The sequence below is a fragment of the Juglans regia genome, chromosome 15 (assembly GCF_001411555.2).
Source record: "Juglans regia cultivar Chandler chromosome 15, Walnut 2.0, whole genome shotgun sequence".
Lineage (NCBI taxonomy): Eukaryota > Viridiplantae > Streptophyta > Magnoliopsida > Fagales > Juglandaceae > Juglans > Juglans regia.
In genome coordinates this window covers 14,299,906-14,371,994 of record NC_049915.1, presented here as the reverse complement: position 1 = coordinate 14,371,994, position 72,089 = coordinate 14,299,906, and the positions used below count along the sequence as shown (strand labels likewise).

The following is a 72,089-nucleotide window of genomic DNA, read 5'->3' as shown; positions in this document are numbered from 1 at the left end:
TATAATTATGATATGAGTGTTTAATTATTTTAGAGGCAAATGTGAAACTTTTGTGTGAATTGGCATCAATTGACTTAGTGTCTGATACTAAAATTTGATGTGTAATTAAGTTGCTTAACTCTTATTTGATGAAACCTATCATTCACTTAAACAACTTAGTTATGTATTTCCAACACTTTATCACACCCCCAACTAGCTTTTTGCCAGTCTCTAGCAAACAATGCGACAAAAAGAAATGAAGGATGAAGCTGCCCTCCAAGTTTACTGAACTCAAAAATCTCTACAAAAGATCAAATCGTATTGAAGTCTTGGGCATTAGAATGTAGTTAGGTCAGATTATAGCTCAACACAAAGGCTTATAAAATTCTCAAGAACTCAAACTAGGAAAATGTATTTAAGCTACAAATTTTTAAGTGCAACAAGTGTGTGAATAGATTATCATTCGTTGTTTTCAAGATTTCTCACAGTAGTCTCAAACCAGTAACTTTTCAAGAAAAACCAAAAGGCCTTTCCAACAATTCAAAACCATTACATTGGTGGCTTTCATGCTATCACACTTTAAAAGACATTTTCCTTTCTCACAAGAAAAAAAAAAACAAACAAATCTCGGTGATGGGCAGCCTTTTCCTATGTACCAGCAAATTTTTTTTTTTGGATCTCTGACCTGCCCCTTTTCTCATTTGTTTTACCTCCAGTTTCCCTTTTTCTTTTTTAGTGGAGTTTCTCATTGACTTTTCCTAGGACATTAAGAAATGGTTCATTGCAGTTCTTGCTAGTTGTTTGGATGAAAACTATTGATCGACATCGAACAAAACAACAAAAATATATGCTTGTGTCTATTGGGGTCATCACTCAATAGCTTTGGACTACATTGCCTAAGTTTGAGTTGCTAAGACTATTACAAAGTATTGTGTTGAGCTTAAATCTAAACCAATGGGGATTAGTGTAGCCCAAGGCTGCCATTGTTTGATCTTAGGTAAAGAAGCTTGAAAACTAGCAATTCTGCAAAAATTAGATTCCACAATTCTAATTCATTGGAGACCAAGTGGTGGGAGTGGAAGTACCCTAAGGTGAAAATTTAGCCAAGAAGTTTCATAAAATTGAACATTCAAGAGAAACATCTAGCATGTGAAAGAAAAAATCAGATTCTCCACCCCCCAACTGGAAATGAGCATTGTCCTCAATGAAAATTACCAAAAGAACAACAATAAAAAAAATGATAATGAAAGGGGAAGAAAAGGTACCTGGTCTGAGAAGAAAAAGATAACAAGGGAAGATAATGGAAAGTAGAAGATAGAAAATATACCTGCAGAAAGTAAAAGCAAAAAGAGAAAAATGCAAGAAGAATCGAAATAAAATGACAGATAAGTCAAACATCAAGGCTCAGTTGGAGGGTTAGGGTCCAGTAAATGGTTAGTGGTATCCTCTGGTGAAAAATGGTCAAGGAAAGGTTTGAGCCGCTGTCCATTCGCCTTAAAAATATTCCTATTGTGTGGATTAAGGATTTCAACAGCCCCATGGGAAAACTCTGTCTGAACAATATAAGGACCACTCCATTTGGATCGAAGTTTATCGGCAAACACATGGAGTCTAGAGTCATAAAGGAGAACTTTTTGATTGGGGAGAAAACTCTTCCTTAGAATGTGCTTATCATGAAAAGCCTTAGTTTTCTTCTTGTAAAGTTTGGCATTATCGTAGGCATTGTGTCTCAACTCTTCCAATTCATTCAACTCCAATTTCCTTAAAACACCAGAATTGTAAGTAGAAAAGTTAAAGTGTTTGACAACCCAATAAGCCTTATGTTCTAGCTCAATATGGAGATGATATGCTTTACCGTAAACCAAACGATAGGGAGACATGCCTAGGACAGTTTTAAGCTATCCTATAAGCCCATAAAGTGTCTGAAAGCCTCAAAGACCAATCTTTCCTACTTGGGTTGATTGTTTTTTCAAGAATGGCTTTGATTTCGCGATTGGCCAACTCAGCTTGGCCATTGGTTTGAGGATGATAAGGAGTTGAAATTTTATGATGGACCCTATATTTTTTCATTAACGCCGCAAATGGATTATTGCAAAAGTGGGAACCTCCATCACTAATTAAAACCCTTGGTATCCCAAACCGAGTGAAAATGTTGTCTTTAAAAAATTTCAACACCACCAGATGGTCATTGGTCCTACATGGTATTGCCTCGACGCATTTAGAAACATAATCCACAGCAACAAGAATGTAAAGATAACCAAAAGAAGACGGAAAAAGACCCATAAAATCAACCCCCTAACAATAAAAAATTTTTAGTGCTAAAATGGGTTGTAAGGGCATCATGTTTCTACGAGTGATTCCACCTAACTTTTGGCATGGTTCACATAATTTACAAAAATTATAAGCATCCTTGAACATGTGAGGCCAATAATAACCACATTGCAAGATTTTAGCCACTGTTTTCTTAGTTGAAACGTGGCCTCCACACGCACTAGCATGGCAAAAATTTAATATGTGTGGAATGTCACAGTTAGGCACACACCTCCTCAAAATTTGATCAGAACAAGATTTGAACAATAGGGATCATCATAAAAGAAAGATCTGACCTCCAATTTAAACTTTTTGATGTCTTGAGAGCTCCAATGTGATGGAGTGTGTCCTGTTATCAAGAAATTTACAATATCAACAAACGAAGGCAAAGAATCAACAGCTAAAAGTTGTTCATCAGGAAAGAAATTTGAAATAGGAGTGGAAGGTTCAGAATTTTCAACAAAGAGTCGAGATAAGTGGTCGGCAACCACATTTTCCACTACCTTCTTATCCTTGATGCTGATATTAATTTTCGCAATAGCAAAATCCATCTAATTAGTCGAGATTTGACATCTTTCTTTGTGAGCAAGTATTTAAGAGCTGTATGGTTAGTGAATATAACAATTGGAGAGCCTAAAATGTAAGCTCTAAATTTATCCAAAGCAAAAACAACTGCTAGCAACTCCTTTTCAGTGGTGGAGTATTTTTTCTGAGCTGCATCAAGTGTTTTGCTTGCATAGTAAATCACAAATGGAAGCTTACCCCTTCGCTAACCAAGGACATCACCTATGACAAAATCACTGGCATCACACATGATCTCAAATGGCAATGACCAGTCAGGTGGTTAAATTATAGGTGTAGTGACCAACATAGATTTGAGTTGCTCAAAAGCAACTTGACATGCATCAGTCCAATTAAAAACATAATCCTTAGCTAACAACTCACACAAAGGTCTCGATATGGAGCTAAAGTTTTTTATGAAACGCCTATAGAACCCGGCATGTCCTAAAAATGATCTAATATCCTTGACAGATTTTGGAATAGGTAATGTCGATATTAGATCAATTTTGGGTTTGTCAACTTCAATGCCTCAGGTTGAAATGATATGACCAAGAACAATACCTTGTCGCATCATAAAATGACATTTTTCCCAATTTAAGAGCAGATTTTTCTCTTCACATCGAGCTAAGACAACAGTGAGGTTAGTAAGACATGCATCAAACGAATCACCATAGACTAAAAAATCATCCATAAACACCTCCAAGATATGCTCAACCATGTCACTAAAAATACTTAACATGCATCGCTGAAATGTGGTGGGTGCATTGCAAAGTCCAAATGGCATTTTCCTAAATGCAAAAGTTCCAAACGGATAAGTGAAATTAGTTTTTTCTTAGTCTCTAGGGGCTATTTCAATTTGATAATATCTCGAAAAACCATCAAGAAAACAATAAAAACTATGGCCCACAACTCTTTCCAAAGTTTGGTATAAAAATGGTAATGGAAAATGGTCCTTTTGTGTGACAGCATTCAGTTTTCTAAAATCAATGCACATGCGCCATCCAGTGGTGGTCCTTGTGCGGACTAACTCATCTTTTTCATTTTTCACAATTGTAATCCCAGATTTCTTAGGAACTACTTGAGTAGGACTTATCCATTAAATATCTGAGATGTGATAGATGATACCTACATCTAAGAGTTTCAAGACTTCATTTTTAACCATCTCCTTCATAGTAGGATTCAACCTCCTTTGCATCTCTCGAGTTGGTAATGAATTTTCCTCCAGGAAAATTTGATGTGTGCAAATGGTGGGGCTGATTCCTTTGATGTCAGTAACCGACCATCCAAGTGCTCCTTTATGTTGCTTGAGGACCCGTAGGAGTTGCTCCTCTTGCTTAACTATTAAAGAAGATGAGATAATACATGGAAAAATGTTAGTTGGCCCAAGGAAAACATATTTCAGCGATTTAGGTAGTGGTTTCAAAACCGGAGATGGAGGGACTTCATCTGATGGTTGCTGGTTTATGGGTTGGAGTGGCAAGTCTTCAAATTTCAGTCGCCACAATGAGTCAATTTTGTTACCTGCATCAGAATTTACTGCATTCGTATCTAACAACTCAATATTTTCTAAGGTTCCAGGTAAAACATGTTCCATTTGACTCTCTTGCTCTGATAAAAAAAATTCTTTAGCAAGTAAAGATTCCAAACAATTCACTTCTTGGAGTTCTTTCAAATCTTGTGGCTGCCTACAAGTCTTGAACACATTTAACTCCAATGTCATATTTCCAAACGTCAATTTAAGGATGCCACTTCGACAATTTATCAAAGCGTTGGAAGCGGTAAAAAATGGCCTCCCTAAAATGACGGGTGCTTGAAAAACAGAATGAAGAGTTAATTGAACATCCAATACCAAAAAATCAACGGGATAATAAAATTTATCTACTTGCACCAACATATCTTTTACTACTCCCCTAGGCTTTTTAATTGAAAGGTTGGTCAATTGTAAGATGATAGAAGTTAGTTTCAACTCTCCTAAACCAAGTTGTTCATAGTTATTGTAAGAAAGCAAATTAACAATAGAATCTAAGTCTAGTAGTGCTTGGCCTATTTTGGAGCTTCCTATAACACACGCTATTGTTGGAGAACCTGGATCTTTATACTTAGGAGGAGTATTGGATTGGATAATGGCGCTAACTTATTCCGTGAGAAATGCCTTCTTTTGCACATTAAGTTTTCTTTTAACCATATACAAATCCTTCAAAAATTTGGCATAAGTTGGGATTTGCTCAATGGCATCAAGAAGAGGAATGTTAATGGACACTTGTCTAAAAATGTCTAAAATCTCAGCATGATGTTTATTTTTATGTAAATGAACCAATCTTTGAGGAAAGGGTGCCGAAGCAATTACCTTTGGTTCCAAAGAAACATCAACGTCAGAATTTTTACCTTGTGCATTGGAATTGAAACTTTCACATTTCTTGCCAGCTTCATTACTCAATGTATCAACCTCCTTACCACTACGGAAAGTTATTACGGCCTTGCAAGTCTTGACAATTGCTTCAGAAGATGATGAAGACTCTATGGCAGCAATTTGGACTTGAGGATTTGGTTGGGATTGAGATGGAAATTTTCTTTTCTCTTGTGCATTCACAGTGGTGTTCAGCTTGGTTAAATTATTCCTTATGTCATTGATGGCTTGAGAAGTTTGGTTATTTATGGTGATTTGACTTTGCATGAACTGCTTAAGGGTGGTGACCATTTGCTGAAATGGTTCATCTATGGATTTTCTAGGTGTTGGAACTAGTGCATTTTGCTAGGTGTGAACTGAATATTGAGGTGCACTAGCTCCCGGATGTGCTGAACTCGTGGGATGATCATTTCTCCAACTGAAGTTAGGGCGGTTTCGCAAACCTGCATTATAAGTGTTAGAATATGGTGCAGAAAAAGGTTTAGAAATCATGTTAACAGGGTGAGAAGCATCAAACAAAACTTCCTTAAAAGCTGGAATAGGGTGACTTTGCATGGAAAGTGATAAGCTTTTAATTTCGACTACCAAGCGTAGAAGTTGTCAAAGTAATACAAGGGTAAATCCCAAGATCGAATTCACAGGTACAATGAGAATTTAGTAAACATTTCATATCCGCAAGACAACATATTATCGTTTGTGGTGACAGGAAATTTTGAAATGATAAGAAAACAGTAAACTAAATGATCTAACAATGAATCAAAAAAAAAAATTTGAGAAATAAATTTCAAAAGTTAACCTCTACCTATATCAACACTAAAATGGGGCTATTTACTAAGGGAGTGTGGAATGAATTAAGAGTGAAATTGTTGGGATGTTCAACCACGAATAAAGCTGAAAATAAAAGTGAATCTTTTTTTCTAAAATTACTAAGAATCAAGACATTTAAAGGAAATGTAAAGAAGTCGACTTAAACTTGTAAGAAGCAATAAAACAAACGCTTGGGATGTAATTTTCGCCCACTGATGTGGTGATGGATTTAGTTCTCTTTTCATCTTCTCTCAACCATTGTCTCATTCCTAGAAATCATGGTCGGATAATATAGCAATGAACCACAATTTTTAATCTAATAAAACTACTTGACAAATTATATGACAACTATAAAATAGTGAAAGAAAACCATCAAAGTCTTGTTACTTGTTAAAGAATCAATTGTGCCTTTACGTCTACAACTGAGCTAAACCAAGAACAAAGAATTCCAATCCTTTCTAGATGCAAATCGAAATATAATCCATCAAGTTAATCATCAAAAGCACTAAATATCAAAGAAAATCCAACCCCAATCAATTATGGGTTACTCATTGAATCCTAAGCTAGAAAACTAGCCTATCATCTCTAGATTAATAAAATGTCCAAAAAGATTAAATTCAAACATCTTTAACTACTGCACTAAACGAAAATTGCAGAAAAAGAAAAATACAGTAACCCAAAATTCGCTGAAGCCAAAAGACGAAGAAGAAAAACCAGACGAAGAAAAAAATTCGAAGAAAAAAAACGAGAATGACGGCGTACGGCCAAAAATATTTCTTTTTATACTCTCTCCCTCTCTAGGTTTTGCCCAGCCCCTTCTTGCATTTCAGCCCCCTTTGCGTTTCCACGTGCATGAGTCTGTGTCCTTTTTGTGCGTTTTGCTTCTCAACCTAGCATCAGGTTCTGCGTTTCACGTCTCAGCCCAACACCAGTTCAACTCCAGCCCAACACAGATTCCGCGTTTTACGTCTCAACCCAGCGTTTCGCGTGAGTGAGTCTGCATTTCACCTCTCCACTTATGCGTCTTGCCCCTTTGTTTCCCTCTGCAGTGCGCTCGTTTTGTTGCGCGTTTCATCTGCTGGTCTGCCCGCGTGAGTGCCCCGCACCATTTCCTCTCCAGCCCAGCGTTCGCGTGAGTGCCCGCGTGAGTGCGTGAATGAGTGAGTGAATGTGTTGCTGCACCATTTCACCTCCAACCCCTGATTCAGCGTGCGTGAGTGTGTTGCTGCATGGCCTGAGGCCAGCTGCTGCTTTCCTCATTTTCTTTTTTTTTGTGTGTTTCAAATCCCTAGCCCGTTAGTATTTGGGTGCTGCACGTTCAATTGGTGGGACTCTTCCAAAAATACCCTACATAAAATTTGGACTAAGTATTCACAATGGAAATGGTAAAATTGAGATATTAATTCTGATGGAGTTTAACAGCTGCATAAATCTTTTTTTAAGAGCAAAATATCATGATCTAACATTGAGTCAAGTACTAAAAATTACTATATAATTAAGTGCTTAATTCATTTTTTGGTAAACAAATCATTCACTTTAACAGCTTAATCATGTAGTTTTTAACACTTTATCAGAAAGCATCCTCACAAATGGTACATTTTTGTTGTTTTGGAATACCCTGAATTTCATGCACTTTTTTTAACCCAATTGCCTCCAATTTTTTCGACAATAAGGCAAATTTGACTTGCAAATCGTCCTCCCCATTCAAAACATACTTACCTCCCCCACTCAAGGTCCTCCAAGGTTCAGTTCGATTATAAACACAAGTAGTGTCCCATGATTGAGCGTTTTCAGCCAAGTAATCGAAATAAGCAAAAGCATCTCTCGGTCGCTTGTTAAAAAACTTCCAATTACACATGGTTTAGAAAAATTGTCGCATCTTAGGCATCAAAGCTTCATAAAAAACACTAATGATGCGCCAATCCTCGTAATCATGGTGTGGACAAGCATTTAAAAGATCTTTGAACATTTCCCAACTTTGGTAAAATGTTTCACTTTCCTTTTGAGCAAAATTCAGGATTTTTCTCTTTAAAGCATTGGCTCGATGCATTGGGAAAAACGTTTTCTAAAATTCAGCTTGCATTTCTTGCCATGTTCCAATTGATCTTGGCCTTAATGCATTTAACCATGTTTTTGCTTTATCTTTCAAGTAAAATGGAAACTTCTCCTTAGTGCAGGTTTGACCAATGAATGCAGAACAAACTTCTTCAAACTCTTTGATATGAATGTAAGGGTTCACAGATTCCATGTCACGAAAATGTGGAATCAATGGGATCATTCCAGGTTTAAAACTAAAGTTGTTTGCATTCACAAGTTGGATTATGCATGAGGGTGTGTTAGTTCCGACAGGTTGTAAATAATCTCTAAATGTCCTGTCCTGATTTACCATGTCCTTATCATGATGCTCATTTTCAGCCATGTCGCTATGAGTGTCAGATGATGATTCAAGAGAAAGGGATATAGAGTTAAAGGATGCTAGTGATTCTGTCCTAACCAACCGAGATATTTGGTCTCTAGTCCAACCAGTCATACAAACAAGAGCAGAAAAACAGAAGCAAAAAAATAAAAACAAAAAAGAAAATCAAAGAAGATAAAAGAAAATAAAAAAAATTAGATATCACCCAAACTGTGAAGAGGTTCACAACATTAACCAAAAAAAATGCTTCTTAAAATGCCAATTGTCCCCGACAACGGCGTCAAAAACTTAATCAGCTTATAATTTTGACTTCCAAACGTAGAAGCTGTCAAAGTAATACAATGGTAAATCCTAAGATCAAATTCACAGGGACAACGAGAATTAAGCAAGCATTTCATATTCGCAAGAAAACATATTACTGTTTATGGTAACAAGAAATTTCAAAAGGATAAGAAAGCATTAAACTAAAAGATTTAGCAATGAACAAAAAAAAAATGAGAAATAAATTTCAAAGGCTGACCATTAACTATATCGACACCAAAATGGGGGCTATTTACTAAGGAAATGTGGACTAAATTAAGAGTAAAATTATTGGCTGTTTTGGAAGTTCAAGCACAAGTAAAACTGAAAATAAAAGTGAATCTATGTTTCTAAAATTACAATGAACAAAGAGATTTAGAGGAAATGCATAGAAATTGAATTAAACTTGTAAGAAATAATAAAACAAACACTTGGGATGCAATTTTCGCCCACTGATTTGGTGATGGATTTACTTCTCTTTTCATCTTCTCTCAACCATTCTCTCATTCCTAGAAATCATGGTCGGATAATATAGCAATGAACTTTTTTTAGCCTAATACAACTACTTGACAGATTATATAACAACTGTAAAATTGTGAAAGAAAACCATCAAAGTCTGGTTACTTGTTCAAGAATCAATTGTGCCTTTACGTCTACAACTGAGCTAAACCAAGAAAAAAGAACTTCAATTCTTTCTAGATGCAAATTGAAATATAATCCAACAAGTTAATCATCAAAATCATAAAACATTAAAGAAAATCCAACCTCAAACAGTCATGGGTTACTCCTTGAATCCCAAGCTAAAAATTTAGCCTATCATCTCTAGATTAGCAAAATGTCCAAAAAGATTCAATCCCAATATCTCCGGTAACTCTCTAAAAGAAAACTGCCAAACAAAATGCTGGAGAAAAAGATATCTGAAGCTGCAAAAATGTTCCAGACGACCAACGCTCCAGACAAAAAATCGCTCCTGACAAAAAAATCACTCATCTTCTGCACTTGAGGCCCCCTGCCATTTCTGTGCTTTTGCCGTGCATGAATCTGCCCAGCACTCGCTGGTAAGTGGCCTCGTCTGTTCTGCGTGATTCCCCTCTCTCCTTGCACGTCTCAACTCCTTTTTGTGCCTTACTTTCCCTCCTTCATGACTTAGCACACTTCATCTTCCAATAATGCTCTCTGCTCTCATCCTTTCCAAAAATGCCCTGCACATATAATTATGATATGAATGTTTAATTATTTTACAGGCAAATGTGAAACTTTTGTGTGAAAATTATTGGCATCAATTGACTTAGAGTCTGATACTAAAATTTGATGTGTAATTAAGTTGCTTAACTCTTATTTGATGAAACATATCATTCGCTTAAACAACTTAATTATGCATTTCCAATACTTTATCAAGGATCGGGATGACCTGGCTGCTCGAGTGGAGGCCTTTAACAAGGAATGAGATGAACTGGTCACTCGGGTGGAGCTCGCTTTGAAGGAGCGAGATGACTTGGCTACCAGCTATAATCGGGCGAAGGCAGAGCTTGAAGAAGTAAAGATGACCAAGTCTGACTAAGCCTCTCTCACCTGGCTTCCCTCGAAGATGAGCGGTGAGAACTAACCATAAAGTTTGGTGTAGCAGAAGGTGTGAAAGCTAAGGCTGAGAAAACTCTGATTTGAGAGCCATCTCCAAAATAGTGACCATGAATATCTTCAACTTAGTGGAGTTGTTGATTCTGCCAAAAAGAAAATCTCTATTTTAGAGAAAAATGTGTCTGAGCTGACTTTTGATTTGGAGAATTCTCAACAAGACCTCAATCGAGTTCTTCCCCAACTGGCAGCGGCTCCCAAAGTTCGATCGCGAGCTTGAGGTATAGGTTTTAAACTTGGTATAAAACAGCTTCGTGAGCTCTTCCTTCGCGAACCAGAGACAAACCTGCACACTTTGGACTGGAAATCTATTCATGCCAGTGAGGTTGCTCTTCATGTTTGTGACACCTTTGGTCGAACTGAGATGCTAGATGCTTTCCCTCGGTCATCCGAAGACTTGTGTATTTTAAAGGCTTTGTACCCCGTAAGGGAATACTTTAAATTTTTCTGATGCTTTGCATGTAATGACATTGTGTTGTTATTTTTTTTTAAAACTTTGTAACCCGTAAGGGAACAACTTAACTTTTTTGATGCCTTGCACGCCATGAAATTTTGTTTATCGGATATTAAGCACCTTTTGCCATGTCTTTGTAATTAGCGCAAAGATACGTTGTTCGTATCTTAACTTTTAACGGCCTTAGCATGAGAGTTTTTCGACCACGTTAAGTTTTGCCGAGAAAGTGTTAACGGGAGATCCCTCCACCATTTTACCTTTAAGTTTGAGGTTACTGGGAGAGTTCTTCGACCACGTCAACTTTTGGCGAGAAGGTGTTAACATGAAATCCCTCGACCGTTTTACCTTTAAGTTTGAGGTTAGTGGAAGAGTTTCTCGACCACGTCACCTTTTGGCAAGAAGGTGTTAACGGGAGATCATTCAATCGTTTTACCTTTAAGTATGAGGCTAGTGTGAGAGTTCCTCAACCACATCACCTTTCGCGAGAATGTGTTAATGGGAGATCACTCGACCGTTTTACCTTTAAGTTTGAGGTTAGTGGGAGAGTTCATCGACCGCGTCACCTTTTGCCGAGAAGGTGTTAACGGGAGATCCCTCGATCGTTTTACCTTTAAGTTTGAGGTTATTGGAAGAGTTCCTTGACCACATCACCTTCTGGCAAGAAGGTGTTAACGGGAGATCATTCGATCGGTTTACCTTTAAGTATGAGGCTAGTGGGAGAGTTCTTCGACTACATCACCTTTTGGCGAGAAGGTGTTAATGGGAGATCCCTCGACTGTTTTACCTTTAAGTATGAGGCTAGTGGGAGAGTTCCTCGACCACGTCACATTTGGCGAGAATGTGTTAATGGGAGATCCCTCGACCATTTTACCTTTAAGTTTGAGGTTAGTGGGAGAGTTCCTCGACCACGTCACCTTTTGGCAAGAAGGTGTTAACGAGAGATCACTCGACCGTTTTACCTTTAAGTATGAGGCTAGTGGGAAAGTTCCTAGACCAGATTACCTTTTGGTGAGAATGTGTTAACAGGAGATCCCTCGACCGTTTTACCTTTAAGTGTAAGGTTAGTGGGAGAGTTCCTCGACCACGTCACCTTTGGCGAGAATGTGTTAACGGGAGATCATTTGACCATTTTACCTTTAAGTTTGAGGCTTGTGGGAGAGTTCCTCGACCATGTCACTTTTGGCGAGAATGTATTAACGGGAGATCCCTCGACCGTTTTACTTTTAAGTGTGAGGCTAGTGGGAGATTTTCTCGACCACGTCACTTTTAGTGAGAAGGTGTTAACGGGAGATCTCTCGACCGTTTTACCTTTAAGTTTGAGGCTAGTGGGAGGGTTCCTCGAACACGTCACCTTTTAGCGAGAAGGTGTTAACGTGAGATTTTTCGATCGTTTTACCTTTAAGTATAAGGCTAGTGGGAGAATTTATTAACCACGTCGCCTTTTAGCGAGAATGTGTTAACGGGAAATCCCTTGACCGTTTTACCTTTAAGTGTGAGGCTAGTGGGAGAATTCCTCGACAACGTCACCTTTGGCGAGAAAGTATTAACGAGATATCCCTCGACCGTTTTACCCTTAAGTTGGAGGCTAGTGGGAGAGTTCTTCGACCACGTCACCTTTTGGCGAAAATGTGTTAATGAGAGATCTCTCGACCGTTTCACTTTAAGTATAAGGCTAGTAGGAGGGTTCCTCGATCACGTCACCTTTGGCGAGAAGGTCTTAACGGAAGATCCCTCGATCACTTTACCTTTAAGTGTAAAGCTAGTGGGAGAGTTCATCGACCACATAATATTATCTAGTAGATCTATTTTACAATAAAAGTAATTTTATAATTAGACGATCCATATCAAGCCACGTCAATTTCCAAGATTATTTTTGCCACACCAATTTATGGAATTACTTTTATTTAATCCCTTTGTGAGTAAAGTATTTCTCTTACTTTTAAGTTTTGTAATTCAATAATGCTATAAATCACACCATTATCCACACTTTAATGTGATAATGCTCAATAACCTTTGTACTTTGATCTTTTAAATCAAGTACTCTATATATTTAATTATGTCGCATCTCTCTCTCTCTCTCTCTCTCTCTCTCTTTCGACCATCTAATTTAAATAAAAAGTAGTAAGAAAGATTAAGGGTCGTTTGGATACAAAAAATATTTCATCTTATTATTATAATTTTTTTTAAATTCTCACACAAAATATAATAAACAATTCAACTTTTTTAAATCTCAAAATAATAATAATATTATAAAGTAATATTCTAATAATATTTTATTCAATTTTTACTTTTATTTCAACTTATCTCGTCTCAACTCAGTATCCAAACTGTACCGGTCTCATTTGGATGTTGAGATGAGATGAAAAATCTGTGAATAATAGTGAAATAATTTGAATTAATATGTTTTATGAGATTTTGAAAAAAAAATATTGAATAAAAATATTATAAAGTTAAAATATTATTATAATATAATTTTTATTTTTGGATTTGAAAAGATTAAATTATTTTTTATTTTTTGTTTAAAAGTTTGAGAAAATTGTAATAATTAGATAATAATTAAATTAAAAAATTGAAATTAAAAAATATTTCTATTTTAGTAATGTTTGAATGTTGAAATGAGACGAGATCTCAACATCCATATGAGATGAGTTTGCAAAGACTTCTTTAAAAGAAAAACTTTATAAAATATCTTGATTTGAAGTAATACATTAAATTTAAAGTTTTTTGTTTCATATTGAGAGGCTCTTTAGTGTACTGTCGAGCTCATAACTTTTCTTATGAGAATCCAACCCCTTATAGCATTGACAATGGTCTAATCAAAATTAAAATTTGTTTAAAATTACATGTTTTGCCTAAAACTAAAGCCATTCAACATATAACCTAACATTGAATTATCTATATATTAGTCAAAATATTAATATAATATTATTTTTTAATAATAATATTTTTATTTTTTTTTATATTTTACAACTATAATAAAGATATGTTAATTAATAATTAGAGATAGCAATATTTTGAAATAAAATATGTATTTTGGCTATGAACAGTGTCTAGTCAAAGATGGAGAAAGGTTTGGATGGATTTACTATGGCTCATAAGTGGAGCTCTTAAATTTTAGCTACTCTAATACAGAGGATTTCACTAATATAAAGCCAAAATTTTTAGATGCATTGGCTTCAATGCCAGTGCTCTTTTATATATATATATATATATATATATATGATAAATGATAGTTACAGTTATGAGTATGCAAGAGTCACGCAATCACTTTGAAAAAAGTTAAATAAATACAGAACCTACATGAAAAGAAAATTAATTTTTTAATAATAGACCCTACTTTTTTTCAAAGTGACTACATAATATTTGCGCATCCCACGACTGAATATAACATTACTATACATATATATATATTTATATATATATATGGGCTCGTTTCTCTCATCTTACCAATGCTTCTCCTCTTCTCTCTTGGAAACGTATTCCTTCAAATAAATAAAATTAACCAAATCTTGGGAGTTGATACCACCGAAAGCATTGGGATGGCTGGGGATTAGAAGGTTGTTTGATGTAAATAGGGCACTCCTCACAAATGCCCATTACTAACTATTTTACCTAAAAAATTTAGGGATTATTGGTGTAAAAACCTCATAATAAAAACCCAATTGTAAAGCCCAGCCCACAAGGCTCAAGATCATGAAGTGACAAAAGGCTGAGAATGATATGGAACAGAGAAAAAATACTACACATTGGGTATATTCACCTTATTCTTTTCTTCCATCTATCTCCATAAATATTGAAACAAAGATAATGAGAGCATGAAAACTTGCATAAATTATTATGCATCGTAAACCTTTCTCAAGACCAGTGAACCTAGGTTTTAATGATGAACTACGTAAATTTCTGTATCTTGAACGATTTCTTAATTTTTGTTTTTTTTACATTTATTTATTGTTTAAACCATCAACAAGAACTCTAACACCGCATCACCGCATCACCGCATTGTTGGCATCCGATAGATGAAAAAATTATGAACAAAAAACAAACATCAAATTACCAAATTCTATTTTGAGTTCATTTAGGACATTACCTGCATAGCTCTCAATGCAAGGAAATTCGTGGTCAAATTGAGAGACAGACTCGAAATTTGAAATTTGTGAACTCCAAAGCCAATATGAATAAACTATGACTTACATTACTCAAAAATGTCCAACACAAAGCTTTTAACCTAAGTTGCACCATATATAGGTCCATAAGTAGCATTTCTTCCATTTTTTCTTCCACTTATTTGCTCCTATGGATGTATCATGTGTGACAAAGTTACCATGACGTGGTGGTCTATGTTCTAAAATGATGCACCATGAATTATGATGGTACATACTTAAATTATGCATAAAATAGAAATTACTACTCTATAGTTATTTTAATTTTCATTTAAATCACGGCTAGTTAGTTCAAATAAGCGTAACTAACGAGGAAGATAATTAAATAAACAATAAAATATGCATATTACTAGTTAATAATCACTTTATAATTATATTTTAATTATCTTTTTACATAATATCAAATGATTTAAAGGTTTTTTTCTAATGATTTAAAGGTTTATATATGAATCGTGTTTCTCATTTTAAAAAAAAAAAAAATGGATACACAACACCTGCAGTACTGATTATTAACTGTATTAGGATCAGATCTCGTTCGTTCATTTGGTGCCGTGATATTTCACTTATTCTAGATAATTTAGAATAGGAAAATGATAGAGCCACCGCTGGTGGCTCCCGTCGGGAGTCACCGCTGGCTCTATCATGTGTTTTTTTATATGTTTTTTTACAATTAATTTTATATAGATATTTTTAATAATTTTAAATATTAGAAAATAAATAAAAAATATTATAATATTATTAAAAAATGTTTCCTTAATTATGAAGTAAAAAAAAATTATTTTTTATTTTACTTCGTGATTAATGAAGTCTTTTTTAATAATTTTTTTTACTTCATGATTAAGGAAGTGTTTTTTAATAATATTATAAATTTATTTTATTTTTTTAAAATATTTAAAATTGTTAAAAACATCTATATAAAAATAATTGTAAAAAAAATACATAAAAAAACACATGCTAGAGCCAGCGGTGGCTCTAGCATCACTCTTTAGAATATTGCATAATAAAATGTAGAATAATGTTATTATGTCGTTTCATTTTGTCCATTTATTTTGGCTTCTCATGTATTTAATTTTTTTTAATATTTTTTTCTTTTACTTACTAATTAAGAAAGTGACTATTAGTGTATTGATATTTTTTTAAAAAAATGTTTAAAAATATTAAAAATATATGAATAAGAAAAATTAAAAAATGAAATTTTGCCTAGGGGCACGCCTAGCGCCCAACTGTCACTGTTGGGCGGCACCCCAACATAATCACTCTAAAATGTAATATAGTACTAAGTAAAATATAAAGAATAATATTAGATATAGTTTTAGATTATGCAAGTTTTACCTATATGAAAAAATCTATTTTTTGACGATAGATTCTACTTTTTTAGGTTATAAACTCTAAAATTGTATATATCATCATTACTCAATGATCAGATGTCTGCCATTGATTTAAATATCTCTCTCTCCCTCTCCATCCATGAATCTTGTAATATTCCTATACATGAATCTTTCACCTTGATGGCCTAATGAATAAGATAATTATCCTCCAAGGGCAAGTCATGGTACGTCATGTTGTCTCTTACATTCTTAAAAGATCAACAAAGCCAAATAACACATGATTCTCAGATCCTCGTGGGGGTGGCTCGCCGACCTTTGAAGGGTCAAGCTAGGACCAATTGTAGCACTGATCATTGATCATGATGATCAGATATATCTGACCATTAATTGGTTGTTTTTTTTTTTTCTTTTAAATTTTTTTTCTATAGTTTTTTATTTATAATTTTTTAGATTTTATGAATATATATCCGATAAGATTAGTTACCAATGTGATAGTATAATCAACTTGTATGAAAAAATACACTAAATACGTGTAAGACCTTTTAAATAATTATGTTTCAGTTGCTATATGGTATATAATTTATGTGCTACTTAAAACCTTTTAATATAATTTACTATTATAAAATATTATTCAGAAAACCCAAATCAGGCCTCGTTTGTTTCCAGAAGACATCTTATCTCATCTAATCATTACAACTTTTTCAACTTCCAATACAAAATAAAATATAAACAATTCAACTTTTTCAAATCTCAAAATAAAAATAATATTAAAAAATATATTATAATAATACTTTATTCAACTTTTTAACTTTAATATCAACTTATCTCATCTCATCTGTAAAAATAAACAAGCCCTATCGCTCAAATCTTAGGTTTCCACAGTGTAACTCTTTCTTTTAATTTCAAAATTAAAACTTTAAAAGTAAGATTTTCAAAATTATTGGAAGAATGAAATCTGAAAATTTATTTTTTCTTTCTTATTATAAGTAGTGCCACATGATCATGAATGCAACGAAACAGAAACAGAATGATCATAAAATGGTATAAAACATTAGATCCATTTCTAAAAGAAAAACTCCATAAAGCTCACAAAGAATAAAAAGGAATATATATAAATATATATATAATATCATATATAAGTCAACCCAACCCCTTCATGATCAGTGCAAGTATGCATGCATTGAATCATGCAATTATATTATAGTGAAATACTTTTCAAAGTTGCTGTTACAACAAACCTCAATATTGATGCAGACTTGCCGTGCCGTCACAGCCACTACGTACTGATCATGAGGTTAATTTCTTGATTTCATATCAGAACAGATGATCCTATAATTAAGTGATCATTTATTAAACCTAGCTGTCCTGCAATTTTGAGCTTAATTGGGTTTTCATACATAGAAAACTGAATATATATATATATATATATATATATATATATATAAATCCCTGATCAATATCTTGCATATATAGAGATCATGATCAGTAAATTAATTGAGCTTTTTGATCTAGCTAACTTGGTGTAAAGATAAACAAAATTATGATTCTGGTTAACACCAGAAAGAAAAAAAAAATACCACTCATCAAACATATATATATATATATATATATTACACATGATGTTCAAATATGTATACTCAAATATGTTTTTCTTAATCAGTTTAATTCTGGGTATCTAAAGAAGCATGAAATTATCTTACAAATGATACGTGAAAGATTACAAAGAGATCTATCAGCTGCAAGAATATGTGAAAGAACCTCAATGGTGCAATGGGTTTGGACCAGTTGGGACAAGTCGTTTTTCAACTCCATAACGTGGGTCAATCTCACTTCCAGCTGGTCCACGCTGCGCTGGCATGTGACTACGTTGGTGGTGGTGGTGATGCCGTTGCCGATGTAGATGCCGTTGCCGGAGGAACCCGGAGAAGTTGATTTTGCTAGCCATTAGTTTCCTGTTGCTCGAACTGTGATGAGAGATGGATATGTGACTATTCATGTGATCAATGCTGCTCATGATATTCTTGGTATTGAAACTAAAACATGACCCATGAAAGAATATAATTAACAGGAGAAGAAAGAGCCAAAGAATGGGAGTGAACAAATGAAAAAGCCTCGAAGCCATAGTCTGGTAGGGGCTGTGGACAGAAGGGAATCAAGGGATGGCATCGAGAGAGGGAGAATTTGAATGGATAAAGGGAGAAAAAGTGGAGTTTTTAGAGAAAAGAGGGTTTTGGAAGCTTCAAGCTTGAATTAATGTGCTAGCATATATAAGAAATGTTGCAGAAGGCTGACATAAGCCGATCGATAGTGTTTGCTTCCATATAAATTCACCATAGCTAGTTTATTTCTATATTCTACAGAGAGAGAGAGAGAGAGAGAGTTTAATAAGGTCCAGTTGATGCGGAGAGGGAGCAGAATAGTCTAGCATTCTTCTTCCAATGAAACTTCCTTTGCGTTCAAGCAACTGAGGGCCATTAAAAGCAGATTGTCAAACATTGAATTATAATATATATTTATATATATATATAAGAGATAACAAAAAATAGAGAGATGAGCATTAATGTATACATTGTATAGTTTATAATTTTTTTAAAAAATTTCATTGTAGACCTATATATATATATTCTAATGAACCTTTAACAAATTTTCAGGTATTCTGTGAATAATAATGAAAAAGTAATGATAGAATAGTGAATAGTGTCAATTATACGTTACCAACATAATCCTCGGCTTGATCTATTGTCCTTAATCTTAGGAGATTTATTTGTACAGATCAAATCTTTCCATTTCTATTGTAATACGTCTTTATATCTTGATTTGTAATTATTCCAATTGACAATATATATAGAATACTCACCACGATTGCGGTGGTGACTTTGCTCAAACATTCACATGGTATTAGCAGCCCGCACGGATTAACCTCCATCAATCCCTCTTGCTTCCATGGCTGCCGAAAACACCTCACCCACTCTTCTCCCCTTCAACACCATGATTCAAATGGTAACCATCAAACTATCCTCCTCCAATTATCTCCAATGGAAAAGTCAGCTTCTTCCTCTCCTTGAAAGCCAAGAACTACTCGGACATGTGGATGGAACTCTTGCACCTCCTCCACGGTTTGACCCTGTTGGCTCTCAGACGCCAAACATCAAACACTTGGCGTGGAAGAATACTGTCCAGCGACTCTTGAGCCTCTTGCTCTCCTCCCTCACGGAGGAAGCCATGGCCGAGGTTGTGGGCCTCTCCACCTCATGGGAAGTCTGGCTAGCCCTCGAAAATACCTTCAATCACAGATCAAAAGCCCGAGAAATTCGTCTCAAGGACGATTTACAGTTGATGAAACGAGGGACGCGTTCGGTAACCGAATACGCTCGGGCGTTCAAGGCCCTTTACGATCAACTACATGCCATCGAAAGACCTGTCGACGGCACTGATAAAGTTCATTGGTTCCTTCGAGGACTAGGTTCGGAGTTCACCAGCTTTTCCACTGCCCAAATGGCTCAAACTCCCTTGCCTTCCTTCATTGATCTAGTCTCCAAGGCTGAAAGTTTCAACCTTTTCCAGAAGTCCCTTGAATCTTCTGGTTCTTCACCTGCCGTTTTCACCGCCACAAATCGCGGACATCATCGCTCCAATTCCAGACATCCTGCTCACCATCAACAGGGACGAGGATCCTCTTCAAATCGTGGCAATGGCCGTTCCCACCACGGGCCAGGACGCCGTCCACCACGCTGCCAAATCTGTCGGCAGGAAGGGCACTATGCCGACAAGTGTAACCAGAGGTATGCACGAGGAGGAGATGCTGTTGTCAACACAGCCCATCTTGTTGAGGCCTTTAACACCTCATGTTCTCTTCATGGGCAAGAGCTTAGTGATTGGTACTTGGACACAGGGGCTTAGGCCCATATGACACCGGACCTCTCCCACTTGGATCATGCAAGTAATTATACGGGTAATGATTGTGTAATTGTTGGGAATGCTGCTTCCCTACCCATTACCTATACTTGTACACTCTCTTACCCCAACACTTAATTTATTGGATGTCTTAGTTGTTCCTCATCTAACCAAAAATCTCATGTCAATTAGTAAATTAACATTTGATTTTTCTCTCTCTGTTACATTTACTAATAACATTTTCTCTATCAGAATCTTCAAACGGGAAGGGTGGTGGCAACCGATAAATGAGATGGTGGCTTATATGTGTTGGAGTGCGAAAATTCTGTTTTTATTTCTGTTCTTAAAAATAAGGCTCTTCATGCCTCATATGACTTATGGTATGCTCGTCTAGGATATGTGAGCCATTTTGTTATTTCTTTTTTAAATAAAAATGGTCATCTCTATCTTACCTCATTATTGTCTTCTCCATCATTATGTGACACATGTGAAATTGCAAAAAACCATCGCTTGCCTTACTCTCGTAATGAACATCGTTCGTCTCATGTGTTGGATCTTATTCATTGCGATATTTGGGGTCCTTCCCCAGTCAAGTCAAATTTGGGATTTATTTATTATGTGTTATTCATTGATGATTATTCTCGTTTCACTTGGCTTTATCATTTGAAATTAAAATCTGAATTTTATGACGTTTTTATTCATTTTCAAAATTTTGTGGAAAATCAACATTCCACCCGTATCAAAAATTTTCAAAGTGATGGTGTTGCTGAGTTTATAAGCAATCGCTTCAAAGCGCACCTTAGCACCTTGGGTATTCACCATCAACTCTCTTGCCCATATACACCTACCCAAATTAGCTGCGCTGAATGAAAACATCGACATGTGACCGAAACAGGACTGGCACTCCTTTTCCATTCCCATCTTTCTCCTCGTTTTTGGGTTGACGCATTCAACACTGCAGCATACATCATTAACCGTTTGCCCACACCGCTTCTTGGAGGTATGTCTCCCTTGGAGCTTCTCTATGATTCCTCACCAAATTATGAGAATTTTCATTCTTTTGGTTGTTGTGTTTATCCTTGATTGCGTGATTATATGTCTCACAAATTTTCTCCTCGCAGCATCCCTTGCATTTTTCTAGGATACAGCCCTTCCCATAAAGGATTTCGCTGCCTTGATCCCACTACCTCTAAGCTTTATATCACTCGCTATGCCTAATTTGATGAAAACCACTTTCCCTCCGATAGCTCTTAGGCTCAGCCCCCTTCCTCTCTTCATTTTACTTTTATATATAATAATGATAAATATTATAATAATTTTATTTTTAATTTATATATAATAGTGATAAATATTATAATGATTTTATTTATATATATATATAATAGTGATAAATATTATAGTAATGTTATTTTTTATTTATATATTATAGTGATTTTATATTTAATTTATATATAATAGTGATAAATATTATAGTATTTTATTTTTTATTTATATATTTTAGTGATTTTATTTTTTATTTATATATAATAGAGATAAATATTATAGTGATTTTATTGATTTTATTTTTTATTTATATATTATAGTGATTTTATTTTTTATTTATATATTATAATGATTTTATTTTTTATTTATATTTAATAGTGATAAATATTATAGTGATTTTATTTTTTATTTATATATTATAGTGATTTTATTTTTTATTTATATATAATAGTGATAAATATTTTTATTTATATATTATAGTGATTTTATTTTTTATTTATATATTATAGTGATTTTATTTTTTATTTATATATAATAGTGATAAATATTTTTTATTTATATATTATAGTGATTTTTTTTATTTATATATTATAATGATTTTTTTTTTATATTTAATAGTGATAAATATTATAGTGATTTTATTTTTTATTTATATATAATAGTGATAAGTATTATAGAAAGTTTGTAAATAGTTATGAGTAGAGATTGAAGTAGGTTTGTGGATCCTATTGAGTGTATTTTAAGTTGTTTGGCATGTGAAATATTTTTAAAAGTACGATAATACTTGAAAAATATTGAGAATACTTTAGTACCCAAACACACCCTAAGTCTTGGCATAATGTTGGCTTGAGGGAAAAGCTTTCAACTAAATATTGGATTTATTTTTTAAAGTTGGTTTTCACTTTCAGCTAGAAGGAACATTCTCCATGGGCTGAAAAAAAAAAAAAAAAAGTCCACCACAGAATCACCAACCTGGATGGATTGGCTGAATTTAGCCGCGCACAACTTAGCCCAGAAAGTGAGGCAAATTTAGACAACTTAAGACGACATGTGTGCTTAATTGGTAGCGTGGGACAAACGTGCCCATTTCCAAGGTCGTTATATGGGGGTAACGACAATTGGACCAATCTGGAAAAGATTAGAATGACCCATCATCATGGGTTTATTAGTGGGTGTGTTCTATGATTATAATGTGTTATGGGAGATAGAAGAATTGAGATGGCTTAACGTATATTCATGTATTTATAATATGATATTTACATATTTGAATCTACATATAGGATAAGGAATTTTGAAATACAAATTTAAAGACTACGACAATTATATATAGTCTAAAACTATTGCTTTATTCAAGACTTTACTTACTAGATTTATTGCATGATTTCCTAAATTGATTGAGATGTATCTCTAGTTTTCAGATTCTGTTGTGTCTTTGAGTTTGGAGTGGGCATCTTTGTTGCATTGAATATCTTGTCTAACATCCTCCTCAAGTTGATGGGGAGTGATCGAAGCATCAACTTGTCACGAAGTAGTAAGTGGAAATGTAATGAGCTTGTAAATCCTTGTTGAAAATATTCTCATAGATGAAGTGGTAGTCCACTTCAATGTGTTTCGTCCTAGCATGAAACACGGAGAAATTAGTGGAATTTGAAGTTCATGAAACAATATTCATAGCAAATATAGCTCGGCCACTGTGAGAGCCATAGACCAGTACTTAGAGGCCTCTATCCTGAATCTAACTTCTAGAAGTTGTTTCTTAGCAGCCCATGAAATTAAGCATGGGCCAAGATATATGGCGTACCTTGTTATGGATTTAAGATCATCAGGACTATCAGCCCAATCGAATCACGAAAGCCGTGTAGTTGAAGAGAGCCATGCAATTTATGAAGTGAAGACCAAATTGAAGTGCTCCCTTAAGATAACTTAATACTCGAACTCGCTTATCATTAGTGAGATGAACAGATGTGGGACATGCAAAAATTGGCAAAGCTGGCAAAAGTTTTTGTTAATAAACTAATGTTGTTTCGGCTTTTGGGTGAAGAAGACAATATTGCTGTCAGCTGCAACATGCTTAGTTTGTGCTTCAATAAGTTGCTCATAATTAAGCAATTCAGCTTGAAAGTCATCAAAGTTGATAGTAGCATCATGAGTTGCAAAGTTCAACAAGGTAATGAATGGGTGATCAAGAAGATTTAGGCCTCCCACTAAATAGGATATTAGATCCTTCTCATCTACTGACTGTATAGGATATATAGTCAGAGCAGCGTCAAAATCATTGGTTCAAGGTTTGGAGCTATCTATCGAGATATGAGATTCGAGATCGAAAGTGTAGTGCAAATTGATTTGCCAAGGTATTCCAAACGTATCGAGAGATGGTTAGTCCATAAATTGTAGACAAAACCTTCTCAGAAGATATGACATTCAACTATGCCAAAATAAATTGATCATTCTTTAGGCATAATAGAAAATGTGGTCTTCCCAATATTATCAACAATAAATTGAGGAGGAAAAGGGTTTGAGCTATCAAAAATGCTCTGGAGGTCATGGCTATGCTATGAACTTAGTTGGTGCCGTAGAGTTTGACAAAGAGTGATATTGGGGATAACAAAGGTTAGTGGAGGATGCACTTCAAGAGGCCATATAGGATCGGGTGGGGTGAGCTAGAGTGGCTTTGATGCCAAGATGGAAGAATTGAGATGGTTGCTTCAAGTGATACCAACTTAATGCATATTCACGTATTTATAATAATATTTATATATTTAAATCTAAAGATAAGATAAGAAATTTTGAAATACAAATTTAAAGACTACAACAACTGTATACATAGTCCAAAGATTTTGTTGTCTTTGAGTTTGGTGTGGATATCTTTGGTGTACTGGATATCTTGTCTAACAATGGGTACCTTGGATTGTCATGTGTGTAAGGAAAGAATCCAGTTTACTACTCTTAGGTCTCATTTGGTTACACAAGCTAAACTATCTCATTTCATCTCATCTCATATAATTATTATAATTTTTTTAAATTTCTACACAAAATATAATAAATAATTAAACCTTTTAAAATCTTAAAATAAAAATAATATTAAAAAATAATATTTTAACAATATTTTATTTAACTTTCAACTTTTATCTTATCTCATCTCGTCAATATAACCAAACAAGGCGTGTCTTTTCTCATTCCTTAATTAGTCCAGTTGCACAATTTCTAGATGATATGAATTCCAGATTGCAAACTTGTTATGAATACAAATTGTGTTACAAATATAATTGATGGGATGTTATACAAATATAATTGATGGGATGTTATTGGTAGTATATTTCTTTTGAATAGATGTATGCGTGATTGTCAAAGAGAATTTCCCATATGAGGTCATTTTAACAATATTCATTGTAAGGAGCCGGATCGAAATTGAATAAGATTGTCATGATAATTTCTGATCATTTTTCAATTTGTAAGAAAATTAGTGGGCAGCTCCCTAAGAGTACCATCCCTCTGTATTTTTAGTATCTTGGTGGTTTTAGTTTAAAAAATACAGAGAGAGAGAGAGAGAGAGAGAGAGAGAGAGAGAGAGAGAGAGAGAGAGAGAGAGGGGTACAAATTTTGCCAATGCCACACTCGAGTAATTATCTGAACTTTTGTGTAATTTCATGAGAAAAGATATTTAAAACAGTGAATTATACAACTACCGCATAATTATTTTGAAAAAGTGAATAAAACATAAGACCCACATAAAAAAAATTAATTTTTTAATAATGGACCCTACTCTTTTTTAAAGCGATTACACGACGTTTATGTGTTTCACGATTATATATAGAATTACTGGTAATTTCATCTGTTCTTAGTACTCTTTAAAACCAATTTTACCTTTTCATTTAATCTATAACCTTCCAGCAAAATCTTATCTTCTTTGCCTCATCAATTCCTTTCCAAACATAAGAAAGAATTTCCACCAACAGAAGATTGCAAAAAGGTATAAGTATGGGGGAAGTAATTTCTTGTCCATTTCCAAGGACTTTCCTAATCTAGATTATATAACTTCACCAATATCATACAAATTTCTTGTCCATCTCCAAGTTCTTTCTTTCTTAATAATCTTACCAATATCATACAAGTTTCTTGTCCATTTCCAAGGTCTTTCCTATTCTACTGTTGCTTCTGCACATGAATAATATTACTCAATTCCTTCTGCTCCGATTCTTGGCTGTTTCTCAGTAGCTATGCCACTTTTTGGTGGTGACCCTAACATGAAGGGTTTGCATGATCAAGACAGATGAAAAATAATTAAGTAGATCAACACGAGTAATCATATTTAGTATCTTTTTCATAAGTTTTGGAAAAATATCGTCGTCTCAAGTTCTCGTCCAAACTTGAAGGCCGGTTTAAGAGAAAAAGAGATCGGTATAAAATAGGCGATATAATATTTATTGATACTCGTTTAGATTTTTCAAGTGATTTTAAATACTGAAATGTTGTAGGTTTCACTAATACTTGCAATGATTCTGTCAGTTGAAACCCTCAATTCGAAATATCTTGATCTGATTATAAGTTTGATCTCTATGAAAATCTAGGTTTTGGATGAGGATGGACCAACTTATATTAGGGTTGCAAAATACATGGTAAAGTTGACACGAGTGGTGTCAATAGCAAAGTCCATTAACCATTGAATGATCATCACAGCTGACCTAATTAACCAAGCCAAAATAAATAAATAAATAAAATATATAATTATTGGAGTTGACCGAATTAACCAAGCTTACAGATTTTTTAAGAAGAAATGGAAGGTGGCCTACCACTGGGAATTTAGTGGCTTCTTATATTGTGAAGTCCATGGAGAGGAAACTCTGAGACATGATCATGAGCAATATCAAACACCACAAGTTGCATGCATGCATAGGATCAAGAGAAATGATATTTATAGTCGTGAAGTGCATAAATTTCGTACAATCTCTTTAAAAAAATGAGTAAATATGAGACCTACATGAAAAAGAACTAATTTTTAATAGTGGATTCCATTTTTTTTAAAATGATTGCACGATACTTACGCACCTTCCGACTGTATATAGTATTACTCTAACATCAAATTATATTTATACATTTAAATATGTATTCAGTAGTTTGATTCTTATGATCATAAATCTGTCCGTTCATGTACTCTAGGATCAAATTCTTATGATCATAAATTGTAATTATCATAAACCATGAATCTGTCCTTTCATGGATCTGAAAGATTGGTTTGGAAACACAAGGATCATCATGTCCGGTATATATCCACTGAAATGGATTAAAAAATGTAGTTTATAATTATGTGACAATTATCTCAATATTCTAAGCACCGACTCGAGAATAAAATTTATTAAATATATTTTATACATTGATTTGAGGATAGAATTTTTCGAAATATACGAAACTCAATTTTTTTCACAAGCATCAAGTGGTGTGTAACGAGATAAATTGGGAATCAGGGTAAGAATTTATGATTATTCCAAATTCAATGTTAAATTGAAAAGAAGAAAAAAAAAAAACGAATGGCTGCAATTGGTCAAAACCAATTGGTGGATCCAAAAGAAATGAGAAACGCACAAGACACGCACAAAACTTTCCGACGCAAGGACGGCCATACGCCGACCAAGTTGCATGCCCACTACTGAGAAAAGATAATAATAATAAAGTTTCAGATATTTACAGTCATCACTCTTTTTAAAATAAATAAATAAATTTAATTTTTATATAAAAATAATAATTTTTTAATTATAAATTCACTCTTTTTGCACGGTGTTAGTTTGCACAATTCATAATTATATTTAAGAGTAATTCTATATACAGTCGTGAAATGTGTAAATACCGTGAAGTCGTTTTGAAAAAGAGTAAGGTCCACTATTAAAAAATTAATTTCTTTTCATGTGGGTCTCATATTTATTCACTTTTTTCAAAGCGACTGCACGACACTTGCACACTCATGACTGCAAGTATCATTTCTCTATATTTAGTATTAATCAATAAAATTTGGTCTAAGAATTTATATCTATTTTTTAAGAAAATAAATAAATAAACAAAAATAAATAATATTAAGAGTTTTGATACTCATTATACTCACACATTACATATTATATTTATTTTTATTTTTTAAAAATATTTTTTAATTTTATTTTTCTTAAATTAATTGATTTCTTCTGTTCATTATTTATATTACATATTTAAAAATAGAAAAAAATAAAAAATAAAAAATTATGTATAATATATGTTATGTGAAAATGATCAAGATAATTTTTTTAATATTAAATATACTTTTGTTCTCGCACGCCACTTATGTTGGCTAACCGTACGTCACCCTTGTTTATTGGGTTTCTAGCTCCGAGTGCACGACACGTGGAAATCACGTTACATGCATAGCTCTCAAAGTGGGGGTTTTACCTCCACAAACTAGTTGTGAACGTCATCCTCCACTCTTTTTTTCCCTTGTACAAATACAGCAACGCTAATTATAAGTAATTTTTTATATAATTGTAAAGTGTATAAATATTATATAATTATTTTTAAAAAATAATATTTATTATTAAAAAATTAATTTTTTTCTTATAATTCCTGTTTTATTATTTTTTTTAAAATAATTATATGACAGCTGTACAATTCACGATTATAAATATATTTTTTTTATTTTTTAAATGAGTTCTAGATTTGTCTTCAATTTTTTAAAAGAAAAGGACGAAATTTACTATACTAATCATTTTTTTAAAATAACAAAATAGGAACTTACTAATGTTATTTTGTATAGAGTTCTTATGTACTAAAGCCCCATTTCAAGTAACATATCACATCATATTAGATTTGATTTTTTAGGCTCTATTTGGATGGTAAAAATATTTCTCTCGTCTCATTATTATAATTTTTATAAATTTTTACATAAAATATAATAAATAATTCAATTTTTTCAAATCTCAAAACATTAATAATATTAAAAAATAATATTTTAACAATATTTTATTCTACTTTCAACTTTTATATTAAAAAAGAGCATAATGATCCTTTATAGTTTTTGCCAATTATCATCCATGTTAATCAGAACATTTTGAATTAATAAAAATCTATATTATTCGATAAACAATTAAACGCTTAAATTATTTCCAAAATTATCTAAAAAATACCAAAATATAATGGAGTAATTCTACATATAAGCTTGAATTGCGTAAACGACGAGTAATCATTTTTAAAAAGAGTAAAGTTTACTATTAAAAAATTAATTTTTTTATGTAGGTCTCATGTTTTATTTATTTTATTTAAAGTGATTACGTGACAGTTGCACAATTCACGATTGTAAATATATTTTCTCAATATAATATAGTTTCCCTTCTCGAAAAATGACCATATTCTTGTTGAATCAAAAGTAGACCCTTTCTTGTGGTCCAATTAATGGGACAAAATAGTTTCAGTTGGAGGTCACAACTGATAAAGGGGCATTATGATCGGTTGTTTTGATGTGCTTGTTGAGAATTTCCGCTTCAACTACCTACGACTTCCCGTTTAGCTAGGGAGAGTAGTATGATAATAAGAGATCAAACTTTGATGACTGTTGGAGAAAGCATGTGGCTGTACTAAAACATGGGGTTCACTTGCTAGGGATAGGACCAAAATATCGAAGAGTTGAGGTCGAGGAAGCCATTGGTGTCGTGTGTATCGTCATTGGATTCGCAATTTACAGTGCGAAATGTGGAGGTGTGGCGTATGTGAATAGTGAGCGTTTAAAAAATAATAAATTATAAATTTTTTTCTATTTTAGAGAAAACAAAAATGAATGGAAAAAATATAATTAATGGATAAGATAGAATAAGAGAGGAGAGGATGATTGAATTTGAATTTTTAGAGTGAAGAATGGGGGAGGATGAATTTTGAGAGAGTAGTTGGTACTTGAGGAGATCATGTTGATTGTCATGATCTCACCAAGTGATGAATTACAGAAATATTTTGATTAAAAGATGGAGAAAAGTATTATTCAATATAATTTTTTTTTTTTCCTCTTTCTCTCAACTATCACATAATGAATACGGTTATTCTATGGGTTATATTATTTAAATAATATAAATAATATATTTTAAGAATAATGATATTTATAATAGTGAAATATATAAATATGATGTAATTTTTTTAAGAAAAATAAAAAATATATAATTTATATTAAAAAATTAATTTTTTAATAATAAATTTCATTAATTTTTATAAAAATGATACGACACGTACTCACTCAATAAATGTACCTCATCAATTATATTTTAAACGCGGAGTTAAAAATAAAATAACACCTACCTAGATACGTCAACTCTTCGAAAATGGAATGGAAGAGCCACCGGTTATCACCAGTCACCTAAAGGCTAAACCCATTGCTCACCTACGCCTATATATATATATGAGCACTCGTTATTAGGACATTCATTCTCACTGCCATTTTTCTACGACAGAAACTCCGACGAGAGACAACATGTTCAGCAAAACTCCAGAACATGGCTCCTCCGGCTTATCGAAGAAGAAGCAGAAAACAGCAGCCGGCTTGTTCATCTCCATGTCGACTTTCATGGCTATATGCGCAGAGCGAGCCGACCTGGTCTCCCGCAAGATCAAAGCCAAGGCGACGAGGACGATCAGGGCCACTCAGAAAAAGGATCCTTCATCACCGACGTTTGCTTCCAGGCAGAAGCAGCTCCTGTTGACGTTAAGCAACAAGGCGGTCGGATTTATGCACCGGAAAAGGATCGGTAATCATGCCGGCGCCCGGACTGAGCCGGAGGAGTGGAGTGACCGTGGGGTCTGGCAAAAGGCTATCTTGATGGGGGACAAGTGTGAGCCGTTGGATTTCTCAGGCGTAATTTATTACGATAGTAACGGGAACCAGGTAAGCGGAGTCCCTGTCAGGTCGGCACGTGCCAGTCCAATGCCCGGGTATAACTCACGGGCTGGGAAATCGGATCTGTGAGCAGCACTGTTACCCGCGGGGGATTTTTCATGGAGTTCTGCGGCTTCACTCCTGTCGTTCGTGTTGACGTGTTGTGAAAACAGTGGTTGGGGGGGTTAATAAGGCTTGAGGGCCCCCCCGGTGATGAAAACCATTTTTGGTTTTGGAAATCTGTCTTTCTATGTTTTTGAAAGGTCGAGAGTAATTAAGATAGTTTAGACATGTATGGAAATAATTGAGGTTGTATCCAATTATAAGGTCTAGTTTTATGTAGGATACAATATTTAATAAGAGAAAAGGTATTTGTAATTATAAATTGTATAATTATTGCATAATTATTTTTAAATAAATAAATAAAATATGAGATCTACATGAAAAAAATTAAATTTTTAATAATAGACTATATTATTTTTTAAAAGGATTACGCGATATTTACACACTTCACGATTGTACGTAGAATTACTAATTTAATAAACCTCATTTATGTTTTTAGCATTGTGACTATATTTGTCTGAATTTAATTTTTTTAATTCAATCAGATAATTAAAAATTCTGTATTTAATAATTATAAAGTATTTTTTTCACGAAATATTTTACTTTTTTATTAAGATTTTGAATTGATAAAGACCACTAAACGATTATTTAAATTGATAAAGTGGTATGAAAATTGCTCTTCAAATTTAGTTTTTATTTTATAAAAGATTTTGAACTAAAAGCTTATAGTTCTACTCAATATTTTAAGAGTAATGTTACTTACAGTCGTGGAATGTGCAAGTATTATGCAATTATTTTGAAAAAGAGTACGGTTTATTAAAAAATTAATTTTTTTTATGTGAATCTTATATTTACTCACTTTTTTAAATGAATTACGAAACATTTATACACTCCACAAATATAAATATAATTTCTCATATTTTAATCACCTCAGTTGAAAAAGCTCGTAATATTCGAGTTTCCACCAAAATATGTTCCATCTTCATTTGGCATGTGTGGAAGGGCAAACCCGCTAGATAATTGATTAATAAATATGGTATTCAGAAAAGTATCTTGAGAATAAGATTTTGAGCTCCAAAGTCTATGGCATACAAGATAAATGAGATGTTTATCGAGATGAAAAAAAAAATTATTTTTTTATTAAGATTTTGAATTGATAAAGACCACTAAACGATTATTTAAATTGATAAAGTGGCATGAAAATTGCTCTTCAAATGTAGTTATTATTTTATAAAAAGTTTTAAACTAAAAGCTTATAGTTCTACTCAATATTTTAAGAGTAATGTTATTTACAGTTATAGAGTGCGCAAGTATCACACAATTATTTTTAAAAAATATAGGGTTTATTATTAAAAAATTAATTTTTTTATGTGAATTTTTTATTTATTCATTTTTTTCAGAAAGATTACGAAACATTTATACACTCCACAAATATAAATATAATTTCTCATATTTTAATCACCTCAGTTGAAAAAGCTCATGGTTCCACCAAAATATGTTTCATCTTCATTTGGCATGTGTGGAAGGGCGAACCCGCTAGATAATTAATAAATATGGTATTCAGAAAAGTATCTTGAGAGTAAGGTTTTGAGCTCCAAAGACTATGGATAAAAGATAAATGAGATCTTTATCGAGATGAAAAAAACAATTATTTTTAAGTTTATTTTTTTACACATCCAGCACTTCAAACACTATATATTGAACTATTGAAGTGGGTTCTACAATAATATAAAAATTTTAATGTTTGAACTTTTTTTTTATAAGATAAATATTTCATACATAAAAAAATCTCACATAAAGAAGTTTAAAATTGATGTGACTTAATATAATACATTTGATATACTTTACAGTAAAAAAAGATTTATAATCTGACATATCATATTAAATTACATTAGTTGGTAAGTTATCTTTTATGAGATTATTTTGTGAGTAAGCATTTATCTTTAACAACTATAATAGATCTTAAAATAAATAATTTAGGCCTTATTTGGTTACCGAGAAATTCTCAAATTTGTTATAATTTTCTTTCCAAATTTCACTCAAATACAAAATAATTTTTAACTTTTTCATTTAATTAATTGTTACTTAATTATTATCCAAACTCAAAATTCAATACAATTTTCTCAAACTTTCAAATAAAACATAAAAAATAATATAATATTTTTAAATTTTAAAACGAAAATAATATTAAAAAATTATATTCAAATAATGTTTTAACTTTATAATATTTCTATTCAATTTTTTCTTTCTTATTTTTTAAAATTTAATAAAAACATTTCAATTTAAATTATTTTATTATTATTCACAAACCATTTTAATTTTTCAAACAATTGTGGTCTTGTAACTGATTTTTGATGAAAGCTTTCAATGTTTCTTTTTCAGTAGTTCCAAGAAATTGATTTGTAGTTCTGGTTCACCTATTAGGGCGGGACAACGATTATGCACCTCAGTAGAAATTCCGCCCCTACTTCCTATGTTAAATTAATGCTTAGTACTTATGTTTTATTTTTTGCACCCAAAAAGAGAAAAATAAATAAATAATCAAGCAATTTTTGTACTGATTGTGCTGTTTTAAAAAGATGGTTTTTATATTTTTATCTTGACAGAGAAATGATAATTATAATCGTGAATATATAAATATCGTCTAATTATTTTTAAAAAAATAAATAAATACGGGACTCAAATAAAAAAAATAATTTTTTAATAATAAATTTTATTTTTTTTAAAATGACTGCACAATATTTACGTATTCCACGATTACATATAGCATTACTCATCTCCAAATGCTAACAAATAAACATAATAGAACAAAGCCAAATCATTGATGTGAGCATTGAAAGCATGTTTTGAGAATAGAATCAAAAGAAAGAGAGTACAAAATGTAGATCAAAATGTGAGGATTAGTTAGAAGATGGTACTTTTAGATTAATTATTAGATAGTCTTAGAATACAGATGAAATGATACTCTCGTTCTATCATTAAGAATGTTAAAAAATTATTATATTCTAATGATACTGCGTGAGATACCATATTTCCCGTGATGACTTGACATGTTTGAAGAGTTTGGAACTTAAATTCATCTCAATTTATTATTATAATTTTTTCAAATCTCAATACAAAATATAATAAACAATTCAACTTTTTCAAATTTTAAAATAATAATAATAATAAACAATAATATTTTATCATCTCAACTCAATTCAATTCAACTCAATTTAACATCTAAACGCACACTTATTCCCCGTTTAAAAGATAAATAGCATTGGAATATAGGAATTTGAGTGATGTTGGTGATGGGTAAAAGTCATCGTTCATGTCAAAAGGAGTTCTCCATTTGCTTGAATTTTGTCAATAAAGGTTTTTTTTTCTACCCTTTTATTTATTTATTTATATGACCAGACTTTTCTCTAAGTAAGAGAATATTAAATAAAATATAAATAATATTGTATAAAACCACAAAACATCGGACTCGTTTGTTTTCAGAGATGAGATGAGATGAATTGAAATTAAAGTTAAAAAGTTGAATAAAATATTGTTAGAATATATTTTTTAATATTATTTTTATTTTGAGATTTAAAAAAGTTGAATTGTTTATTTTATTTTGTGTAAAAATTTAAAAAAATTGTAATGATGAAGTGAGATGAGATGAGATGAGATAAGATGTTTTCTAAAAACAAACGAGACCTTAAGAAAGCTCACAAATAAACAACAATAATGTAGGAAGGAACTTGGGGTGTCCATGGTGGGCACACATCCTGCTCAATAAGACCAATCGTTACCCCTTGCAATTAAAGTGGCCGAATAGGCACTTTAATGCAAGTTTATGACTGGCTTTTATTATTGGGCTAGAAGTGGTTTGGCACACTAAATCACGTACCAACACTCACATAGTTTTTTTTATTGAAAAAAATAAAAGAAACAAAAATTCGAGAGAAGAATAATATCTTTTGTTTTACGAAAATTATTTTTGTCTTTAATTCATACTGTTTCATTAAACGAATGTCTTACATTTAACATTGATGTGTGGTTTGGTGCACGAAATCGCTTATAAAAAAACTTTTCATTTATTATTAGCTGTGGGTTAGGTATAACTACACCAATAATTCTATTTGTAATTTATTTTATGATCACTCTTTCAATATCGCATGTTATCCTATCAAATAATTAATGCATAAGTTGAACATACTAAAGCTTCATTTGTTACTGAATTCAGTTGAGTTCAGTCTAATTTTAACTTGAGTCCAACATCCAAATACTTAACTCTTAAATTACTAAACTTATCCTAACTCAAAACCTTTTTATAAATGAGACCCACAACTTTTTTTCAACTTAAAACATCTTTATACGTGGATCTACAACCTTTTTCAATTTCTCATAAAAATTATTAAACTTATCTTAACATCTAAACACATTTTAAACTTAATTTAGATAGGTTCTACATAATTCTCTTCACTACTCAACTCACTACTATTTATAAAGAACTCAACTCAATTGAGTTCAACCCAATATCCAAACGCAGCCTAAATAATTTTTAATCATTTAATACCTGATAATAGAATGGTGGAAGAATGATGATAAAAGAGATGGTGGGGTCTATTTTATACTCGTCCACATATTAATAAAAATATATTTGGATACTCTAAAGTAATGTCCACATAAATATTGTGAGGCCTATTTTATGCGTTGTTTATCTCTCTCATACTTTAGGTTCTAGAGTTCGGACAACAACTATAAAAGAACTAAATCTAAAATAAAGATAGACATATAAAATTGGGTCTACAACATTTATAACTATTCGCTGAATATCTTTGGGCTGCATTAAATATGATGAAATGTTGTGTGATTCATATTATATGTCCATCAAAGAGTCTAGAATTCGGATGAGAACTATGGAGAACCCATATCTAATAAATTTGAGAGTGATTGTGATGAAACTCTTTATCACATGGTCTATTATTTATATTTATAACATTGAGTTAGAGCCAAACCACTTGTTTTATGTTTTATATACTTTTTAAGTCGGTTTGGATATTTAGAATATCTCAGTAGATATATAAATAAAATGGTATAAGTTAAAATATTTTATTGAGTTTTAAAAAATAAAAGAGAAAATATTGAATGAAAATATTATAAAGTTAAAAAATTGTTTAAATATTAATTTTGTTTTGAAATTTTAAAAAATAATAATATTTTTTATTTGAGAATTTGAAAAAATTATAATAATTAAGAAATAATTAGATAAAAAATTAAAAATTAAAAAATATTATGTTTGAATGACGTTTGAAAAGAAAAAAATACTTGAAAATAATTGTAATGTGAAACGGGCCTTGAGCTGCCCACAACCTTACGCAGCCTAGGAGGCTGTGTGCAGGCGGTTGCACAAGGCTTTAGTTGCACCGGTTTGCTGAGCACGGGTGCACATGCATATATATGTTTGTGTCCGAGCCCAACACACGCGTTGAGCGTAAATGATAAGAGAACTAAACAGATTGTATATTTTCTCCTCCCCTCTTGAACCACACACCAATCCAGCTAGCAGTACCAGTTCTTGCTAATGATCAAAATACCCATTATTCTCCCCATTCTATATCTTAGTGAACCAATGACCAATTGTGATTAGAAATGTTGGATATCTATTAGCAGCTCATTGTCAAAAATAAAAAGAAAAGATAAAATCAAAAAAGATTGACTCAAATACAAAAAAGTTGAAAATGACATAAGGTAAGTAGGACTCGGCTACTTTAAACACTGAATGAATCCTCCATAAAATGAGGAAACCACTACAAGTATGGGGCATCTAGCAATTCTACAAGGAAAGACTCTCTACAACTCGCAACACTCTCTCTCTAGAAGAAAAACATCTTCTCTAACCTCCACTCAACCTTATTTTCTCTATTATATTGAAAGCTATAGAAGACTATGAGAGACTGTAAAATCATAAAAATATAGTAGATTTCATCCCAAACAACCCGGGTACTAAGCTCTTATGCCAAACTATGTAAATCCATGTGTCTCTCTCTATTTATTTATATTTTATATATTTGATTTACCATTTATTTCACGATAAAGCGTCCAAGCATTGTATCAATGCCCAAACCATCATCATGAGCCATTAAACCTTATTGTTGAGCTCCGTTAATGTCGAAAAAAATGCATCAACAGTTTGGCACCATTATCTATGGAATCAACAAGTCGCTCTAAAAAAAAGGTTGAATGATCTAACAAAAGTTTATTCAACATAAGGAGATACTGCACTCAACAAATAACTACAGCGAGAGAGGAGTACAGTTCCAGATAAAAAGGGAAACCAAACCAAGACATTCACGAAGATAAATTCCTTACCACTCTCTCCTTATTTCATAATTTATAGTTTCAAGTGGCAAACACTGTGCGTACATGAATTGCATGTCCATGCACACAATTGCAAGGGTGAGCATGGCCCTCGAGCAACATGAAGGGTAATCAATGAAGCTCACCCCGCGCAACAAGTGTGGCAAACACTCAGCTTGTCAGCATCACGGGCGAGCAATACCTCGCCCACGAGTGCAAACCAAGTGGGCACTTAGCCCTCCCCGTGCAACAGACATCAAGGGCTAGCAATGAAGTTTTCCCTGTGCAAAAAGCATGGCTCATGGGGAAAGTAACTATGCTCGCCCAGAGCAACAAGGAGGCTTCAGGCGAGCAGTGACACTCGCCTCAAGTGAAGCACTTGAAGAGAGAGGAAACTTGCCCCACTACACATGCTTGGCGAGCACTTTGCTTGCCAAACTGTAGATGAATCACGAGGTAAAAGCTCGGGTGAGCACTATTCGTCTGAGCAACACACGTGACAAGCAATGCTACACAACCCAAGTAATGAGCAAGATAGGCACTTTGACTACCTCGACTTAGAGCATCTACGGTGGGCGAGAGCCTGCCCTAGAGCAACGAATCTAGGTTGTGAACAAGCAGCTTGTGGGCACCTTGCTCCCAATAGGCAAACATTGTAGCTCACACTTGGTCACAAACTTGGCAGGCACTTAGCCCCTAGTGCTTGGAACACCATGGTGAGCGATGGACTTGCCACCAAACACAAAGCACGATAAGCAATAACGCTCGGCCGAGCAACAAGCATCGTGGGCTCTTAATTCGCTTGCATCATAGGCAAGCAATGGACCTCATCTCGAGCGCCATATGTGGTGAGCTATTAGTTTGACTACACGTGGAGCATCAACTGGTGAGCAACGAATCCCATCCCTGAGCAACAAGCAAGCCGAATACACTGCCAACATTGATCAAGGAGCATTCCTCCAAGGCAAGCACTAAAGCTCACCTCGAGTGACATAAAGGCTCGAGAGTGAGAGCAACAAAGCTAACCCTCGAGCAATGATACTCACCCATGCTTGAGAGTTTTCCCACAAACTTGCCATGTAAATCCTACTTATGCTAACAAGTATGGATTTGAATGTCCCTCTCGAAAAAGATTGGACATACAGGAACATGACAACAGAAAAGAGCACTTAGCTAGCAAGTTTCAATCAACAACACTCAAACATCCTAGGTTTAAAGAGGATACACAGGCAGGACAAATGATGACAAAAACAGGCAAACAAGGCATGCATATGCCTTCGCCACGATAGCGCAGTAAAGCAAGTCCCTGCCACACCAACCAAGCCTAACACCATGCAAGCTGAGCTTCATCGACCAAGACTATCTTGATCTTGGCAACCATATTTCAAAGACCAAGACTATCACAACCTTGGCAACCATAGTGGTTGAGCACGCCTCACCCCACGACAAACGAGGCAAACATATGCCTTTGACACAGCAGCATGCAGGCCAAGCTTAAGCAAACGAAGCACATATATGCCTTTTGCCACAATAGTGTGTTAAGCAAGCCTCTCGTCACAACAACTGTCGAATGAGCCCTTGAGCTCTATAACCACTTCGTGTGAGTTACCTTCGAGAAAGAGTTACAGCTCCCTGACCACTTAGTGCGGGTTACAACAAATGCATTCAAACTTTAAAGCCAAAACAACAACATAAACATAAAATTGCCCTAAGATGGCAAGAAATCCACTAACATCGACGAAAACAAAAAACTATTGTCAAATACGAAAAGCACGCTTTTCACGCATTTTGCTAACAATGAGCAGTCTTACGCTCACACAAACAAACTTCCCAATGACCCCCATTCTTAGAGGCCATTACAAGGGATTTACAAGTCTTCTCAAAGTCCATCCATGGATCTTCATTTCATTACACGACAATCAAGGACAAGTCTCAATATTTATTTTTCTGCAATTCTCGTAGACTTCCACTATTATGGTGGACTTTTATTGAAGATCTCAAGAATTTCTTGTTGGACAAATCAACCTTAATAATCACTAGCATCTGTTATATAAAATGAACTGAGTCCAACCCATTGAAAGCCCAATACCAAGAATAAAAGAAATAAATAAAACAAGAAAGAGATAAAAGTAAAAGATGTTGATCCAGATATAAAAATGTGAAAATGACATTAGGCAAGTAGGATAAAGCTACTCTTAAGAAGGAAGGAGACCTATATAAAATGATGGAATCACCACAAACGTAAGGCATCTAGCAACTCGACAAAGAAAGACTACTCCTCTACAACTCGTGGAGCTCTCTATCTCTCTTCATATGAAAAACATATTCTTCAATCTCCTTTTACTTATTTTCATGATTGTATTAAGAGCTATGGAGGATATAAGAGATTATAACATCTACAAACACAATGAACCCCCAACGACCTGTAAATATATATATAAAAAAATACAGCCTATGTAGAATCGACAAATTGCTCTCAAAACGCAAGGTCGCATGACTGATTGCAATTAAGCCGAATAATAATAATAAAAAATTTAAAAGTTATTTGTGAATCAGATTCCACCGTTAGGCGTTAACCACTCAGAAACGATTCCCGAGTCTCCCACGTTTTCTTCTTCTTTTTATTTTTCAAACTTAAAAAACATAAAAATAAAGGAGAGGACAAGCTTCTTCAAGTTCAAACCCCCCCCCTCTCTCTCTCTGCAACTTCCCAAAATCAAAACCCTCGCAACAATGTACTAACCTTAATTCTCCTCTATCTATGGCCTTTAATCCTTATTTTTTTTAATTTCCTTCACTTCCAAAACCCTAGCCGGTTTATCCGACTCCCACCACCCCTGTTCAATGGACGCCCGTCGACCCTCCCGAGCCATCACTGACCCTATGATCCGCCGCGTTGGGTTCTTTACCCCCACCGGGAACAGCCAACTGCTACGGGCACACTCCAACCCTGCCGGCTCGGATTCCCCCCCGCTCGCCGACTCTCCCGCTGGAAACTCGCTCTCCCCGGTCATGATCCCCCCGCCGCGTCACCTCTCTGACCGTACGCCCTCCGTGCCGGTTCCTGAGACCGGATTACGCCAGGATAGTGAACACGTGCGGGTCGGGAGCTACAACCCGTCCGAATCCCTGCTGGGCTCGTCTCCATCGGGCGGGATCGCTTTGGCGGGAGGAGCATTCTCCGAGGAGTCGGATGGGTGGTACGGGCAGAACGAGGTGCGTAAGCACTCTCCGAATCTTCTCGATACCACTCTGGGGAAGGCTCCGGATTATCTGTCCGGTACTTCTGCTCCCCCGAGGCTTGAAAAATTGAAGAAGTCTGCCCAAGTGCCCGGTAATGCTTTAAAATAGTTACTAGCAAGTTTCACCATGAATGGAATCTGATTCGGTAGTGTTTGCATTACTACCGAATAAATTGTAATTTTGTAAACTCTTTATTTTGTGCCTGTGTGGGGTGGGGTCTTATTGTATTGTTTTGTATTGAGGTATTGTAGAATTGGAATTGAAATTAGATGCTGCGAGTTGAATTTGGTATGTTATCTCTCTTTTTTTTTTTTTTTTGGTTTAAAGAATTTGGCATGCCAAGCAAGAGAAGAGTCTCTAGTATGTTCTAGGGAGAAATATGATTCTCTTAGTTGTTCTTCCACCTCTGGTATGATTATTTATCGTTATATCCTGATCATGCAGCAATTTGAAAAAAAGCGATTAATCACTGGGGTAAAGGTAGTACGGGATTATATCTCTAGGACCAAGAGTTTTTGCTTCAATATATATGCATGTCTGAAAGCATTGGTGACCCAAGGTCCTTTTGGCATGTTTGTGAAACTGATGAATGCTTTTTGTTGTGAAAAAGAATTGACTTGTCGAGTTTATGTTTTAAACATTGTCTCAGAGCTATTGTTTTTTCTGCTGGTTTCTTGGATTCACAATCTATGGTTACCCGATTTGGTAATTTACTCATGCCATATAAGTAAGAGATAGTCAATCTATTAGGATTGATTTATATGCTGGTTATTTTCTGAGGTTGTTAAAGTGTGCTAATTATATGTGGTTCCTTTGCATTGTGTATGGGTAGTGACCATTGATTTCTCCCCTAAAATTTGTATTACCATTGCAGTAAAGAGTGGTAAGGCTGACGTGGAAGGGCAAAATGAAATGCAATCTAGTTTGAAGCCACTGAAAATGAAAACATCCAAAGCTGAAAGGCGTGCCTTGCAGGAGGCCCAAAGAGCTGCAAAAGCTTTGGCAAAAGGTTTGAATTGTGCTTATGTATATGTTATTCCCTAGTTGGCTATCTACTATTGTTTCCTATGATAACTTATTTTCTAAATGTTTTTATCTTAATGATTTTTTATGTTGGCGAAATGGGTCTGTTTCATTTGAACTTTTTACCTTATTTCCCAGGTGAGAAAACAATTCAAAATTCATTAAACTTCAAAGTTCTCCAGACCCACTGAATATTGGTTTGCCCATTTTACCCAAATAGGGCATGATTGTGGGTAGGAGTTGAATTTTGTGGACTTACAAGCTCTTATTGGATGCTGTGTTATTTTAGGTGGGCAGGGATTTTAAGCACCCATAATGGCATGTTTTTTAAACTTGTTAAGAGTAAAATTTTACTTTTCTTCTTTTTTATTTACATTTGTCTTAATTTTCATTTTAGAGGCTTGAAATAATTAGAAATTGTTAATGTTTTCTTAGAATTGGCACTTTTAGAAAAAATCATTGGATATTGTTAACGTTTGCTTAATATTGTTTGGTTCTTTCAATGAAGTGTTAAAGATGTCACAAAAGCGGCATGGATTTTGCTTAATGATTTTACAAATTTTCATTTCTTTTCCTACTGTATAGCCTGATTATCTTGCAAAATAATATATTGCTCTTTCAACATCGAGTGAGCTGCATTGTATCATTAAAAATGGCAATTCCTTTCTCATGACAAGGACAGAATATGTTGAGATTGAGGTGATGCCAGACAAGATAACTAGTGCATTGAATCTTCATAAACATTAATTGTTTGAGGCATGTTGGCTGCTCTTTTTTTTTTTTTTGGTTTAAAATTTCTTAGAAAGGATCTTACAAGTATTTTCTGGGAAGTATTTTTTGGGAACTTAGCTTTTAGAATGAATTTTTTTACCAGCATAAACTGTTTCAATTATTGGTCGCACGTTCAATCAGGGTTTCTATATGGCATATGTGACAGTTAGACTGATATCTTATAGTATCTAGGCTGGATGATGATTTCCTTGGTAAATTTGTAATGGGTCATGGTAAGTTTTTTTTTTATAAGTAAAAATAACAATAGTAAGTTACTGAAATAATTATTATCATATATGCATCCTTTATAAATTTAAGATTGGATTCAGGTTTTAAGCAAACCCAGTAGTAGGTCTTTAGTGTTCTTGTTGACAAAACAATGTTTGGTATTGAATGAATGGCTCCTCAGACACCAGAAGGTTTTTCTACTGTTTTGCCTTTGTTTAGGCTTGTTGTTGGCAGTGTATAGTCTCCAAGTGTGGTAATATTTTATGTTGTGAGCTTAAGCATGTTTTTGCATGTGGTTATTAACCTATTTGTGGATATCGATGCATGCGTGCATATTTTACTTGTATTTGTATGCATGTACGTTGGCTTTTCACCTGCAGCATGCATACTTGCGCTTATATGTGTCTCCATCTTTGAATAAGTAGATATAATATCTCTTCTTGTTTTGTGGACATGGTTTTTGTATTCATTTCTCATGCTGCATGTTCATGTAATATATTTATCAGAGGGCGATAAATCTGCTGCTGTATCTGGGGGAGCAGCTCCAAAAAAACCTTTGAAGCTGCCATCACAGAAGAAAGATGGTCCTCCAGTCTCATCTTCAATTGCAGCTTCTGACAAGAAAGGAGGTGATCGTCCACCTGATAAAGAAAGGAAGAAAGACGTTCCTCCTCCACGCATGCAATTTGATGATAAGAACCGTGTGGAGAAGGCTAAAAGACGTGCAGTGTTCAATCAAACTGAAGCTAGAAATAGAGTTGAATTGTTTCGGCATTTGCCTCAGTATGAACATGGAACTCAGCTTCCTGATCTGGAGTCACGATTTTTCCAACTTGATCTGGTGCATCCTGCAGTATACAAGGTATTTTATATGTGATAGTAATAGTTTGGGTTGCTTTTTGGGGCTTCAAGCCTTTGAGTAAATGGATTTATGTCCTGTTTACCTAAACAAGTAACGGCATTTGTTGCCCAGACATAGGGAACAGACAGAACATGACAGGGGACATACACATGGAAAATTGAAGAACTGTACAGGACACATACTATAAATGCTCACACGTGCACATACATTCATATTATCAATGGCTCAATTACTTTGCGATCTGCAGTTATATTCAATGTGCAATTTGTTAATGAAGCGGTTTCTTAAAGCGGCCTCCCCTTCTACCGAAGTTTCAGTTTAGTTTCGGTTATTGTAACTTCAAAAAGTATCGTCACATCTGGAATGTTTTAGACATGTCTAAGAAGTTTTCAATAAGCGGCTGTCTATACCTGTCCATCACACTTGTGGCTTCTTTGTGGGATTGTCTGTGCAAGGATGTACATGTTTGGCCTTTTTTCCCTTCGGTTTTTTCCCTTCAATGGCTCATCTACATACAAGGGACCCTGCATCAGTTTACTTGGACCTGTATTATATAACTTTTTCTGTTTTTAAAGGTAAAATAGCTTCTATTTGAAATAACCAGTGGTTAGCACATCAATATCTTTTCAGCTACCCGACACCAGTTTCAATGATACATAGACTGAAACAAGTATAAATTTCTCAAGTTCTGTTATTTTTCCTTACAAAAAAAGGTTCTTAAGGCCTGTTTGTTGGATTAGGCTTTTCATAGTGATTTTTATCTGTTAATTAATCATTTCTGCTTGGAATGAAAATGAAACGATTTTCAGGCTGGATTACAGTATTTAGCCAAAGATATTATTGGGGGCAATGCACGTTGCATTGCAATGCTTCAATCTTTCAAGGAAGCCATTAAAGACTACTCCACACCACCAGAAAAAACTCTTGTGAGAGATTTAACTGCAAAAATAAGCAGTTATGTATCATTCTTTATTGAATGTAGGCCACTTTCTATCAGCATGGGAAATGCAATTAGGTTTGTTAAGAGCCGTATAACAAAGCTAGCATTAACTCTTTCTGAATTAGAAGCGAAAGCTGCACTTTGTTCAGATATCGAGCGTTTCATAAATGAAAAGATATTACTTGCTGAGAAGGTCATAGTTGGACACGCTGTTACAAAGATTAGGGATGGAGACGTGCTTCTTACTTATGGATCATCAAGTGTGGTTGAGATGATTCTGTTACATGCTCACGAGATGGGGAAACAGTTCCGAGTCGTAGTAGTAGACTCACATCCAAAGCTGGAAGGCCAAGCATTAATTCGGAGGCTGGTCTCAAATGGCCTGAGCTGTACATACTGTCATATTAATGCTGTTTCTTATATTATGAATGAGGTTACACGAGTTTTTCTGGGGGCCGCCTCTGTATTGTCCAATGGAACTGTACATTCGAGGGTTGGGACTGCATCTGTTGCAATGGTTGCTCATGCTTTCCGTGTTCCAGTTTTGATCTGCTGTGAAGCCTATAAATTTCATGAAAGGGTACAGCTTGATTCAATCTGCTCTAATGAACTAGGTATGTCATCCTATATGAACTGCTGTTGATTGTTCTTTTTTCCTTTGATTACGTTACATTTACCTCAACCTGCATTGGTATGGATTAAGACCGACTTATTCTTCCCCTTCCCATTTCCCCCATATTTGTTTTCAAAGAAACAAAGCCTAAAAGTCGTAAATTGCTTGCAGGCGATCCAGACGCCATTACAGACATTCCTGGGAGAGTGGATGTGAATTATCTGAATAATTGGGCCAAAAAGGAAAATCTGCAGCTTCTAAATTTGATGTAAGCTTTTTCCCTGAAAGAAAATAATTTCTGAATTTTGTTCCCATATATTCAATAATGCACTTGTCTTTCTGTGACACTGTAACAGGTATGATTCTACTCCTTCAGATTATATCTCCATGATTGTCACAGACTATGGAATGGTAAGTCTTGTGATATTGATCTCCAAATTCTAGTCATTACCTTGTATTTGTGATCATGCTGGGTATTGTTACTTATGATGCAAACAATACAACTGTGCTCATACTTGCAGAGAAATTAGGACATTCTATAAATTTATTAGTGTCATGCTAAGGCCCCATTTGGATATAAAAAGGGTTTCATCTCATCTCATGATTACAACTTTGCCAAAATTTTATACAAAATATAATAAACAATTCAACTTTTTCAAATTACAAAATAATAATAATATTAAAAAATAATATTTTATTCAATTTTCAACTTTCATCTAAAACCATCTCATCTGATCTCACTATCCAAACGAGGCCTAAACCTCTAGTGATAAAATTAAACTTTTCTTCAGGAAGCTTGAGATTTTTCCAATTAATTTGTATTAATGATCCTCTTATTGTTCTTATTGTAGATCCCAACCACTAGTGTACCTGTCATTGTGCGCGAGTATCGAAGAGAACATTTATTCATTTAGAAAATATTCATGAGCTTTGTCGTTGGATCAATAAAGCTCTTCATTTTTTGTGATTTTCCTTAGAAATGATACTCTAAAATTTTTCAACATGTGGTTATCTCTTTGTCATTATTTACTTTTTGAATTGAAATATTAGGGCTCATCAGTCTTGATGGTATTCAAATTTTGTTAAGTTAACATGTCTCCTCAGTCAAAGAGTGCACCATTTCGCCTCTCCTGAAGTACTTGTATGTATGTATATATGGTTGACTTGTCTCTCAGACGTGCAAGTTTCCAACACAGTTGGTGGTAACGAATTGCTTATTAAGTTTTTTTCTGCGAAGAGTAATGCTGTTTTTCATTTTCCATTTTGTTATATTTAATCACACATTTTAAGTGGTTTCGTTGGTCAATTAATTACTTAAATGACAATCATTTAATTTGTGACATATAGTAAGTATGATGAAGGACGATAAATTTCAAGATGAAAATTAATATTTGCCTTATAAAGGAAATGATTCATATACTAAACATGTCTTCAGCGGCATTCTTTAGCCAGTCTGGGCTGTGACGGGATTCTCTACTGACAACGATCATGTCAGAGATGTGATCGATGAAGAAGAGAACCAGACCGATTGTGGGCAGCTTGCTTGTGCATATGTTGGTTGTGGTTTTGTAGAAAGGTTCTAAATATTGATGCATGATACTGACGACATTCTTCTCTGTGGAGCTCGGCAGCATCCTATTGTCTAGTATCTCCTCATATTTCCTGATTATGGCGTCCATAGACTTGCTTGCCTGTTTCATATGTAAAATCCCAGTTCATCAATAGCCACTACATCCATGCAGGCATGGATGGCGCAGACACAAAACAACATACAAACATATACACAGTCAGGCAATCAAATATCATGGGACAAGTAAACCTCTGATGCTACCAACGATAAAACTGCAACACCCTAATCTTTGATGAAGCAAACTTCAATAAGTAAGCTGTTGAGTCGAAGGGTCCAAGTATAATTCCTTTTTTTAACTTTTCAACGATCAGTCATAGTGATGGAGAACTGTCTTGATAGCCTGACCATATCAGGCAATTATTTCACCTAATTAAATTGGGAGGAGTAGAGTGTGGCTGTTCGGTATTAATCAAACAAATCAAAGAACAAAAGGGGGTTTCAACCTTGTCGTACATCCACCTTTCAAGCTGAGTGTCATATCATATTTGCAGATTTTCTTTATGCAATGAACTTTGAGGCAGTCAACGGTGTTGTTTGGATAGTAAATTGAGATGAGATGGTTTTAGATGAGTTGAATAAAATATTATTAAAATATTATTTTTTAAAATTATTATTGTTTTGAGATTTGAAAAAATTGAATTGTTTATTATATTTTGTGTGGAAATTTGATAAAGTTGTAATGATGATATGAGATGAGTTGAGATCACTTCTTAATCCAAACGGGTTATAACGCTGGCAAGTAGTTGCTAACAGAAAAATTATATTTGCAAGTCGGTGTGGAGGGCGTGGCATGGCAAAGTTTGAAAGTTTGATTTGCTAGAGAATTTAATTTCAAACATATCTTCCTAATTAAATCTTGTAATGTCAGCAGTTGGATTGCAAGTAGGACTTGCTGATGAAAGCACTTAATAGGCCTGATATTAGACTATGGGGGGTAATAAACACCAAATTCTGCGACAAAAATCCCATTTCTTGGTTGGGAAATTCTTCTAAACAAAGAGGCTTTTCATTTTGCAGAATTTTTATATCCTAAAGCAGGAGGTTTTTAGATGATATGAGCAAGTACCTTGCGCACAATATCTAGCATCTGATAATTGCCACTCCACCTTGCTGAAGCATCCAGTGGAAATTTCCAACTACCTTCTTGATATGCTGCAGTAATTACTTGAGTAAAATCTTCTGACATCTCTAAGGATGCATTTAACTCCAGTACAAACTCCCAGATCTTCGAGATTACTGGTTTTGTGGTTCTCAATCCATCATCTATGATCAAGTTCAAACTCAAAGTACGTGCTGCACAGGGGATATAACTGAAGGGACCAACTTTCTGACCATCCAATTCCTCTTTCAAAGTATGGCAAGCATGCATGGAACTTTGACTGTTATCATGGATGCAGGAGAGGACTCTATTTTCAATATTGTACATCTTAAGAACCTTCACCAGGGAATCGTAAATCTCGGCACCCCCACAAGGGTGAGGTATGTGACAGATATCAAGAAGCACCTTTTGGAAGGACCAGTTCTCATCAATCAACTGGCATGTGACACTCATATAATATATCTGTTGATAGGAAGTCCAGAAGTCAAGTGTGATGGAGAACTTCGAAAAAACCTGCTCCAAAGATGCTCTAAAATCCTCCTGCATGCTTCTGAAAACTTCATGAAATACTGCTTTATACTTCTCACCTGGCCATACTTGTATTGATGCGTTCAGAAACTTGTAAGAATTTGCCAACCACTTTTCTTCCAAGGTCGAAGGAGGAAGAGAAGCTTCAATGAGCCACTTAATAAGCAACCAATTTCAATGATCATATTCCGCCCGGGGCACTTTCCATTGAGGCTGAGATTTCTTGATTACAGCAATGGCCTGTGGTGCTGAATTGCTGACAGCATCCCCTGGCTTATCATATCCAGGATGCCGATTGCTCAGGTGCCTTCCCAAATTGCCTTCAACAATTAAGGAAAATGAGTGAGACATACAAATGCATGATCAAAATGTCATAGGCATTATGATGTCATCAAGAACAACCACCACCAATAACAAGAAGAAAGCAGTTGCAGAAAAAATTACCAGTGGCAGTCGCAATAGAATAGCTCTGTCCACAAAACTTGCACCTTCGACTCTTCCCATCTGGGGCTGTCTCAAAATACTTGAGATAAACTGATGTCATTGTCTTCTTTCTCGGTTTCACTGAAGTAATAGTATTTCCCTTTTCTGAAGAACCCAATCCAATATCTATAGGATCAATGTTTGGAATGAGTGGCATATCCATCACGGATTTGGGATCCATATCTACATCACGAAGCAACAAAAGAACAAAGTCATAGTGAGCTTGGGTAAATATATTATTGAAAGTTCAATAGCGTGCTTGGGTTGCATCCCTCGGTGCTAAGATAAAAATGCGGTACTTACAAAAAAAAAAGTTTGATATAGGACTCATTTGGATAGTGAGATGAGATAATTTTATATGAATTGAATAAAATATTATTAGCATATTATTTTTTAATATTATTATTGTTTTGAGATTGAAAAAATTATATTGTTTATTATATTTTGAGTGAAAATTTTAAAAAGTTGTAATGATGAGATGATATGAGGTAAGATAATTTCTGTATTCAAACGAGCATTAAATTAGGAAACCTAGAATTTCTTTTAGCTATCAAGGACCATTTAGATAAAAAAAAAAAAAACCCCTTCTCTAACAGAGTGTCTGGAGAACAATAGACCCTTAAAAGCAACACTAGTCTAAACAATTGACCCATAAACCTGTTAAGAAGTTCAAAAAGCCAGTCAGAACCCTGTATCTAGGATAAATGTAACTCCAGCTAAACTGCTAAAGCAAGCACTTTCATAACCCAATAAATTAGATTTCATTCAATAGAAAACTAGAGTACTTCATCCATTATCGGATATCTCTCTCTCTCTCAAGAATGCCATATATAGTTTATCTACAGAACAAATCTAGAAATTAGATTCCCGTGTCAAAGATACCAAGTTGATCTGGCTATTAAAGTCTAGTTCATAAAAATGTGTTTATGAGGAAAAAAGAAAAGACGAAGAAGAAAACTATCCCAGTAGAAGAAAAATTCCTACAAGACCATTCAATGCATAAATGTACACTTCAGAATTTTTTTTCTCTCTTTTTTAAATAACACTTATGTAGCTTTATTTTTTACATATCTTATGTCAAACATCTACATATGGTAACTTATGTAGCAGGCTGACGTCGTGACTGAAGTGGAGTGGAGTGAGGGGGAGCGTAGCGTACTGAGCGGAATGAAAACATCTACCTTTTGGGCTTGTAATTTACTGTTTTATTGCCTGACACGATTAATAGGTTGGGGGTGCGGGGGCAACGCCCCCGCGTTGTACGGTACATGGGTGTTATTTGAATTTTATAATACCTTTGCACGATTAGGGTTAATATAAATACATATGGTAACCTTATTTTTTATAGTTAGTGAAAATTCAACCCTCGCTCTTATGAATGTAGGTATTTTGTCGAACCACGTTAAATCTGTATATTTTTCTTGCTTTCTCCTTTTACGTACTGTTCATAACTACCGCACGTAGCACAACACAGATGTCTTTGGTAGAGTGCTACTAATTACCCTTTTTGTTGAGGGGAAAAGAAATCTTAACATTTATGAAAAGCCCTTTTACTATTTCCCAGTTATGCATATAACACTGAAAAATCAAACTACCACCCAAGAAACAAACTGTATCACCGGCATATGATTTCTACTGTAAATACACAGTGGCAGCATCCCAATATAAAAAGATTATATTTTTTCTTAAGAGTAGAGCATGATATATTGAATTCTAGTACCTCTGAATGATTTCAATGCATTATTTACAGTCCAGTCCATTTGGTGCCCTGCCTTGGCACCCACTGCTGCTCATCTCTGAAAGAAATTCAAGTCCCATTTCAGCTTTAGTTTGAAAAGAATCAGATGAATGTGCATTTTCTCAGTATATTTACCCCAAAATTCATCAGAAATGGAAACTCACTATACGAAATCCTCCTTAAGCCAAGCTCTCAGAGCTGAGAAACACCATCTGAAGAAGAAATAAATAAATAAATAAATTTTTTGGATTTTATTCTTTTTTTATTTTTTTATTATATTTTTTTACCATCAGACTCGGAGAAGACTCACCATGAAAGCACTGAATTGTGTTGTTAAGGTCGGCTTCTCTGGTCCCGAGCCGGACCATAACAGAATGACCACAGAACACCGAAAGGAAGCTGGCAAAGGTTGGATCGGCGGCGCTAGATCAGAGCCGGATGTGAGCCGAGAGAGCGAGAGAGAGAGAGGCTTCTCAGCCGCGACGCGACTCCTGAGTCCTGACACGGAGCCAAGACAGAGAGACATGTGTTGCTGTTGTTGTGGTCTTGGTTTGAGCTCGGCGCTAGGGGTTTGGTTTGGTTTGATTTGATAATCAGCTTTATTGAGCCCTGAGGCCCAGCTGGCTGCTAGCTTCGTTTGTTCGGCTCTAAACTTATAAATCCATCACCCACTCATCATCCCCCATTTTTGTTCTTTTATTTATTTATTATTATTATTATTATTATTATATATATAGATTAAAAACTTGGGTTAATAACAAATTTTCAGCAGTTTGTAAAGAGTTATATTGATATTTGTAGAATTAATCAAGAGTTTTAAGAAATATTCAATTTATTAATGAGATGTATTACCTAATAAAAAATTAGCATGCGCCTCCTTAACGCCACGTCAACAAATTTATTTAAAACATAAAAATTCAAATACATACTTTCAAACTTAAAAAATTATTACATAAGTTTGTGATTTAAAAATCTAAGAAAAAAATTAGGTTAGGAGAGAATCGCCCATAAAAGAGGAAAAACAACATCTCAGATAGTGGTAAGCCACGTGACCAACTACCGCGTGAGGTGTTGAGCCGTACAACCATAACGGGTATCATAGGGTGGCTCACAGCCACACCACAAGCCGTACAACCATCTTGAAACCTGCTCTAGTTAGGGGTGAAAATCGATGTCATCGGTGTGGTTTTTGGACAAAACCAATGCCGACCGACGTCTGGAAAAATGGGGGAGGCGCCGACCGTAACCGGTCAATGGGGGGAGGAGGACACCGATTGAGGCGGTTCTCGATCGGCATCGGTTCTCAGCAGTTCTACTGAGAGAATAATGAGAGAGAGAGAGAGAGAGAGAGAGAGTTACAGAGGAGAGATAGAAAGAGAGTTGCATAATCGAATTCGGGAAGAAGGGGATTGGGGAAGAAGAAGACCCTCATTTTTCGGCGTCGTTTCACGTACCTATTGTAATACTTATTAACTAAAACGACGTCGTCCCACTTAAACTTTAAGTGGAACGGTGTCGTTTCGATAAGGGTATATTAAAAAAAAAAGATTTTATTATATCGGTCGGTTCAACGGTTCGGTCCAGCTTCAAACCGAGACCGAACCGCTGAACGTCGGTTTCTTGACATTTTCACCGCACGCCGACCGGTTCTCCATCGGTTCTGGCCGGTTCCTGACGCGGCTGGTCAGTTCGCGTCGGTGGCGGCCGGTGCTATCGGTTTCTGTAAAGCCTTAGCTCTAGTATTGTGAGGTGGCCACGAGCCACCCAATGAAAACTTTAAATCCACTTACAATGTGGCTCATAACCTATCATGAATGACTGCAATAACACGGAAAATGAGATGACTGATTGTAGAAGGGAAATCTCAAAACTAAAATTAAAGTAACAAGATTTTATCTTGGTTTACATTTACAAAGATATATAGATTACCAAATATCATGTCCTTTGGAATAAGTAATTTACTCAAATATGTGGTAGTCATTAAGCCACTTCAATTTCTCTCAAGCTTCTTTTTCATGAGCCCTAATTCTCCTAATGCTGGCTTCACCAAAGATTACACGATCAAGATCGAGTACCCATGGATTTGAGTTCTATTTTGTCTATTATTTATGCTCCACCATTCATCAAGCTTTGCTCCTTCTGCCCACCACCAATCTGTCCAATTCAAACACCTCTCCTAGAGGTTCACTTCATTGGAGCAGTACTGAAGAACATCTACTCTGTTGTGCTTTTGATCGTCGTTCTCTCATTTATCTTCTATTTTCATTATTTTCAAGTTTTGGTGAGGATGTTTTACCCTAGACCTTTGGCTCATTTTAGAAAGAGAAGTACTACAATCACAAATAAATTCTACAAAAATAAACGTACAAATTGATATAACTTTATATAATATGTTAGATCTACTTTATAATAAAAAGTAGCTTTACAAATTATAATCTAACATATCACATCAAGCCACGTCAATTTATAAATTTAGTTTTATGAAATCTTTTTGTCTAAATAAGTATTTCTCTTTAAGAACCTTCCCCGTTTTGCATTTGCTTTTATGTTAAACTAACGGAGGGAATAACTAAAGTAGAATAGTTAAGTTAAGAAGTGAGGAAATAAAAAAGGTAAATAACTAAAATTCAATAATTGTAATAAGATAATTATTCTTTTCAGAATAATTTTATATATAATCGTGAAATGCGTAAACGCCGCGTAATCGTTTTGAAAATGAGTGGGGTCTATTATTTAAAAATTAATTTTTTTTCATATGGATCTCATATTTTATTCATATGTTTAAAAACGATTACGCGATGGTTACACGATTGTAAATATCTTTTATTTTCTTTTCATGTATTGGAAAAATAATAATAAATGACAGAAGAAAAAAGTGATGGAAAAACCAAAGACATAAAGTAATGGAAAATCCATAACAACTATAAGATAAAAAGGATATTTTCTTTTTCTCTATTGAATTAGTAAGCATAAATAGTTGGAAACATTTCATCTTCAAACCATTTTCTTTTTTAAATCTTAATGCAAATAAATGAAGTGATTTTATTATGGTAAAAAAGTCAATACAATGAAAGGTCTTTTTAGCATGTGAAGTTTTGAGATTGGTTAATAAAATAAAATAAAAAATAAAAGGAAGCGATGAAGTGACTAATAGAACACTAATGACTCGTTTGGATAGTGAGATAAGATGAGATGATATGGTTTTAGATGAGTTGAATAAAATATTGTTAAAATATTATTTTTTAATATTAATATTATTTTAAGATTTGAAAAATTGAATTGTTTATTATATTTTGTATAAGAATTTAAAAAAGTTATAATGATGAGAAGAAATAAGATGAGATGAATTGAGAGTATTTCTGTATCCAAACAGGATCTGAAAATGCTTTAGAAATAATATAAGTAATATAATATTAGTATTTAATGAGGAAAAATAAGAGAGAGAATTTGCATTCATTCCCAAATATCATCCATAAGCACTGTTTTTTCAGTTTTTTTTTTGCTATGAAATATAGTCCTCAATTACCATAATCACCAAGAATGCATCAAGGCAGAACTGACCAAAATTATGTACAAATCAGAAAGAAAATATAAGCATAAAAAAACAACTATATGATGTCATTTCCACCTTTTCATTTGTATTTTCTGTGATGTGTAAGAATAATTCTGAAAGCCAAAGGCCAAAACTAAATGCCTGGCCATGCCCAAAGAATTTCCTTGTGAGAAATTAGTGGCCTGAATCAACCGAACTATAGCCTTTGAGATAACCTAATAAATTGAGTTACTTCATCTGCAAAATAATTTCACAGAAGCAAACTCATAAATTAACTTGGTTTTATGTGGTACGTCAGATTGTAAAGTATATCTCGTTATAAAATAGATCTGGCGTAATCCATTTGTAGATCTAGCACTTATCTTTCCAGAAATTAACATCTATCATGATCTTCTCCTTGAATTTCTTGATCTCCAAATTATTGCATATGGGTCTGGGCAAATTCTGTATGGAATTTTTGGTGGATGAACCTCAGGGACACAGCTGTACATACGTCCATTTATAAACTTGGGATAGTTAATTACCAGAAACTATTTCAAAATAAAAATCGAACATGTTCATGCAAATGATCCAAGATGTGTGCGTGCGTGTGTCTATATAAATATATATATATATATATATATATATATTAAAACTTGGATTAGAATTTTCTAAATATTTTAGGGTATGGTCATAAACAAAAATCTAAATAGATACTAACTAGTTTAACTTATAACCATTCACCACAAGTAATGCTACATACAGTCATGAAATGCACAAATGCCGTGCAATCGTTTTGAAAAAGAGTAGGGTCTACTATTAAAAAATTAATTTATTTTCATGTGGATTTCATATTTATTTATTTTTTTCAAAACGACTGCACGACGCTTGCACACTCACGACTGCAAGTATCATTTCTCATTCAATTGAGTAATAGTTATTTCTAAGTTTAAACATATCAAAAAATATAAATATAGTATCTGAAATCAACGATTTAACCAGTTTATTGTAAAAAAACTTTCGAAAGTCTGATGCATAATACGGAAATTTATTCTGCAGGAATGGATTTAAAAAGTTCAGTCTTGGAGAGTTCCCGACATCAATAAATATATATATAAATATAATATCTGACAATAAAAGAGATAGAAATGAAGGAGCAGGTAAAACAGAAGGAATCTTACAGTAATCTGGCAATCTCGATCTGGGAAAAGTCCAGGTAAATAGCATTTGAAGAACTCATGTCTAGTGTTGTTACTGCTGCTGCTCTGGAGGCCTCTGTCTCTGCAGGCGATAGAGATGGTGGCTGTTTGATGGCCATCACTCTACAATTCAACCTGTTTCCAATGTTTTCATGGGCCATTGCCAACCTATTGCCACATCAATAATGCAAACACTGGCTTTGAGTTTAATCATCATTTTTAATGATCCATCTCTCCCAGAAAAGAAAATATTGTATGTACAATTCTCACACAAGAACCGATGCTTTTTATTATGGAAAATAATTTATAACTATGCAAGTTTCGAGTTGGTGCGTAATCTTTTTAAAAAAAAATTCGAAAAAATTTGAGATCTACGTGAAAAACGTAACCTTTTTACCGTGGATCTCATTTTTTTTTAAAGAGAATGTTCAAGATTTATACCCAAAAATTATATACTCTTTTACTGTTCATATATGCATATAAGACAATTCTAGATAGGTATATAATTTACTGTCCAATGCATTTGAAATTTGGTGGAATGATCGTTCTTGAAATGTGAATCTTATCCAGAATAATATAGGATTTTTCAGAAGAAAATGCATTTAATGCCAGCTTTTTTCTTTCTGATATCGTACAGTTCATGTTTCCTAGATAAATACGATTATATATAATCCCCTCAATAATTGAAAAAAACCAAAGAGTTTAATGCATGGATTGGCCATAGAAATAAAATACCAGGTTATAAATTCTCTATCTACGGTCTACCGATTCTTGTCTTGATGAAACATTCAGACATCGGACTTAACTGCTGTCCCACTTAGACGTAGGATTAACAGACTATGCATGCCTAGCTTGTTTTCTTGATTAATCCATGATTTAGCCATTAATTTATGACAAAAAAAAAGATTATTCATGCATCATCCAATCTGAATGCTCAAGACAGCTCCCTAAGTTCCTAAAATCATTCTATTTTTATGAGCAAAATAGGTAGGAGGAGGCAATTATAGATGATCTCCCTACTCACTACTCAGGTGAATACCGGCTGAGAATTAGATATGAGAGATTTAAATTGCGAGAAATTATATTCACGAGTTTAAATCATGATAATTACTACAGCAATAAAAGGATTATACAAAAGTAATTTCAGTAATTGACGTGACTTTATGTGATCCGTTAGATCTATTTTATAATAAAAAATAATTTTACAATCTAACGAATCACATTAAATTACGAAACTGACCATTTACTCAGTGGACCCCAAATTTTTTTGGCTCTTTTACCATTCGAACACTACACATGCATTGCTGAGGCAATTAGTGACAGTGATCTGAATCTCACTGCTCACCGAACTGCAAACCAAGGCCGGCCTCAGTTGCCAAGGCAAGTGGGGTCCTAATGACATGCTCCAAATTGGCTCTATGGCTGATTTTTGAGTATTTTTAAGACTCTGAACAGTGAACATGAGGCGGCCTGCAACTCATGACGCAATCCAAAATGATAAATAATAATGTGAAACTACCTAAACCCATCTTGGCAGTTAACCATTATTCATTGCAGAAAAGCCATCTAAAAAGTTAGAACTTTCTGCTTTTATCCATGATCAATAGCATCAGAACCTTCATGTTAATGGTGATGGTATTAATGATTTAGTTCCAAACTTGCATTCACTGAGCAAACATATAGTACTTAAAAAATTCAATGCAAAACTTACTTGTAAAGAAAGCTTTGGCCATGGAGTCCAACCACAAGTACTGAAGCTCCAATCTCTCGCACCATGGCTGAGATCTTCCCACCCTCTTGGTCACCTTCCGTCACAACAATCTCAATGTTTGTCTGTAACACAACCCTACGATTATCGATGATGATCATATATCAATTTAGAACACAAATATAAGCACAGTACTGACATACAAATTAAGAAAGCATATGATGATCAAAAGGAGAAACTGGGTGATGAATTAAGGTTATGTCTTACGTTGGGGAAGTTGCTGCAGATGTCTTTGAAAGAGAGGGCAAGTTTAAAGCCTTTTAAGCGAAGGAGGCGAGCTTTGTTCTTGCTTTTGGAGGTGGAGGAGGGGAAGACATGGAGGAGAGTTATTAAGTCGCCATAACGAATGAGGTTGTGCAGAGCCCAGTGGAGAGCAGTTCTTGCTGCGTCCACATCTTCCACAAGTACCACTATTTTCCTCACATCCATTCTCTGTCTCTCTCTCTCTCTCTGATCTGTCTCTAAGCTTTTATGATGGTTTTGCCAAACTCCATCTTACCTGTGAGTCTTCTCTCTCTACTCCCTAGAGTTCACAAATGAATGGCTCTTTTCTCAAGTCTTAAATGCTGCGAGCTAGGATTGGTTGTGGGTCTCAGTCAAAACTCTCTCTCTCTCTCTCTCCCCCCTAATTTAGGATCATAGAAAATAGAAAATTGAGTAGGTTAAAAATACCATACCAATCTTAATAATTAATTGTTGTGCAAGATGGTTTTAATATAATATATATTATAAAAATGTTATTGCAAGTTTGTTAGATGTAACACTCGTGTGACATCATTAATGTGAGCTAGACATAGCCAAGTTGAACATTTTTCTATTATTAATGTGATGGACATACTAATTACTGTCACATATAACGTATAATTTGAATGTATTGAAACTAGATTCGTTGGATGTGAAACATGTGTCTCATATCATACTTGAATCTAGTTCTATCAAGAATAAGACCGAAACTTAGTCTAATATTACACGAACATTACATTTTAAGTCATGGATGCGTATACTCAAACCTACCCGAAACGATTTTCATTGGATAGTCTCGTTTGTTTTCAAAAAATATCTCATCTCATCTTATCATTATAATTTTCTCAATTTCTAATACAAAATAAAATAAACAATTCAACTTTTTCAAATTTTAAAATAAAAATAATATTAAAAAATATATTTTAACAATACTTTATTCTAACTTTTTAACTTTAATATTAACTTATCTCATCTTATCTGTAAAAACAAACAAGTTATAAATCTTTATAAGAGAAGTTTGGATTTCGAAACACATTATGTAATCTAAATTATTATTTGATTACAAGAAGGCATGTCACTAAGCACTAATGAGAACTGATCCAAGAAAGAAAAAGATGGTATGCATTATGATATGTTAGAGTGAGATCGTGGGCATGATTATTTATTTAAGAGAAATTTTATTTGCAGTCTCTATTTAAAAATTGTATGTGCAAATCTTTTATTAAATGGAAAAAAAATATTATTTTAATAAGGATATTATTGTAATTTTAAAAAAATTTAAAGATAAAATTCACTAGACTTACAATGCAGTTTCTATTTAAAGACTGTACGTAGCATTGCTCTTTATTTAATTATTACAATTAATAATAATGTATTTGAGACATAATAAAAGCTTAGTCGTGTATATAGATAGCATTATTAGAGAGAGAGAGAGAGAGAGAGAGTGTGTGTTTGATAATCTAATTACCTTGTTTAGCTTTATTACAATTTTAAGCATTTTTATTATATTTTTAATTCAAATTATTGTAAGGAAGAGACGCTTCATGAATTGCTGGTTGACCAATCTCAACCGTTGATAATCGTAGTCTTCCATCTTCAATGTTCAACCATGAATGCCAGGTGTCATACCGATTACAAACTGTACCACTTCACTAACCCCATAAAAAAATAATAAAATAAATTGATTATTCTTGCCACGTGGACCGCTGATTACGTTTTGTTTAAATTAATAAAATAAAATATATATGTCAGTGGCTGTCTTGTACTGTCGTGGTCCGAGACCGTTTGTTTTTGTTTTTATTTGAAAAAGAAAAAATAATTCTATCCGGAGTCGATTTTTGGTATAAAAAAGTGTTTTTATTATAATTTTTTTAAATTTCTACACAAAATTTAATAAATAATTTAATTTTTTCAAATCTTAAAATAATAATAATATTAAAAAAATAATATTCTAACAATATTTTATTCAACTTTCAATTGTCATATCAACTCATTTCATCTGAACTCACCGTTCAAACGGCATCTCAATGTTTGGACACACAGAAGAAACATGAAAATTTTAAACTTTTTAAAAAAATTTCATAATTTTATTGTTAAATATTATCAATTTTTTAATTTAATTATTATCTAATCATTATCTAAATACAAAATAAATACAACTTTTGTAAATTTCAAAATAAAAAACAAAAATTAATACAACTTTTTTAAGCTTAAAAACAAGAATAATATTAAAAAATTATATTCATACAATTTTTTAACTTTATAATATTTTTATTTAATTCTTTCTCTCATTTCTCAAAATCTAATAAAACATTTTAACTCAAATCATTTAGAAATACTCCAAATTTCTAAACAAGCCCTAAATCCACAACAGAATTCGTAAAAATAAATTTACAAATTAGTTTAATTTGATATGATATATTAAATCTATTTTATATTAAAATATATTTTATAATCTAATATATTATATCAAATTAGGTAAAATTATAATTTTATTTTTACAATAAAAAAAATTTCTGATTTAGGTCAGGCAGCAGTGAGGAGGCTTTTGGTTTGTTTCTTGTATGACTGTCTTTTGTTCTTTGGGTCTCACCTTTCTTATCAAAGCATGTGGATTGGCTTCCCACCTTTCTTATCCACGAAATCTCTATACTGAATAGAAAAAGAGAGAAACAAGCTTGCTTACACCCACAAAAGCATTCTTAGCAGTAGTGAAGATACAAGCAGCTAGCTTTCCAAGTGAAAAGAAAAATGTTAAGGAATCCCAAATTCTTGCATTGTTCCTCTCAATTCCTGCATCCTCCAATACAACCACCATCACCTCCTCCTCCTCCACAAGTTCAAAACATACCAAATCCACCATCTTTTCCCATCATCAAACAGTGCTGCAAATTCTCCCGGAGAGAGCTTGCAGTTGGTAGCAGTTCTTTGTTACTTCTCCTTTTGGGCTCTCAAAATCCAGAGCCATTCTTGCAGTCCAAGGCATTGGCTGAAGAAACCATGACAGATACCAATGTAAATGAAGGAAAAGAAGAGAACTCAAACTCAAACTCAAAATCCACTCCCAACTGCACCAACACAAACCCAACCAGGAAAGTATTTCTTGATATATCCATTGATAAAGAACCAGTTGGTCGCATTGTCATAGGGCTATATGGAGACAATGCCCCGGCTGGAGCTGCTAGATTCAGTAATCTTGTAAGTGGAGCTGCTGGTATAACTTACAGAAGAAAAGAGTTTGTGAGAATCATGCCCAGTTATGTCCAACATGGTGGGGTGAGATCCTATGGTGTGGATGCTGAGCTTGCAAACAGGACGGGAAGCGAGTTGTCAGGTGAAAGCCTTGTTGATGAATGGCAGAGATCCTATGACGAGTGTCCAGGGACGAAGAACTTGGCTGGAACTGTGAGCATCATTGTGAGGGATCCTTCAAAACCGCCTCCGAAAGTGAAGCTAGTGGCAAGGGAAGGGAAGCTGGTGATTGACCAAGAGGAGGTTGGAATTGACCCTAATGGAACAGAGTTTGTGATTGCCACCAAGGATTCTCCAGAGTTGGATGCATCAGCTTTAGTTGTTGGAAGAGTCTTGGAAGGAATGAAGGTTGTGGAGAGGATTGGACAGGTGAAAACTGTCAATGAGAATACTAGTTCTCCATATTTTAGGTGAGTTTGCCAACGTGGTTGTTTCTGAGAGTTTCATGCTTGTTCCTTACTGGCATAAAGAAATTATGGTGAATGACTAAGAAACAAATGTATTTTGAGTTTCATTTTTGCCTTTTAACTGTTTGAAGTGAAAATTGCATTTCATTCTTAAGCCTCCAATTGGGTACATTACTACCTTTTTTGGGTTTAAAATCTTCAATGGAAATATAAGCTAAAATGACAACAATTGAGGATAACAGGTGTACCATAGAGCTTAGCTGGATCTAAAATATACATGGTTTCTCAATTTTCTGCTCTTAGTTCTAGCATGAACTCCTTCCATTATCAATCCACAATCACAAAAATACATCTAACTTCTGTATTGAACAGGGTGGCCAAGCTGATAGGCGATAAGAGGGCTGTCGTGGCTGAAAGAGGCTTCAACCGTCCTTACTCGAAGGTGGTTGTCACAAACTGTGGCTTAATAGAGTAATTTCTTGGCTGTTCCCATAACCCGTCTCTGTTTTCCCAAATTTTTCTAGAAAACTGAACATTTCCATGTAGAAGAGTACAAGTCATTGGTATGCCTACAAAAGCATCAATAGAGTCTTTTTTAGTATTGAAAGTTGCCTAGCAAGATGCTGAGAAACATAAACAGTTGCCTCACAAATTGGGTACTACAAGCTGAAGCTCGGATTCTCAAGCAGTAGTTTTGTGGTTACTACATTATTTAGCTATAAATACGACAAATTTAGAATTTATAAAAATGCACAGGATGCCAGGAAAATTTCATCATCTCAAGCTCACAAGAATTCTACCAGATAAAAAGGTAAAAATGGAAGATCGCACTTTATTTTGTAGACCATTGATCAACAGCAAAATCAGCTTGGCCAATACTGGGTGCTTTGGCTTCATAGGTGAGTCATCTTCATTCCTTTTGCAGATGGAGATATGAAGAGCCTCCTGACTGAAGTAATGGGATATCCACCTGTACAAACCTTAAACAGAAAGATTATTATTCATTCTCTTGGGATAACAATCTAATAAATAAATTAACCCAATCCAACCATATCTAGATTGAAATATTATTAAAGAATCGGCAACATCATTTTCATTGCCATCTACTGTTAATCAACTGTCTAAATGACTGCTGTGCCTTGGTTTTACTGTCAAGTGTTTCAAACGCTACTTAGTTGAAGAGCATTGCTTTGCACTTCAACATAGTCCAAGCCTTAGAGTTGGCAAGAAACATGGCGTAATAAAAGCCATTCAATGTATAGACTAGTAGAACTGTCTATCATAGTCAACCATGCGGACTTCCTGTCCTTACTTATTAGGGAGAAAGAACAAGATAGAGTTATAAGAGATAGAAGTGAAGCTTGGCAATACATTAATTATGGAAGCAGATGGAGAGTTCCTAGGTGAGACTAAAACCCTATCTGACGTAGTAAAGTAGACAGTTGTTTGTTGCCATGCAGGTGCTCCATTGTCTGTTGATGAATCCAGGGGCAAAAACATCTGTGTTGCCTGATTGGGTCAAACTCCATTGCATTGTCTGACCTTACTTGCTTCAGATCATATCCCGAAAGAAAAGAAGCAAACTTGTTCAAACCTTCTCCAGTAATCAAGTCATAAGAATTAAAATAGAAAGAGAACACCTTACAGTTTACATCAACTAGCCCACCTGATACCTCATAAGAATTCATTCATTATCAGAAGGAATCGGGGCCTCCCCTCAATAACTGATCGACTCAGTTTGTTGCTCCTTTGGATGGAGTGAGTAACAGCATGGCAGATGGAAACTTCTTTTTTCTTTTGCCTTTTTTTTTTTTTTTTTTAATAATTAGAAAGATTTCACCAAATGCTAAGGCACTAAGGAGCTAGGACACAAAGGATATCTCGTGAATCAGTCGTTCGTTATCCACTCTAAGGGTACAGAAATTGGAGAGATCGGAACATGAAAATAGACTAGAGACCTCTATGAACGACCTATTTCTGTTATGGTTTCTGTTTGTTCTCAAGTTCTGATTGAGATTTTTAATAGACTTTTTTTGAGTGAGAAATGCTTGCAGCAGCACGCATGCATTTGCAAGAGAAGGTCATACATCAAAGATTTGTTTCAAAGGATGGCCCGATGGGCTACCGTGGCTTCTTTTGCACGGATTTTAAAGTTTGAAAACATCTTGATAATCATAGTTGCCTTGATGCATTTGGGCTCTGACACAAATGGAATAGATATAAAACTTCTTGATTACCAATAAAAAAAAAACATATATGTTCTGGATAAAATGAGACAATAACATTTTGTTGTTTTCTAGAAAGAGATAATAGTGAAGAAAGTTACTATCAATATGCAATCTCATGAAAAACCACTATCAAAATGTAATCCCAGGAGCAGAACGGAGTACGAAATGCAGTCACTAAGGCAGATTTTTACTCCCCCATGCTCTGTTTGTGCAACGACTTGATACGCTTCTAGCTGTATGTCCGATGTAAATGGTTTCAAGAGCCAACCTAGTCCAGTACCTTTCCACAGAGGCAACTTCATCCTTGAGCCTCTGGAAACTGCCACAAAATCTCCAAATTTACTTAGCTTTCCATATTTTCAGATGTTTATCATTAGCAACCTAGTAGCTATTAACTTCACTTATTTTATTACAAAGGATATCCCTGCACATTCTCCATCCAATAATATCTACCCTCTAATTAATACTGGAGAAACTAGTTTCCTAGGTTTATCTTGTTGTCAGGTAAAATATACCTAGACGTGGAAAAACAGAGCCTGAGACAGATTCCAGATCAGTTAAATGGCATACAAGAGCAAAGTTTATGCCTGGATGGATGAGAGAGTGAACAGATGGATTCTACCAGGGGCACTGATTTCAAATGAGTGTATTAAATGTAGACCCAATGTTATATGAAGTTTCATAAAAGATTCACTAGGAAAGGTATTGATCAGTCGATCAAAAAAATCTCTCTACTTGTTTGCACATATAATATTTGTGTGTGTCAACAAGTAAAAAACAAGCAAAACGAATAAGTAAGAAAAGTGATATAAGCACGGTCAAGGAGAAGGAAAATTAGGCAAATATGCTAACCTGTAAGACAGGTCCAGAATTCTTTGCTTTTAGAAATCTGCATGTTATTGGTAGCTAAAGAAACCTCTTTGTTTTGCATATCTGTTCCTGAAACCTATTGCAAACTGCAGTTGCCACATTTAACCATCATTGATGGGTCATCTTTGCTACTTTCAACATGCCTACTTGTGAAATTGGCATCTCAAGCCACAAAAGAAGGGTATCTAATCTGAGGGCTACAACGATCCTCTACTGCTGAAGTATCAAATCTAACATTATCTACATTTTCAGGCCAATTGCCATTCTTACAGGAACTATGTACAACATATTGTGTGCACTCAATCAGACTTTCTTCATTAGAATCATGCGTACCGACTTCAGGTGAAGTTCCGGCTTGCACAGAGAAAATTGTTCCTTCCAACATCTTCTTGTCATTCTCTCTTCCAAGAACCTCATCTTTTTCACTAACATCATGGCTCAAACAAGCTGACTGCTCATTGCCTGTAGAACCACACAGTTCATGATCATTTTTTTGCTCTCATTCAGCCCCAAGCCCTGCTAAGCAATTTCTCCACCAGAGGTGTCTTCTGTTTGGTCATTTTTCTCCTAAAACAGATTCTTATTCTGAGAATCAGATCGATCAGCTTCATGGTTAGGATACATACGATCTCTAAATTTAGAATCATAAGAAAACCGAGCCCTTAACTTACTGCCAATAACAGGAAAAGTAATTTCTGTCCATTATCTAGCTTTAAGCTGAATACCAAGGCTGCTTTTGCTGGACAATTCACAGCATGGTTTGATAGTTCACAAAATCATAAACAACTTTAACATGCCTTGCAGTTGAGTCCAAGATGACAGATTGTGAAAGAAAAGGCATGCCCCACATGCTTCACCGGCTATGACATCCATATCTACATTGAACCATCCTCTCCTAGCATAATTCACATCACAAACTACCTGACAAAATCATAAGAATTTTTATTTTCGACTTCAATAAAAAATGGCAGGTCATTCATCACCTCTGAACAGAAATAACCAAGCAACTCAGCTCTCGGATATCACCAAGAACATCAGCTAGCGCCAAAATTTGACTATACAATTATAAGTTCTTTTACATTTCCAAAACAATTAAATGTTTGGCACTGTTCTTCAAAAGCATATTTACATTTCAAGACCTAAAATATATCCTCATTACTACTTACTCTCCAAAGGCCTCATTCGGGATGAAAATTTTCTTTTTTCCTTTCACTTGCCAAAACTAAAACAAAAAAAAGTATGAATCTATCCCTCAAGGCAAGGAACTGTAAAAAAAACGTATACGACCCTACGGATCCACCGTAAAAGCAAACACAAAAAATATAGACAAAACCTTCAAAAAGAAAGTACACGTTCCACTGACTAGCGCACAAACCCCTCTGTTGAGAGCATGTCCTTGGCGGAATACCAGTTCTTAACATACCAGAAGATTTAAGTTTAATATCTCACAAACCCCAGAAAATTTGAGAGCATGTCCTGACTAGCAATTTGAATGGATGCTTCGTCCAATTATTCAATTCAAATATGATTTTATCAATGGCATCCCGAGTTTTAATCCAAAGTTTCCAGCTGCCAGTGGAGAGATAAATTTCGAGTTGCCTATATACCAAGCTTCTTATAGCACAGCAACTCATACCCCAATTTTGAATCTCTGTCACTGAAATCATCATCTCATATTCAACACAAAAAAGTCTGTCAACGATGACTTTCCTTCCCAATTTATATTCTGCTACAAACCAACCTTTCACTGCCAACCAGCAATCAAATGAGGAATGTAATAAACCCTCTAAAGAGACCATTTTGTTGTGGTAAAACATGCTTTATGTTAGAGCCTTCTTCTATTGTGCAGACATCTTATTTTTTATAAGCAAGACAAAAACTTTATTAATGACAAAGTGGGGTGAAATCCCAGTAAAAGGAAGCTAGCATACAACAGATCCACCTAACTTCCGAGAGGAAAAGTGCTAGAAATTCACGGGAACACTATACACTATTGTTGCTTCCCACCCAACCGATCAAAAAAATGAGAAGAGCCGCTTCCCCAATCATCGGCCTCTCTAGTAAAATTAACACACCAATGGAGAGAACCCTGTGATAGTTGATAGCGATCCGCCACAAAAGCATCCTTCAGGTGTGCAATGCGTAATAACTCTGGCAATGCATCACAGATATAGTACGACGAAAGAACTCTCCCATAAATATAATGTTCTTCCAAAGCCCAACCCCGAAAAATCCATTTATTAAAGAGAACACCAATCATCGCCAAAACAACCATATTTCGTATCCACAACTGTACACTCCGTAGGTTCTCTCTCGTAAGCTTATCCAGAGTAGTAATTTATATTTATAAAGAGTAATTTTATAAGGAAAATGATAAACTTACTAACAACTTGTATACAATTATGTAATAAAATAATATTATTTTAAACTTTATTTTGTTTTTTACTTTTGATTTGATGTGTTTAAATATAATAAAAAATATTATTATATTTAAAATTATCTATTAGTTGTGAATGAGTTGTAAGCCTATCACTATATTAAAATTTATATTTAATAGAATGGCATGTTGTATTGATTAATTGTAAAAAATATCGTAAGCATATTATTACTTTTAGATGAAGTCGTTAAAGTCTAGTTTTGACAGTGAGTTGATATGAGATGAGTTATAATAAAAATTAAAAATTGAATAAAATATTGTTAGAAAATTATTTTTTAAAATTATTTATTTTTTTAGAATTTAAAAAAGTTGAATTGTTTATTATATTTTGAATGAAAATTTAGAAAAATTATAATGATGAAATAAGATGAAATGAAACACTTCTAATATCCAAACGGGCCTAAGTCTTCTAACATGCAAAGATAATTGTTTCGGCATGTAGAACTTCCAAACATGTAAACAAATACAATATCATGAATGCCGCTCATAAGAGAGATAGAGTACTTGGGGAAAGAGTGTAAAGATGAATGGCTAATTTAGAAGCTCAGAGCACTAGTATTGAACTCATCAAATTTATTTTTAAATTTTGATGAAAAGTATATATTTTTTATATATTTAAAAATTTCTTATCTATAACTCCACATTAAATTAATTATTAAATTAATCAAAATAATAATATAATATTATTTTTTTAATAATAATATTTTTTTTTCATATTTTATAATTACACTAATTAATCATATATTAATTAATAATTTAATTTGATTCTTACATTATTATTACAAGATGGTTGAACATGAAACGTAAATAAAAAAGACTATTGGAGATTAAAAGTGAATAAAAAAATATATTTGATGAGTGAACAGTAGCCCTTCAAATTTTAAGAAATATATTCATTTATTGTAGCGTAAAGTTTCACACTTATCTTTTTGGCTAATCCAATGCAGCTTTATTTAGATGAAATTTATCATATTTTATATTTAGTTAGATTTTTTATGAAACCAATACCAATACTCTTAGAGTGGCAGCGCACGGTAACTACACGTACAAGTGCCACCACTTGTGGTTTATGCGCTGCCAAATGGGGTGGGAAACTAGGGTATGGGGTTGGGTAAGGGAGAGGAATATAGTGGATAAGTACATGGGTTAAGGATAGGTTTGAAGGGTTGCCATTTTGGAGTGGCACTTGCACCAACCGAAAAGAGGTCAAGCAAGTCTCATTAGAAATTGTCTCCTTCGCCTCAGAGGTGGCGCTGACTCTAGGTTTAATTCATTAAGTTATTTAGTCAAATTGATTGACATAAAACTAATATATAAAAATTTTCTCTAATTTTCAAAAAACTTTAATACAATCTGTTTACATTTTTTTAATAATAATAATAAATAAATCTCTTTTAACAATAGCAAAATAGATCAGTCAGATCAACCAATGGATTACACAGAAGTAAATCAAAATATATTGAACTCTAATCCTATTAATTTGTGTTACATTTGAAGATTGTATTAAAGATTATCAACCCTATAATTGCTTTTCCTCTCGCCATTTAGTGGGATAAAAGACATGCCATAATAAAGAAATACCCTTAAGCCTTTGAACAATGCTACCTTAGCATGTATCGTTGGCCGTACTCCTAGTGTATTTTTAAATTTTTTTCCTTCTTTTACAAAATTTTTTAAATATATTTTTAAAAAATGTATTCACTAGTAATCACTTTCTTAATCATTAAAAAAATAATAAAAAACTAAAACACACGAGTGGTCAAACTGTGAAGGCAAAATCAAGGAGCTACTTAACATTTTCCTTAGCATTTATGTATTTAGTTAGTTTACTAGTATTAAAAAGAATCCGCTTTAAAAACACTTATTTGATTATTATAAAAGAGTAATGATACACGTACAATTATTTTTATAATTATTTATGTAATAATGTTTTAATATGAGGGTATTTATATAAAATGATATTATTTTTATAAGTTATTTTATAAAAATACTCTTTATTTAAAATATAATTGTATATATAAACAGTTATAAAAAGAAATGTATATCTATCATTTTTTTATTATTATTATGGAATGCAAAAACTAAAAACTGGTGATGAGGTAGAACAACGAAGTGTATTAGAGAATGGGTTGAACATGGGAATCGGAAGGTCCCTAATAAGCCCAAGATACCGGCCCAATTACAAAATCAAGACCTTGGAAGGACTTCAGGCATAGGTGCTAAAATGGCCCAATTTGAGAGAGCTCTATTTGCTGTTGTGGGTTTACCTCTTTTAAGAGCACCCATGACTAGTTTGGACACTGGAATATTTTTAGATATCTTTATATATTTTCTTTTTAAATATTATTTGAACACAAATCATTTTTTGATTTTAAATTTTTAAATTTTTTGTCTAATTATTATTCAATAAAATTTAATATAATTTTTTTAAATTTTTAACTAAAATACAAATCATTTCATTATTATTTATAGATATTCTGAAATATTCTAACTGTCGAAACGATGTCAGGACATCTCCAATATGGTTCACCTGATCTACTTAATTCGTTTTATTTCGTACGTACTTGACTTTTTAACGTTACTTCACTTGTAATTTCTCATGTCATTCATGTCTTATTTCTTGCATTTTGTCTACTTGTCGGCCCACATGGAATATTATTCTAGTCTATTTTCTTTTATTTCATTTCATTTTGGACAACCCTAGCTATCTATTTGGTTGCTTTGAATTGTACAATTCGACCAGGTTATTTCTCATAGTGTACGTCCCTTTAGTCGGGGACCTTGAAGAGTCAAACATCTCATTAGAGATATATATTTTACACTAAAGAAGACCGTAGATCAAACCAGAAACAAAAAGTGAGATTGAGACTTCATTTGAATGCTAAGAGTATTTAAGAAAATCTGAGAATATATGTAAATAGTAATGAGTTAAGATGTTATCGCAAAATTTATGTAAGAGTGTGAGTCTCATTCACTACAACAAATTTGAGATTTTGGGACGAAATTATTTAGGGACGAAATTTTTTTCATCCCTAAAAGTTATTTTTTGGGACGAATTTTAAATTTCGTCCCAAAAAATCGATGAATTTAGAAAACCATTCGAACGTCAAAATAACCGATCGAACAGTTTTTTCTGTGACGAATTAAATCGTCTCAAAAAATTTTCCCGTTCGAACGTGAAAAAATACGTTCGAACAGTAAAATTTGGCGGATAATTACTTTATTATGGCGGGGAAAGTTCAAAAACGTTCGAACGAGAATTTTTTGTGTTCGAACGGAAAATATTTGGTGGCAAATCCTGGCAGGAAGCTTTCTAAACCTTTCGAACGGAATATATTTAGTTAGAACATATTCAAGCACCACATTTATACATTCGAAGGTATAATATTAATCTCGGTACGAAACTCAAAATATAAAAAATATCTATCATATATACAAATTCATTAATTAATTTTATGTAATTAATTTTAAAATATTTTAATGATTTCTTTTACGTTAAATAAGATATTTAGTAAATAAATATTATCAATCACATACATATTAATCAACCAAATAAAGCAAATTATCAAAATGCCATATATATTGTTCATAATTACAACAAAAGAAAATATAAATAAAAGATAAAAACTATTGTGATGCGAGGTCTCTACACACATCCTCGACTGCAGCTAATTGTGTCTCTACCTGTGTCAGTCGAGTACTAACTGTGACCTGAGTTGCATTATTGGCATTAATCGCTGTACGTAACTCATCAACCTCTGTACGTAACCCAGAGACGGTAGCCATAATCTCTGTACGCAACTCAGACATGGCAGTATGCACTGCATCAATCACTGCTGATGTGTGTACACCGATCTCAGCACGCAATATGTCAGCCATCTCCTCGCGAATATATGTGCGTGATGTCTCAGCCTGTGTAGATGTCTCACCAGCCGATACTCCAGTATCTCCTGGCTGCCCATCTCTCTGAATCTCAGCCCTGTCAGGAACAGCTCCACGAAAACGAAATCTAGAGTGTCCCGTGCTCCGTGATAGGGTGGTGCTGTTGATCGGTGCCATCGGAAATCGGGAACGCTCGGCAGGTTCGGACACAACCCCGGCATGTAGCAAAAATCGAGTGATGAGGATCCCAAACGGCAGTATATCTGTCGTAATAAACCGTGCCTCTGATCGGATCCTCTCAAATATATAACCAACGAGGTCGATCGGGATGCCACGAGCGACCCGTATCATAAATCTCGCTCGATCCATGCCGACCTCGGTCTTGTGCTGCCGTGGGTCAATATTGTTGGCAATGATCAAATTCATAATCTTGAAGAAAGAAGATAAATCTGCCTGCCTAATACTCTTGGAGCCATCGTACACTGGAGCATCTGGACCAACAATCAAGTCTCTGACCTCGTGATCAGCAAGTGTATCTATCTCATCTGTGTAATCTAGTCCCTCGTCCTGAGACATAGCTGCATCACCTGAAGGACCAGACTCTCTAAGCGGGAGGTTTGGATAGGCATCAAGAAGCTTAGGAATACCCAGATATGCAGCGAGTCCATCCGCTGAAAATATAACAGGAGCTCCTCGGACACAGATCCTATATGCCCCTCCATCGTCTGGGCTAGCAGCACCGAGCTCTTTATAGAACTCAGTAACGATCTCAATGAAGGAAACGAGCTCCATTCCTTCTTCTTACTGATCTAAGATTGGTGCCCAACCACGATCATTGAATACTGATGGGAGGGAATGACCCTCCCATATAAGAGCAACAAAATCAGACAGTTTTACCTGTCGCTCAAGTAAAACGGTCCGCTCTCGAACTGTTTGGATGGAAGGTTCTCCTGATCTACCACGTTTACGGCCCCGATAAAACATTATTATGATCCTGCAATTTAAAAAATAAAATATACATTCAAGATTAGTGATAAAATCTAATTACGACTAAAAGATTTACAAAATTACATACTAATAGCAATTTAATAAATTAATTGATAGAACATATAATCAATTAAACGATGAAAACAATTTAATAAACTAATAAAATGTTAATGGATTTAATTTAATAATTAGCGTTCGAACGTCTAAATATATGGTCGAACGGACAATTAATAACGTTCGAATGGGTATATCAAGTTCGAACGTACAGGTCTACCCGTTCGAACTAACTGGTTAATACCGTTCGAACGTAAAACAGATCTAACTCGGCCATGGCTGAGTCAACTCAGCAGCCATGAAAATACTCAAAAATTAATCGATTCCGTGGTTTCTTCGACTAAAAAACAAAGTACTCTTCATTTCTAAACATCCTACGATAGATTTATGATGTTTTACGGTAATTATTAATGAAAAAATGTAATTTTTTGAAAAAAAAAAAATAAAACCATAAAATTATAAAATAAACGGTAAAATGAGTTTGAAAATACATACCTTTGGTTGGGAGGGAAAATGTTTGACGTATGTGCTGATCACGACGGCAGACGGCGGTGAATGTAGTGCGTTCAAACGTTTTCTCACTTTTTCAAACGGTGGGGACGGCGGCGTGAGAGAAATCGCTGCCCGCGATAACTTATACGTGCATAACCGTTCGAACATTAATGGAGTATGTTCGAACGTTAATATAAAACCGTTCGCCCGTTACTATTTCACGTTCAAACGGAAGTTTGTAAGTTTATTAAAAAATATATTAAATGTATACTATATTTATATTCATATAAATTATTATAATATATATACTATTATAGTAGATTATATATACTGTAATCTACTATGTAATATTATAATATATATTATAATAGTAGAATACTTTAAATGAAAGCATAATAACTTATAAAATATTTTCTTATAGTATAATAGTAATATATCATAATACTTTACTATCAAAGTGTTATATATGAGATATTAAGATATATATAGTACCATATAATAGCATGTAGTACTATATGGTATGAGTTTATACTTAACTAATATATGTCATATTACATATTCCATTATACTTTACCTACTAAAGTTATATATGATATTATACAACATATATACATAGAGTATAGATTACTTATAATATACTATCATCTTATAAATTTCTCTAAACTTTATTATGTGACCTTAGTATATTTGGGGCTATATATATGTGAGTATATATTACTAATACATATGATCTTAATAATATATATGATAGTATAGGTCACTATATATATGATAATATATATTACTATATATACTATATAA

The 72,089-nt window shown here is 34.0% G+C and overlaps 4 protein-coding genes and 1 pseudogene across 4 annotated transcripts; 3 read left to right on the top strand and 2 right to left on the bottom strand.

The window, feature by feature from the left end:
• Positions 1–1,872: 1,872 nt before the first annotated feature.
• LOC118344693 lies at positions 1,873–5,548 on the bottom strand (annotated as a pseudogene).
• A 24,436-nt stretch (positions 5,549–29,984) lies between these two features.
• On the top strand, positions 29,985–30,476 carry LOC108994579. Its single transcript, XM_035685805.1, has one exon. It carries the CDS (start codon positions 29,985–29,987, stop codon positions 30,474–30,476), a length of 492 nt encoding a protein of 163 aa, XP_035541698.1.
• An 8,946-nt stretch (positions 30,477–39,422) lies between these two features.
• On the top strand, positions 39,423–45,695 carry LOC108994575 (translation initiation factor eIF-2B subunit delta-like). Its single transcript, XM_018969827.2, has 7 exons — positions 39,423–40,113; positions 40,897–41,031; positions 42,551–42,906; positions 43,716–44,460; positions 44,631–44,727; positions 44,816–44,870; positions 45,311–45,695. The coding sequence occupies exons 1-7, from the start codon at positions 39,624–39,626 to the stop codon at positions 45,371–45,373; spliced, it is 1,941 nt and encodes a 646-aa protein (XP_018825372.1). The 5' UTR covers positions 39,423–39,623; the 3' UTR covers positions 45,374–45,695.
• A 7,682-nt stretch (positions 45,696–53,377) lies between these two features.
• LOC108994577 lies at positions 53,378–56,942 on the bottom strand. The gene is made up of 4 exons (XM_018969835.2): positions 56,644–56,942; positions 56,380–56,501; positions 54,651–54,836; positions 53,378–53,973 (listed from the first exon to the last, which is right to left on the bottom strand). Exons 1-4 carry the CDS (start codon positions 56,863–56,865, stop codon positions 53,874–53,876), a joined length of 630 nt encoding a protein of 209 aa, XP_018825380.1. The 5' UTR covers positions 56,866–56,942; the 3' UTR covers positions 53,378–53,873.
• Positions 56,943–59,270: 2,328 nt separating this feature from the next.
• Positions 59,271–61,102, top strand: LOC108994576 (peptidyl-prolyl cis-trans isomerase CYP26-2, chloroplastic). The gene is made up of 2 exons (XM_018969832.2): positions 59,271–60,341; positions 60,711–61,102. Exons 1-2 carry the CDS (start codon positions 59,431–59,433, stop codon positions 60,811–60,813), a joined length of 1,014 nt encoding a protein of 337 aa, XP_018825377.1. The 5' UTR covers positions 59,271–59,430; the 3' UTR covers positions 60,814–61,102.
• The last annotated feature ends 10,987 nt before the right edge of the window (positions 61,103–72,089 follow it).

Excerpts from the sequence above, each read along its gene's own strand:
- LOC108994575 (XM_018969827.2), top strand. The coding sequence starts at position 39,624 with ATGGACGCCCGTCGACCCTCCCGAGCCATCACTGACCCTATGATCCGC. Across the intron at positions 44,461-44,630 it reads AATCTGCTCTAATGAACTAG|GCGATCCAGACGCCATTACA; the intron begins GTATGTCATCCT and ends AATTGCTTGCAG. Across the intron at positions 44,871-45,310 it reads TTGTCACAGACTATGGAATG|ATCCCAACCACTAGTGTACC; the intron begins GTAAGTCTTGTG and ends TTCTTATTGTAG.
- LOC108994579 (XM_035685805.1), top strand. The coding sequence starts at position 29,985 with ATGTTCAGCAAAACTCCAGAACATGGCTCCTCCGGCTTATCGAAGAAG.
- LOC108994577 (XM_018969835.2), bottom strand. The coding sequence starts at position 56,865 with ATGGATGTGAGGAAAATAGTGGTACTTGTGGAAGATGTGGACGCAGCA. Across the intron at positions 54,837-56,379 it reads GGCCAAAGCTTTCTTTACAA|GTTGGCAATGGCCCATGAAA; the intron begins GTAAGTTTTGCA and ends ATGTGGCAATAG. Across the intron at positions 53,974-54,650 it reads ATCGAGATTGCCAGATTACT|CTGTGTCCCTGAGGTTCATC; the intron begins GTAAGATTCCTT and ends ACGTATGTACAG.
- LOC108994576 (XM_018969832.2), top strand. The coding sequence starts at position 59,431 with ATGTTAAGGAATCCCAAATTCTTGCATTGTTCCTCTCAATTCCTGCAT. Across the intron at positions 60,342-60,710 it reads ACTAGTTCTCCATATTTTAG|GGTGGCCAAGCTGATAGGCG; the intron begins GTGAGTTTGCCA and ends TGTATTGAACAG.